Source organism: Geospiza fortis, unplaced genomic scaffold, assembly GCF_000277835.1.
Source record: "Geospiza fortis unplaced genomic scaffold, GeoFor_1.0 scaffold52, whole genome shotgun sequence".
Taxonomy (NCBI): domain Eukaryota; kingdom Metazoa; phylum Chordata; class Aves; order Passeriformes; family Thraupidae; genus Geospiza; species Geospiza fortis.
The window spans coordinates 1-66703 of record NW_005054659.1 but is presented as its reverse complement, the minus strand read 5'-3'; the positions used below and the strand labels follow the sequence as shown (position 1 = coordinate 66703).

The following is a 66703-nucleotide window of genomic DNA, read 5'->3' as shown; positions in this document are numbered from 1 at the left end:
CCTGCTGCCACACACCGGGATGAAGGGGCAGAGCTGAGGGGAGCCATGGGGGCTGTGGGATGAAGCCGTTCCAAGCAGAGCAATTCGGTGTTTCCAGGGAGTGTCAGGGATGTGTTGTACCCCCGGAGCGAGATGTAGATCACTTTAGGGCTGTTTGCTGCGCTTCCCATTGTTGTAGAAGGGCACCATGAGGTGAGGCTGCGATGGGACACGTCCTTGGGAGTGTCCCGGTGTTTTCCCAGCACGCCCATAATTTGCCTCCTGCCTCCTTTGCAGGTGCCCGGCAGCCCTAGGCTGTCACCTTTTCGAGGCAGTGCTGCTTGTAAGCACGACTCTTCCACGACTCCATCTCCCTTTTGGTCACCCAGCTCTGTAAGTTGGCTGTTCATACTCTTTCATGCACATCACCTTTTTGTGCTCTCTTGTGGGAAAAAAAATGTTTACCCTAAAACTCAGAATACAGGCAGGAAATGGTCAGGTGTTGCTGGATGTACTCTGAGTGCTGCTGCAGCAGTGTTTACTACAATGAGTTGAGATCTGTTTTGGGTCCTGGTGTAAGTTTGCTACATAAATTAAGGCAAATAGTTTACATTCCCATGGTTTTCCTTTTTATTATGAGAAGGGATTAGTAATTCTGCAAAACCTGTTAAGTTACTGGTGCTGAAAAACAATGAGATCAGCTCTGTGTAAATAGAGAAATGAAGCATCCTTTAATAGCACAGAGCACAAATCATCACTATTTTAAATTTCATCCTAAAAGCTGAGAAAAAGACATGCTTATGGCTTCATAACTGATTGAAGTGGATCTGAATTTCATTCTCTGTACCCTGCTAGATGTTTATTCTGCTGGCAGTGTAGATTTCAGCTTGTTTCTTCCTAATGGCTTTCACATATGTATGAGTTAAGCAGGTTTTGCTACCTGTGTGTGCCAGCTGTGGAGTGGCTCTAAAATGTGGTACAATAGGCTGAATAAAGTGACACACCCCTGATTCACCTTGATTTATGGAATGTAGCAGGTGTGGCAAAACACAGGACTGTAAAAGAGGGAAAAAAACATCTCCAGCTACTCTGGGGTTATGTGTCAAGTTCAAGTCAAGGTCCTTGTGTGTTTTTTTTCTCTGTGTCTCTTTTTGATTGCACAAATTCAGCTCTGTGCATATGCACGTGACAGCTGATCATGTGGAGGAGGGATATGTCCTTTATAAATTACTTTGTTGTATTGCCTTAAAAAATATTTTTTACACAGAGTGAACTAGAGCTCCAGGGAATGTATAACAGACCAGGTTGTATTGCCTTAAAAATATTTTTTACACAGAGTGAACTAGAGCTCCAGGGAATGTATAACAGACCAGGTTGTATTGCCTTAAAAATATTTTTTACACAGAGTGAACTAGAGCTCCAGGGAATGTATAACAGACCAGCTGCAATATTTTGACCAATTTCATTAAGTTACAATTGAGTTCTTGTTAAAAACTTTATTTACAGATGCAGGCAACTTTCAAGCACCGAGGCTCTTTTGCTAGCCTGCTTTTGCAGCATACTCACTCAGCTATTCAGTCCTGAAAGGTGTGAGTAATCTCTTGTTTACCCTTGCCCACATGCTTTGAAAACCATTTGCAGTGTTCACTTATTCACGAGCCCAGCCTAATGTGTTGTGCCCAGTTTGACACATCATATAGGCAGCACACCACAGCAGCTCTGAACTCTGAGCTGGTCTGGCCAATATGTATCTAATGTGTTTAATACAGCTCTTGGTTCCATTTACAGTGTTTGCCTACAAGAAATGGCTGAGCTACATGTATACTGACATTAAGAGGAGTAAAACTGAGCACAACTGGGATATTTGCCTTTCTTCACCTTGATCTCTCTGTTGTATTTTAGCCCACATTTGCCTTTAGAGGCTGCTGTTCTAAACACTGGATGCTGCCAGAGCTGTCCAGATTTACTGCTGGAGTACAACTGAGCATTTGCAGCTCGAAAACCATTAGTCAATGCCAGGAAGAAAAGAGCAGGCAACCTCAAAATATTCCCGGGGTTGCTAGGTTTAGTACAATGCTTAGATGGGAAACCACGCCCTCTAGTTGGCAGTGTTGTAGAGGTGAAGCAACTGAATTTATATGGATTAATTAAATTTGGGCCTAAACTTGGACTAATTTAATTTGGATTGTTTAACCTGGAGGAGAGAAGGCTTAGGGGTGACCTAACTCTGACCTTCCATCACCTGAAGGGTGCCTACAAGAAAGATGGAGAGGGACTTTTTATAAGAGCATGAGAGTGACAAGACAAGGGGGAATGGCTTCAAACTGAAAGAGAGCAAGTTTAGATTGGATATCAGGAAAAAAATATCTTCCCTGTGAGGGTGGTGAGGCCCTGGCACAGGTTCCCCAGAGAAGCTGTTGGTGCCCCATCCCTGGAAGTGTCCAAGGTCAGGTTGGAAGGGGTTTGGAGCAACATGGGCATAGTGGAAGATGTCCCTGCCCTGTATTGCACACTTTCCTGAACAAGAAATATTTCCTGTATTTCCAGTTTTATTCTCAATTTTATCCATGTGATGGAGACCTCTGTCACCATTTTTCCCTTTTTGTCAGTAGTTTTTTTAATCTGTCATTTAACCTGTAATTTACTGTGTTTTGATGCATCTTTGTAAAATTGAGATGAAAAAAAATAGACATTTCATGAAACCATAAAAAGAGCTGGGTAAGTAACAGCTGTTAAACTTTATTAGACCTTAAGCTTTTAGTGCCCATTTAATCCAAAGCATTGCTTGTATATGGAGGCTATAAAGAAAAAGGGCTCTTAACCTTTCTGTTTCTCAAACAACGTGGAAGGAGATCCCTAAGGCTGTATGACAGGGTGATACAGAGGACTGTAGTGTCTCTGCCTTCTTTATTTCAGTTACCAGAGCCTCCACCGCAAACAGGCTTGAAACTGGGTTGCTGAGCTTTTCAAGAGTGCTTAGTTTCAGAGATAAACAAGGCTGTTGAAATTATGCCAGATTTTAAAGGCAAACAAAAATGTTTTTCTTGGAGCAGTTAGGCAGATAAAATGTTGGTATTTCTTAGGCTCTCAGGTATTCCAATGGAGTTTCTAAACATGGACTTAAAGACCAAGTTTTACAAAATGAACTGGAAGACCAAAAATAAAGGGCTTTGAAACATCAAAATTTGGAACAAATAGGTGCTGCAGCAGGTAAAGAAGTTTTTCAAATGTATGTTGACAATGACTCCTGGTATTTTTAACAACTAAAAGCTGTTGATAACATGAGAATTGAGTGTCCTGTGCAAAGTGGTTTTCTATTGTTTTTTTTTTTTTTTCGTCTGGTTCCAAGTGGAGAAATGTCTGTCATATGCAGAGTGAAATTTATGGATGTGTTGGCCTTTTTTACAGCCAGCAGCCAAGGAAATCTGGGTGAAGGTGAATGACCATTACTACAGTGGGGTCCTGGATTTGTGAACCAGCCCCTCAAGACTGCAGAATCCAGGTCAGTTTCAGCAGAACAACAGATGGATTTCTGGATGCTTGCTTCAAGGATGTTCTGACTCCTGTGTGAAATGTGTCATCCTGAACATTTTCCAAACCACTGTCTTCTGAAACAATTCTTTGGTGTGTTTGTTTTCCTTACTGCAGTACAAATAGAATACAGATAAAGGAACAAAATGTGAGCTTAAGTCTTGTCCTCGTGCTGTTTAGTGCAGGATTGGCAGTAGATAGAGGATTACTGCTGATGAACTGTGTAGAGATGAGGTGCTGCCAACAACACAAGTAAAAGCTGAGGCTGGAAATGGTGCAGGAGTTTGTTTGTGGTTGATTTCCTCCAGGTATTGAGTGCAGCCAGGAGTGAAAACAAAGTGGTCTGAATTTACTGCAAGTCCCTTGTCGTATGTCTGTAAACCAAGACCAGTCTGTCTCCTAGAGCCCACAGTGTAGTTTTGATAATGTCCTTGAACTACATGTTGCAAAGCTTTGGAAATTTTGAATATTTATGAAGGAAAAAAGTTGTTGGTTTTTTTCTTTTTGTAAAACCAACATCCTGAATGGCCAGGAACATTCATGATTTTGCATTGAGTGCGCTAAAGTGCAAATGAAGGGTGTGATCCTGTGGGATGCTAAGATCCCTCAGAAACTGAGAGACAGTAAACTTTGTTTACCATCATTCAGTTTCAGGTTCAGCTGTTTCCAAGAACTCTGAGTGTTTTAACCATTCAGGATCTTTTTTGCATCTCTTCGTCTGGAAAAAGATACTTTAGAGCAAGCAAATGAAGGGCCTTAATTTCTTTAGTTTATGTGGAATGATTTACAGGCTCTTTGCTTAAATTGTGCAAGGATCTTCATTGAGAACAAATAAAACTGAAGGATTCTTTTATTAAACCATTAAAACTATAGGAATATCCAGCTGGAAATGACCAGAGAAATTCCTGTAAAAGGAGGTTGCTATTTCTAAATGGGGAACCACTGAAGCTACTTGTGGCACTGATGAATGAGTTGAATTTTACAGTATTATGGAATGTTTAAAATGTGTGCAAATTTTTGCTTCAATAAAGGTGTACCCAGGTAGAAGTCTTCAGAATCTGTACTAAATAGTGTCCTGGGGGGTTTTGCCTCTGATTCTTAATCTCTGAGAATATGTGAGGTATTCTCTTTAGAGATCTGATATTCTTGTTACTCTTTGTTCTTCCCACCCTTCTCTTCCACTCTGGAGGTGAGGGAAAACTGACTCTAGCAATGCAGGAATTTCTTTACAAGTCAGTCAGTCAGTCTTCTGCTTGTCATTTTAAAATAAGTGCAAGGTGGAGGAGCTGATTTCTGTTGGGGTTTCAGGGTGAACTGCTGAAGTTTCAGTAGTTGCTTCAGCAGTCTGACTGTGACATTGCCCTTATCCTTCACATAAATCAAGTTGCTCTAAGCAAACAACTTAAATACCATTAAATGTCTCTGTGTTTGAGCTGCTGAACTGAGCTCTCTGTGTCTCTGCAGAGTGAACAGGCAGTGATCTGGGTTCCTAGCCTCAGTTTTGATGTCCATTTGTGGGCTTCTAAATGTAGATAAATACCAGCCTTGCTGTCTAAACAAGACACATCTGTTGTAGGGAGCTCTGATAACTGGGCTGTATTAAATATCATCTTCATCTCATTTTGATATAATTATTTCCATCTTTTTCTATATGTACTTTGAGGTGCTCATCAGTGTCCACTGGACTGTAGAAAGAAGCAGTGATTTGCTTATTCCAGGTGCTGAACACTAACAAAACTGTAACTAGTGTCTAAGTATGCTAACTGGACTTGTTGATTCTGGTATGTCTTCCTTTAAAAAGAATAAAGTTGAAGTAAAATCAGAAATTCAGTCATAAAGTAAAAAACAAACTTCTCTTGAAAATGAGGATTTCTATTGCTCATGTTCTTTGTCCTTTTATGAACTTTACTGCTTGTGGTTTTTGTGTTTCTGCAGAGCTGGTGACCAGCATTACCAATGGCTCATGTGGGTCCAGATGGTCAGTGACACAACCTGGATTACAGAATTAGCAGCAGAAAGTATTGTGTTACTAACTTCCACATTAACTCAACACCTTCTAGATTTGGGAGCTGAGGAATTTAAGGAATGGATCAAATTGGTGAGCTCTGTTTCGTAATCTTGCATTCTCGTGGCTTTAGGGTGTGACTGTTACTCAGAGGGCTTTAGTTGTGCTGAGACCTTTTTTTTTTCTCTCCTGCCTCATACAACCTCTTCTCTCTCACTTCTGTGCAGGAGAGAATTCCCATTTCACTGGACACAATGATCATTTTCATTGCTCTTGGAGGGTGGCAGAGGAAAGAAGAACTCAGATAACTCACAATAAAGGAACCCACATCAACTGTATTTATTTTTAAATAACACTCACGTTATGCTCTTACTCCTTGTTTTACTTGTGATATTTTAAACCCTCCAGCAGGTGCTGCTGCATCCTGCAAATGTTGTCTTCGTGGAGGGAAAAAAAACGTCATGGACTGGACTACAATTGGACTTTGTTCTTTGTTTTGTGTCATGCATATTTCTGCGTTCTTTTTTTCCCCTCAAACTGTTTGCCAGGTGAGTTATTAAGGAGAGAGTTTTTATGATCCCAGCGAGTTTAATCCTGCAAGCACTCTGTAAGAAGTGGTTGAAGATCAGTGGGAGTTGCTGATCAAAGTCATGCTGAGAGCAAGCTGAACAGACCCAGGCAGAAATACATTTGTATTTCTACAAAATATGAAGAAATCCAAGTGTTTTCTTAGAAGTGAAAAGTAGGCCTAAAAGAAGTTGAATTTATAAAACTTACCAGCTGTTTTATTGCTTTTCTGAAGTTTCTGGAACTTCAGTAATTTAAGTTCATGATTTTAAATCGGTCTTATCATTGGCCTTGGTCTGGAGTGTTAGAAGTTTGCAAGACAGATTACACAGCACCCATTTCAGAATCTCTGAGTTAGGATTTCCAGGATTTAGTGAGGAATTGTGGCTGAGTTACATACAGCTAATGTAAAGAGATGTGCTTTGTCCTGTTTAGTGATGGACCACTTGTACCAGGCAGGAATGTCGGGGTAGTAGGATTTGAAATTAGGCCTTGGCAATGTATCCTTGAAGTCCTTGAGTTGCAACAGGTCAGAAATGCCCTCATGAGCTAAGAGATCTCATTGATCTCTGATACTGACCTGCATCTTTGTACTGTACAATCACAGTGATTAAACTTGGTTGTGACCATGATCTTGGCACTTTTCTGCTTATCTAGGAGCCCTACATTTAAATAAGATGAAATATTGCTTTGCTTTTGATATTTAACTTTAGTAGTACTCTAAAGTTCTTAATATAAGGGTAACGGCAGTTAACTACAGTCATAAATCCCAGGCAGGCTGCACCTGCTGTCCTACACTGCAAAACAGCTTGTGCTTCCTTCTTGTTCTGCCTGGAACGGCTTGAATTACCATCTTTCTCTTTCACTTCTCTTCTATATTTCTTTAAGAAATCTAACCTGGCTATGGCAGTTACCACTCAGGAAGTTACAAGGATGGGTCAGGAGTACACCTTCATTTTCCTTTTGACTCAATTCCAAAAGATTAAATATAATTCTTTTATAAGAATTCATGTAATAATGTATGTAATCCAGATGCAGTAAACATGGAGATCAAAAGTCTTTAGTCAATAAGGCTTGAAGTTCTCATGACTTTAATAGATTGGTAACTTTATAATAATCTGATAACTGCAGGTTTGGATATTCCAGAAGTTTCAGCTCTGTTGAATTCAGCCGCTCTGGAATGTGCATCTGTCTCTATAAGGGCAGTTAATTCTTTGCTAAAGCTGGCAGTATTCACCCACTGTAGATTCTGTGCAGTTTGGTGTGTCTCTCCATTCATTAGAGAGAAGGAACTGTATACACAAGGTGGCAAACAAGATTTCTACAGTGTATGTTTTACAACATGGAGATAGATAACCAAAACATGATTATAATTGATGCATTACGTATATGTAATAATGATTAATACTTCTTCATTGTTTTCTTTTCCTATATTCCCAGGGCAGCTCATGAGAGCTTTTACAGTTTTGGCCCTAGTTTATAGTTCAGAGGAGGACAATGCCAAATGTGAAATGTGTGGTCCCCAAAGTGAACGAGTGGCAATGTTGGAAAGAGTTAAAATTTATCTCTTTATAATTTTTGGTAGTTTTTTCATAAATGATCTTCAGTTGTTGATGATTCTGTAAGTAACTACTAAAACGTAGATGATTGCTTGTATTATTGAGGCAGTTTTGCCTTGCTTTTCCTTGAAGTTTTTGTGAAAAAACTCACTCCTATTTTGTGAAAATATGAGTGAGTGGGCAAAGTCCACACTATTTTGTGAAAATATGAGTGAGTGGGTGAAGTCTGCGTTTCTACCTCTTTACATAAATAAGATTTCCAGTAGAACTATTTTCAACTTCCTATGCAAGTATACTTATTTTTTTACTGTAGCTTTCTAGTACTGATAGGTTCTTTAGCTGGATTTTGCTATACTTATCCAGGCAACATCTGGAGGAACAGCTGATTACAGCTCTTGAGATACAGTTCCCAGGAGTCAGATCGACAAAGGGGTTAAAAGTGAGACAGCCTTTTACTTGGTGGAAGTGCAGTTGTTGATTCAAGGCTCTCAGTAAATGATTGCTGGAGATCTGCCATGTGTAGCTGAGCATTCAGAAAGTACACCACAGACTCTGTTTCCTCCTGAGGAGCCTTGTCTGTCAACATCTCACTTTAATTGTAGTCTGTAAGGTACCAACAGGCAGGCAAAGCTCACCAGCCAGCAGCCATGGAAGATCCAGTCTTCAGTGACATCAATGAAAATGCTAACAACAGCAGTGTCTCTGAGGTTTCAGATTCTGAGGAAAATAAAGGGGGTGATCTTTTTGATCATGTCCATGAAGACTCAGCATCCCCTTTTTCCATCAGTAATACCCCAGAAAACATGGATGGTAGTAAGGAGAACTCAGAAGATAGCTGTGATAATTCTGTGGCCTCTCAGCATGGAAGTGATGGAGAAGATGATTCTTCATCTCACCATGGTGCTGAAGAAGGCTACCCACAGCAGCAGATGGATCTGATGAGCCCAATTCTGGAAGATAAAGATGAAGAGGGCTCAATGTTTGAGAGCAACCTGCATTTTCCTCCGGATTTCCAGTTTCGTCAGAGACAGAGCACTTATACCAACTCTTCAACTTCCCTCAAGTTTCCCCTTAACAATAACTCTGGAGAAACTAACAACTTCCAGGAAGATTTTGAGATTTCTGTTTTTGTAAAGGTAAGAACCTGGGTGCTCCTAAGCATACCCTACTTTTAAACCCCAAATCAATATGTGTAACCTCCAAATCAGAGAAATACAGCTACCAACTGTTTTGCTCTCAACTCTGCTGCAGGGAGCCAATCTCTTCACTTACCTCTTGCATCTGTAAGCAGAGAAAGAGATGATTTGTGTTGTGTGGAAGTGCCTGGGATTTCTTCATTCAAATGGCAGTATGGTTCAGGTATTCTGATTGTTGCTGCAATTCATTTATTCTGGGAAACCTCTCTGCCGTTACAGCTAGGGTGCTACTACTTAGTTGAGCTAGTTCAGCTATCCCTGCACTTCACTATCTAGTAGCTGAGAGCTCAAAAGTAATAGCTGTGAATGCTATGAAGAAAACTGAATATATAGTTTAAATAATGCTCATCCCTGAAAGAAGTTTTTCTTTCCTTTCTTTCAATATTTAGAGGTAGGTATTTCTGTAACAATTTAAACATGTATTTTCATTAATTTCCAGTTAGGTGTAAATTACTGAGAGGGCTTTCACACCTTCTCTCACCTTATAAAGGATTACTTAGGTTTCAAAACTGTAAACACCTGTGTTCTTGAATAAACACTATGATTCTCTTCAGAAACACACTTGTATTTAATCTTTCTCAACATTTATTAGGCTGAAACACAGGCCTGACAGTTCCTTCTTTTTAACTATAGAAAAATGTTCAAGATCTTGTGTACCTTGAATAGAACAATACACCATGATTATAATATTCTGTCATTTCAAGAGAAGCCTCACGAAGTTTGTCACTTTTCAACATAAATAACATTATCAAAATCTGTTTCTCAGTTCCATGGGGGCTTTGGAAGCTGGAGAAGAGATTTTGTCACAACACATAATGAGAAATGTTTTCAGCAGTCATTATTTGGTTAAATGACTCCCTGAAACAGCACCTGTCCTATTTCTGTTACTGGATCGTGGTCATTACTAAAAATATATTGGTTATATGGTCAAAGTAAGAGCTGTGACATTAGTTCTATTTTATATTTCTGCATGTTGTCCTGTGTATGTGTTAAAAGTTGCAGCAATTGAGTACATTTTGTTGGTTAGCAACTACATGGTGTTAGCAACTTGTATTTGGGCTTTAAAATCTTCTCTTTATTTTCCTTATTCTTTCACATCCCTCTTATTTCAAAATAACAATGTCTTATTTTTCTATGGATAAAATAAGAAATGTGTGCAGATGTTCCCATTCAAGCAGAGTAGTTTGGGTTAATTTGAAAAAGTGAGAAGAGAGGCATTTTGAATAGAACTGTCAGGGACAAGGTCTGAGGAAGTCCTTTTCCTTGCTTTTGTTGTGCAGAGTAGTTGATTATCCCATAAAGGTTCTTATCAGCTACTCCAGAGAGAAAGGCAAAGTGTGCTCTCTTCACTTTGGAAACGTGACTGACGGGTGTCTTTGAGATGTCCTTGAGCCCCAAGAGATCCCTTCCTGGCTGAAAGGCTGACATGAGGCTCTCAGGTGATCCACGCTGTGCCCAGTGGGCAGGGCACTGGGTACTGCTGGGTAGGTGACTGAACTGAACTCCTGTTACAGTGTTTTATTCCTTGAGAACATGATGATGTTTAGTTTTTGGCTTTTTGTTTTTCTGTCTTTCTGGGGTCAAGGTAATAAAGCAATAACTCCATGGAGTGCAGATCCAGCTTTGCTCTCTTTAATTATCTAGATAGCAAAAGTCAGGCTGTGAAATGGAAGGTCACAGAATAATATATAACAAGAGTAGTGAAATCCATGAGGTCTGTGGCTTCTTGCACATGGGATTAATATCTCAGTTGTATCAATAAATATTACGCATAGATGGTTCCCTTCTCACATGGTCTCTAGCCGACCTGAGGCCAGTGTTGCTCTGAAACTGGGTTCATCTGGGTTTCCACTTTTCTGGAGACACTAACAGTGACAGCAGGACCTGGTGCTGTAGGACAACAGTGATCATGACAGTTCTGCCCCTATTTAATCCTCCTTTTGCTTGTAGACCTAATAAATCTCTGTGAATGACTGGAAACGTGAGTGTCAGAGGACTGAACACCAGAGAAAGTGGGAAGATTAAATGGTATCTAACTCACAGTGCAGCTGGATGGATAATGTTTACAGTAATCTATTCATTAGACACCAAGAAAATGTTTACATCACTTTAACTCATTTTTCACTGATTATCAGTGCTTGGTAACTATGTTATGTCAGTGGGCTATTTCAGAATGTGCCATAAGGTAAAAAAGGAATTCCCTGTGCCTTTAACCGCAGAATGCAGCATGTAACAACATGAATCTGTTTATGTGAATCCAGCACGTCCAGGCTTGTCACAGCCACCTTAATGCCCTTTCAATAACTCTGTAATTTATTCAAACAAAAGCCTTTGCAATTTGAACAGAAATATGACTGGCACACAGGCTGTGTTACTGAGTGCACAGAACAGCCTGACCCAATCATAGCTCCAAGGTTCGGCCTTCTCACCTGTACACTGTATTTTCCTGTTGAGCAGGATGTTTGTTCTGAAGGTTTGGGTTTCTTTGAAAATTTTAACTTTTTTGTTTTCCTGAAGCTTAAGTTGTTATTTAAAGAGCAGTCCTCCAGTTTTCTTTTCAGAAGAAAATGATTGCCTTTCTGTTTTTTTGATGACCTGAGACTGACTGCAGATTATAGTCTCTCTGTACTCATTTGTGCTATAGGAACACGGTTGCCAAAAGAAGGAAGGTAATTCTTTACCCTAAGCAATAAACACCTTGTGTTAGGCAAAAATACCAATGCTATACTGTGGTTTAGCATCATCAGCCTGCACCTGTCGGATCACAGCACTGGAGTAACAGAGTTGTGGATGCTGGAGAGCATCTCTGGAGATCACCTAGTCCAACTCCTTGCTCAGAGCAGGATCACCTACAACAGCTCGCTGAGGGTCATGTTTGGTTTTCAATATTTCCAAAGGTGAAGAAACCACAACTTCTCTGTGCAACCATTCTAATGTCATACCATCATGGTAAAACTGTTTAAATGGAATTTTGTGTATCTAAATTTGTGCTTGTTGCCTCCTGTCCCTTTAGTAGATACCAGTGCTTATTTATATTTAAGAATCAAAACCTATGCATTTAGCTGTTTCTGTTTGGAATTATGGTATCCCTCTGTAAAATTTCATTAAGTTAGGAGCTGGAAAATAAAGGACATTTTTGTTTTTTCCAACAAGATGTTTCCCTCTCCCTCATTTGAAGTTCTGAGTCCTGCACTTGGGTCTCAACAACTCCTGCAGTTCTGCAGGCTGTGAGAAGAGTGGCTGGAAAGCTGGAAAAGGACCTGGGGGTGCTGGTGACAGCAGCTGAACATGACCCAGCTGTGTCCAGGTGGGCAAGAAGGCCAAAGGCACCTGGCTTGCACCAGCCACGTTGTGGCAGCAGGGCGAGGGCAGTGACTGTCCCCTGTGCTGGACACTGCTGAGGCCACACCTCAAATCCGGGGTTCAGTTCTGGGCCCCTCATGGCAAAAAAGAAATTGAGGAGCTGGAGCATGTCCAGAGAAGGGAATGGAGCTGAGGAAGGGGCTGGAGCACAGGTCTGATGAGGAGCAGCTGAGGGAGCTGGAGGATCTTGCTTTCCAAACCCTCTGAAAGGAAAATAGGGCCAGGTGGGGGTTGGGTTCTGCCCTCACATAACAAGTGACAAGATGAGAGAAAATTCCTCAAGTTGTGCCAGTGGAGGTTTAGGTTGGATATTTGTTTTTTTTTTTTTTTTCATGGAAAGGGTTGTCAGGCACTGGAACAGGCCACTCAGGGAAGGGGAGTCACCATCCCTGGGCATCCAAAAACATGTGGATGTGGTACTTGAGGCCCTGGTTAAATGGTGAACATGGCAGTGGTGCTTGTTGACAGTTGGACTTGTTGTTATTTCAAACTTTACCAATTCTGTGATTCTGTGGTTCTTTGATTTTAAGCCAGGATTATCTGAGAACTCCAACTTGGTGGCACAACTAACTCTCTGCTAGTTCCCTACTGACTCCCCAGGCTGAGCTGAACTGTTGAGAATGACAGACCATGTTCCTCACAGGGACAGTGAGACTCATTGTGTCACTGGGAAAATCACGCTTCTTCCTAATAAGTTGCCTTCTCTCGTTTTATGAAGCATTCTGGAATCTGTTGAGAAAATTCTGTTTAGGAATGTGTATTAATGGTTCAGAACTTGAAGTCACTGGACAAATCTAATTTTAAGCATGCATAATTTGAAGACATCAGAACCACATGGATGTCCAGTGAGAAATTAGTGGTTAAACTGGTGTTTTGCTGAGCAGAACTGAGCATTTCTCACTACATTCCTAATCTACAGAGGAAAACAGCTGTATTTGCAGTTGTGGGCTGTTAGATATTTGTAAGCATAACTGGGAGTCTGGATACCTCCTAGCAATGGAAACCAGTTAGTCTTCTGATTGACTCCAATACAGCACAGGAGGCTGGTGTTCATCCATGTCTTCTCCACCAAGGTTTGCAGGTAGAAAGGTAAATTCAGGCTGAAGCCAGGTGGCAGCTGTAACTCTCCATATGTACACAAAATTAGAGTAGTTTGTCTTTTTAAACCATTTTAGCCTTTAAAAATATTATAAATAATAAATCTAATGGAAATATGCAACTATTATTTTGGTCTTAATAATAAGCTTAGAAAAAGGTTGAGTGATTCATAATCCACCTTTTAAACAGCATTAACAGAGCAACGTGAGCAAGGAAAAGATCCAAGAGTTATTTTCAGAATCTTCCAGTCTTGGCAGATTTACAGACCAAGATGCTGAAGTTAACATGTACACAGCGGGAAATGACTCATGGGGAGCCAATATCCTAACGTGATGCCTGTTTTGATAATTAAAATTAAATTAATGGTTGTTTATTCCTGCAAATAGATTGAGATAGCTTACAAGTACAATTAAGTATAGAAATACAAGTCTGGAATACCAAGTAATGTGTCCTTCTGGTCTCACTCTTATCTAGACTATCCCTAACAGATGTGCCTTTGGGAACATTCGGTGATGCCCATTCAGCACCTACACCAATTCGTCTCTGTCAATGCTTAATTATTGTCCTGAGACAATATTTTCCTTTAGTAAAATTCAATTGCTCTGAATTATGCTATTTTTATTTTTAATAGACAATACCTGTATGTATATAGAAGGCACAGATCAAAATTTCCTTCAGTCTTTGCTTTCTTGAACTAAACAAGTCCTTCAGCTTTCCTTCAAGCTTGAATCATCATTTCTAAATGTTGAGTGGTTTGGTGTGTTGTGGTTTGTTTTTTTTTGTTTTAGGGGTCATTTTTATGACCTTTTCCAATCTTTCTCCAGTTAATTTATATCATTCTTAAGCTCCAGTTTGGAGGTACAGGTAGTGCAAATAGCAATGCTAATAAAAATTACTACAGCAAGCACCTCTTTAATTCATCATTTATCCGACTCTCTAGTCAGAACACTTTATCTGCTCTATTTTAATGTATTTTTGAATCCTTTAACATTTGTAGGGTTCCTCCAGCCCTGATGGTTTCCCAAAAAATGCTTCAGTAACAGTTTTGCCCATTTGCAAGCAGGTGTAACACAGTAGTACTGCACAGTTTGCAGCTGCTATTTGACTTGTAGAGTGTTAGGTTTCTCTTCTGTGAGAATTTAGGTTTCTCTAAGTGGTGTGATCAGACTCTGATCACCCCTCACTGAAAACAGCATGGTTTTGGAGTCAGAGAACTGCTCTGACATAAATCTAGCGTGAAAGACACCTTCACTAGCGCTTTTGCTCTGCTATCTCAGAAAATAAGGATACACCTCTAACACTTCCACACCACTGTGCAGACCCAGTGTGGTTTTATGGCTCCCTTCTCCACCCTGTCAGGTACAGCAGACAGGTAATCTCTGAAGTTTTCACATATAAACCTAATAGCTACTAACCCTTATTTCTGAGGAGGAAAACTGTGCTGTAGGTCTCTTCACAGCTGGATTTATGCCTATCCAAATTACTCTGTGTGTGCGTGTGAAAAGACTAGTGACGGCCGTTCTGCTGCAGATAACACCCAGTCCCTCAGCTATCAGTCACGAGCAGAACGTGTGTTTCAGCAGCAGGGCAGAGCAGTTTGCCTAATCTTTTGGATACAAAGGGGAAAAGGTCTTGCTTCCAACCCTTACTGAGTCTGTGCTTCACTCAGGCACCTGTGGAAATGTCTGTGAATCCATTTTGAACTGGTGCTCTGTGCCCCCCTCAGTGCACGGCTCCAGCCACAGCAGTGTTCGGGCACAGCGTAGCAACAGCTTCAAAATACAGACCTGGATTATCTAGGAAATTGTCCCTGCACAGTGATTGCAGCAATGGCAAACACAATGTAAATAATGAAGGTCACACTGAGAGAAAATTAAACCAGGATTTATTTACTCATTTGTTTTCCTTATATATATTTCATCTTGTGATACCCTCTTTGATGTTCTGAAAACAAGGCTCTCATCCCAGCATGGACTGTTTTTTTCTTTTGAAACATCTCAGCACCTACATTTTTGAAGTGAAAAATGTTTGGATTTGTGGATTGATTTTTTGCTGGCCTTGAAAATTTATCTGTGGAGCAGTATTGTCAACTGTTAAATGAATCCTGTCCAAAACAGAGCAATTTGTATTATTTTGAATTGCTTATTTTAGAAGTACCTAGAGAGCAGCTCTACTGAGACTAAGATTTTACAAATGCAAAATAATGCATTATCCCTGCAGAGCAACAAGTGATGATAATATGTCAACTATTTTGGAGTCTGCAAAAGGAAAGCAGCATTTCTGCTCTGCTCTTTGTTTTCTTTAGATATCAAGGGTTGGATTTGGTTCATCCAACTGTAGGTGTGTCTGTAAGCCATTAACTACACCTCTGCAGGATATCTAGGCTCTTTCTGCAACAAAAAGCTATCTGAAATAGCATGATGGGATGTTAATTCCTGTGGCCAAGTGCAAGCACCACCTGTAGAGGGAGGTTCCTTGTTAAGTCGCCTAATTCAGTTTTCCAACCACGGGCATCCCCTGCTGGTTTAGATGTCTAAAAACTTCTTTCCTGGCCTCCAGCTGCCTCTGGAGTGTCCCATAGATCCTGTCTCATATATGTTTATGGATTTCCTCAGCTATCCTTCCAAATGCTGCTGGATATCTAGGCTTAGGCAACTGCATCAAGCCATAAACTTTCACTGGAAACAACAGCCTGGTCACCTGAAGTTAAATAAACTGAATACTACCAGTGACAGTTTAAATACAAATCTTGGATGACTAGATTAGTCTAGAAGTGAATTCTGGTAATGGACATCTGGAAACAAACTTTGGATTGGTGAATTTCTTTTTTCAGGTTATGTAATTTCCATTTTTGTTTCAGTGTCCCCACTCAGCAACAACTGAAGTGCAATATTGATCAAACAGTGCGATGTTGGACACTTCTGCTGTTCACTTACTGTCTAAATTGACCAGATAAAATTATCTACTATATTTTATCATCTTTCCAAGACTGAGATCCAGCACTCTAACTTCAGTCAAATCTTATCCTTTTTTTTAACAATCTCCATACATGTGTCTTTCAACTGTATTTGTTTTAGAATTACATTTTATTTCAGACACCACAGTAGAAGAAAAAAGCTAACTGAACATACTGAATTTGAATGTCTAGATATGGCTTCAAACACAGCTTAAGATTTTAATTGGGAAAAGAAAAATTCTTTGTTTCTTTGGGTCATAAGACCCTGCATTAAAGGCAAATTTTCCACTGTTGTGCCACTGTATTTACTAGTTCATTTAGAATTACTCAATGTCCTCTCATAACTTTGTTTGTGGCTGAAATGAGACATATAAATATTTTTATGTATTTGTGGCAATATAAAAAATATTTACTTCTTTGTGGAAAATGTTATGGACCTGTATGATACTGACTTCTGTAGCAGAAGAAAAGGAGGAAGTGTGTCATTCTGAAATGAGTCATTTATTTGTCATCTGCAGGTATGTTTTTTATATTTAGATCTCTAGATGATCTTTTTCATATCAATTAGTGAAACAATTGTAGGTGAATTTGTACTGTTTGTAGGTGAATTTGTACATCTCTGATAATGCAAGACGTCAGTGACGTTCATGACGTTACAATGACGTGCTCAGGGATAGCTGGGAATGAATTTGTCAGTGCACAGGTCTGGTTTCAATACATCCAGCAGTGTTCAAAACCAGGATTTTGATTTACAAGTTAATTGATTTTCTGTTGCAGGCTCCATGCAGGTGTTAAAGAAGTAAAACTTGAGAACACATCCTCTGAGAGAAAACCATCATCTTCCTGCTTATATGTTTATAAAAGATGAGGCACAGAAAGGTAGAAATAATCTGCACACTGACCAAGATGGTTTCTTTGGGGATTCTAGGTAATCTGAAAAAAATTCATAGGACTGGATGTGGCTTTTTGGGACACGAAATCAAGTATTCTGTTACAGCCGCCTCATCATGCAATACTTCATTCATAAAGGGATCAAAGTCTATTTATAAACTATTACTATTATTATTAATTTTGGAAATCTGTTTCAGAATGTCACTGCTTGAAAGGTTTGACACTTTAATTTCCAAATTACCTTTATTTATGTGCAGTTAAAACATCCTTGCTCTTGTGCCAGCATGGTCCATTAGTAGTCATTCATGCATTTAGCTCTTTTAAAAATCAGTTTAGGCTTAGACAGCCTCAGATGTTTTGGGGCTAAACCAGCCAATCCTTTTTGTCTCAGTTTCTGCCAGTTGTCATAGTAATCCCATTCTGCACATATTTTCTTTCCACAAAGGTGCCTTTTTTTTTTTTCACAGCTGCATCTTGTCTCAGGTTGCTTCTGCTTTTATAGCTAAACTAAACAAGCAGCAAAAACATTCTTTTAATAACCTCCTGTTTTAAAATATCTATGATTGAGTAAACAAATTCTATTTGAGGTGAAATGTCTATGTTGCTGTGCTTTTGGAGATCTCAGCACTGTGTCCCTGTAACTTGAAGGCTGGTTGAGAAGCAAATGGAAACAGTGGAAGCTTTGCATTTATCTGGAAATATAGATATTTAATCACTCTTCAGACCTCTGCTCACTTGTATTTGTACCACTTTTGGATTAATTTAAAATCTATTTGATTAAAAATCTGACCAGCAGAAGTGTTTTATATTTGCCCACATTTATACTTGTTCTATAAATATGTTCATCCTTAGCTCTAACACTGATACTTTGGGTGGCCCCTCATTGCAAGAGGGTCTCTGTTAGCCAGAAATGGCCAGTGAAGTGCCCAAATAATACTGGCAAGTCCTCAGTAAACAGAAATACTAGGAGAACTAATTTAAAGGTATAAATTTTTTATTTTTCTTAATGTCATTAGAAATTCTTCCTAATTTTAATATACATTTTTCTCACCATTTCAAATTAATTTCTCAAAGCCTAAAGTTATTACAAGGTAATATTTCCCCAAAAAGTTACTAAAAGTATATGCTGGACAAGTTCCAGTGTCAAGAGTCTATTATACACCATGTGGCCTGTTTTGAAGAGGCACCAATCTGTCTTCCCTTTCTTTGGTGAGCACATGCATTTGTGAATAATCACAGTAAGTAGTTTCCAGCTACACAGTACATAGCTACACGGTGACACAAAAATCACCACCTTTGTGAAAACACCAGAGATTGATTATATGTATATCATACTGAATGATTGCATCACTTATTGGACTTCATGAGGCACCTTAAATTCACTCATTTTCACCAAATATAGGCAGGATGCTTATCTGTTGAATCAGTAACTTGCTCATGGTCCTAACACGCGTCCTTGGTGCGCTGGCGCCTTGCAGGAGGCCGAATAAAGAACAGCCCAAGTTCAGAGCAGCAAATTCAGAGTTGCTTGGCCCCTCCCTGGGAGATTGCTGCGAGTGAAGTTTGGCCAGGGCAGAGTTTCTGTGCAGCCCCGGGCGCGGATTGGCCCCGCACCCGGGCTGATAACAGCTAAAAATAGCCCGGCTATAAAACCCCGGGCGGCAGCTCAGCCAGCCTGGCATTCCCTCCTGACCGCCAGCCAGGGAGGAGACCGCGCTCTCCAACTCCCTGCAAGGATGTGACCAAAGGACGCTCGGCTGCCTAATTCCACTTAACAATTAACTTGTCAGGACTGGACTGTGTGACTCATGGGGATGGTAACCAAGTACCTTTTATGTTAATAAAAAAAAAAAAGAAAAAGAAAAAGAAAAAGAAAAAAAAAAGAAACAGACTGAAGGCCAGATTTTCCAAGCAGATTTTTCCAAGCAGAGCGTGACAGGTGGGCCGGTGGAATGTCTTTGGAAATGTGCCTGTAAAATACTGTGTACAAGAATGTTGTACTTGTGTATATATATTCACATAATCACCTGTATGGAGAGTATACTCCAAGACTATGGAGTTCTGAACACTTGAGAAAACAAACGTATTTTCATTTGACAATGGTTTGACTAAGCTGGCATTGAGTAGTTCAGGAGTCTATTCTTAGCTTGCTGTTGATTCTGGGGAAATTCTGTCATTTCCTTGAATTTTTGTTCACTTTCAAGCTTTTGTTTTAAGATGTAGCCTGGGGAATCAGAAACTTCAGTGGCTGAGTGCATTGCAAGATAAATCTTTGGGTGTCTGAAGTCCTTTGGATAAATAAAGAAGATACCAGTGTTGAAAAGCTCCCGTTTTAAAGTTTGGCAAAAGTTACACTGACTTGAAAACACAGTGTAAATGGGGAAAGAATTAGGAAGCATTAAAAATCAGTGGCACTATCAGCCCTATCAATAGTAAACTATTCCCACATGTATTACTTCCAGTGGCTCTGAGTCCTCCTCTTTGATTTTATGAAGCTTTGCACTATGAAGTTTTTATGTGTGGATTCCCCTTCATTTTCATTACAGCTTTTTTTTTTTCTGGTTTACAATAATAAATTACAAGGTTTATAATATCTTGGGAGAGTGATAGATGACCTGGCTAACTTACTTTCACTTTTGATTCTATATACTTAGTTCTCTAAAAAGGGCTTTACCTTGTAATTACCTTTCCATTTCCTTTTAATTTCTTGTTTAATTGCTAGATCTCTCATGGCATATGAGAGAATTGCAGAGCATGTTGGTTTGATAATTCTGTACCCTGAAGTCATCTTTTTCTGCTCAGGAGACCCAGCATGGTCAGAGATGACAGAAATTCCCTCACAGTGACTTCCACCTAGTTGAGATGCAGAGCTGAGAGGAGTCAAACCTCACAACACACACAACGTCACCCTTCTGAGCTCTGCTTTTCCTCTCTGAAGGTCAATTTTCTGCATGAACCTATAGGCAAGGCTTAACTGGAGAGTCTCTGTTTGCTGCCACCCTCCGCAGGTGAATCTAGTTTTCTCTCAACATCATGAGATACCTTTATATATATTTATTAATTAGTCTGGTATCAACTCTGACTTGCTGCTCGGCTAGAAATGGGTAGAAGTTGCCAATAATGAGTAAAGGGGTCCATATCTCATTAGAACTTTTCCAGCTGATGTAGGTCTCACAGGAAAGCCTAGTCCATTTTCTACAGAATTGTATCAGAGTTGTGCCAGAGCAGTGAGACTGCAAAGACAAACGGGGCTTTGACATTTTGGTGGTCTGTGAGGTTGCTCCCAGGTGTTGCAGCCAGTGGCCAAGGGTCCACACTTTTCTTATAAAAGTGATACCTGCTACATGCTCTGTGAAAACTTGTAATTTTGGCAAAAGATGGAATTTTTTTGGAAAATCTTCCATTTAAGAGGCAAAACCCCCCCTTATGTCTTTCTAGTTAGACTACCCAGTATTCCCAGTTCTGACAGACTTAAACAAGGCACCACTGTTATTTAGACTGTGCTCAGTGCTGAATTTCACTAAAAATTTACTGTTGGTCTTAAGCCAACCACCTTTTCAAGAATTACCACAACCATCTTTCACTTAAGGATGTGGGACATGTTCTTTGAAGTCCTAATGAGCTGGGCTTGCTGGTCACCAGCAAAAATCTGTTAATGTGCTGGTTACCAGCAAAAATCTGCTAATGTAAAAGAGCATTTGCAGAAGAGAAGTTCACATCTGTACTTAACTCACTACCTTGCTTCAATTCATCCCGGTTGTTTGCATTAACTCTGCAGTGAAAAGGATCCTCAAGCAAAAAAAACCCAACCAAACCTAAAATGGACTATCAGCAAGTCAACTTTAGGTGCTGCAAGATGTTGAACTCTCACTTTGAAGTTCTTAGGAAGGAAAAAAGAACAAAGAACCTGCCGTTCACTTCATAACAGCTTGAGGTGATGCACTAAGGCAAGTGAGCTGGCAAACTTTGTGGAAAGTTTATCGCAGAAGTACCAAAAGGTGAAATGAAAAATGAATGAAGGCAATTTATTAAGGAGAATGGAAGAGTTCTTCAGTTCACTGAGAGGCTCAAGGTCAGCCAGCTCCATTAACCCAGGCTAGCAGCACTGCCATTGACCACAGGCATCACCAGAGGTTAAACTTTGCTGCCACATAGGGATGTAGGGATGTTGAGCTCTGCTATTTCACACTGATCCAGTGTGAGTTTATCAGGGAGCAAAAATCCAGAGGCCCTTTTCTTAAGCCAAACAGTACCTACACTGCAGAGGATTCTGAAATCCACAGTGCAGATCCATGCACACTACCTGCCCTGTAGGGGCACTGATGCCAGTGTGTAAACCCATGGGGAATAGCCTGAGTCATGAGTAATTTCAAACTGAGCTGCTGACGGCTTCAACTTTTAGAAATAATGTGCACCAGAACATAGAAAGTAATTTCAGCTCTCAGCCAAATTGTTTGCTAAACAACAGTGTGAAACACTAATGTGTCCAATGAAATCAGCAGCAACTGTGTATTCTTTGAGCCTTAATTCCTGGGAGCAATTGAAGCCTAGCCTGAGATGTGCATGAGTTGTACATGCCATTTTAAACACTTTCTGTAAATAATAATTCATAAATCAGGATTAAATAGTGTGTTGTGCACTGGTTTTTTGTTTGAGGAGTGATTTAATCCTACTTTGCATGTCCATACTTCAAATCTTAATTAATTTAGATTTAATTTATGATAAGAAGTATACAAAGAAGTGAACAGAAATAATCTAAAAAGGGACTTGCATGATGAACTCCTGTAAAACAAGACAGGAATAGGCATTACTCTGTTGCAGACTTGGAAGTAAAATAATATAATTTTAGTTCTATGACAGTAGTGAGTCAACATCAATGGGTACATCACAATTACCTGGTGCTGTTTTTCTCCACCACACTTGATAGCATGGAGGATTCATTTTGAAAAGCAAGGGCTGAGGATTTCTACATTTCTCCTTTTATCAGCTGCATTATCCATAGGGCCCACAGTTTGGGACAATCTGTCATGCTCTCCATTGTATCTCCTACAATACCACTTTCCAGAGCAGTCTCAGTCCTGGTTGGAAGTATCTTTTGTTTTTAATTGAAATGTCAGTTTTGGAAAGATAGTGAAATAAATCACTGCCCTCTAGAAGCCTCTGTACTGAATGCAGCATTAGGAGATGATTTTGTACCTTTTCAGAGCCACTTCCTTACAAAGGGGTACCTGAGGCTGTCTCTATGTGAGCACTGAGATCATAATCCATAATGCAATCCCTCTTCACACTGAACAGCAGGTCCAGTTTTTCTCTTCAGCTTTTCTCTTGAAGGTGTTAATGCTTATTAATGTTACAGCAAAGTTTGATGCTGCATCCACATGAAAACATAATTATGTATAAAAATAATTCCATGGTTTTGGACTAGAACTTTGCAAAAATCCAGTCTGAACTGATTCACTCTGCTAAACAGAAGAGTTTCAGCAAGATCATTTTAGAGCTAAAATAATGCTTTTTAATAAAAAGATAAAGGAGGGCTGCTGTAGTTCATGGCTGTGATGGATTCATAATATCTGGGGGTGGGTGCAGAGGGGGTTACCTCAAACTGGCCAGTTAATGGAGTGCAAAGTTTTCTGCTCTAGGCTTTTCCATCCCATCCCTTTTATTGGAACATTCAGGCTGCAGAGCTGTTTTTGTATCTCTTGATGTCTTTTCTTCCATTACCTTGAGTGTGGGAAAATTTACAAAAAGGAACAAAATCAAAGTTCTTCCACCAAACCAACACATTTTGAGGTACTGTACATCTTTAGAGTTAAGGGAAAGTATCTGCTCGCCTAGTGTTGGCATGAGGCTGATGAGAAGAGCTTTGTATGTCCTTGCATGTCTTGTACATTTGGGAATGGGAAGACCTGCTGTCTGGCCCCAAATATCTGAGACAAATCTTCTGATTTTTCTGAAATTCAGACAAGAAATCAATAGTGACACATTGTAACTCAAAAGAAAATAAAAATTACTGGATTGATTCCTTGCAGTTGTTAAGTGTGTTGCAAAACTATTAGCATCCAATAAATGCGGTTGGAAATTGCCAGTAATTCAGAACTGTCGCTGGAAGAGATGTTTCCATAACCTGTTCAAACCACCCTGGCTGCTGCTTAGGTGTGGGGTTTTTTGACAACTAAGCAGTTAAATAATTCCCTGATAAAATCATAGCCCTGAATACCATTTACTGCATTTACTGCAGCTGCACCAAACTTTTACATCTTTTCATCCCAACAATGAAAAATGTTGCCTGTGTCATATAAAACTTGCAATACCTGCTCTGATGGAAGGAGCTGGATGGAAGCACTGGGGGATGGATGTGCTTTGTGCTCTGATCCTTCTTCGTAACGTAGCAGTGTGCTGGAGAACTGATAGAGTTACATTCTGGATGCTTGGCCTCTGCTTCACCCCCTCGGGACAAATCTTTGCTGGAAGTGAAGCTTGGATCAGGCCTGTGAAAGCTGATAGTGCATCAGGGCTCACCTACAATAGAGTCTTACGTAGGGATGTGGCTGTTCCTTTTCTGAAGCTGTCCTCTTCTTTTATTAATGGGATAATGTGCTCATATTCATTTCTATATCTCATAAACCTCAAACTGTAATGACTTGGCTTATGAGGAGTTCGTAATTCAGTGTCTAATGTTCTTGTGTGTAACTCAAAGCCTCTGCTACTTCTGACTTGTGAGAAAATGATAGGCCAAACTAAGTGACTCATTCTTTGCAGTAAAATGAGAGTGTACTAATTATTTATCAGTATCTTACCCTTAATTTGGCTGAAGAAAGAGCTGATTTCATACAATACACAAAAGAGCTGTGTAGACACTAAAAACCATTATAGTCAGAAAGGTTCCACCCAGATGTAAGCGATAAGTCAGTTTTATATGACAGAAAAGCAGTAAATGCATGAATAGATTCCTAAAGCAGCGTATATATATATGCGTCTATATATATTTCCTCCTACTCACTGCCTTCTACAATGTTTATCCTAAATTCAGCTTCCAGAATCTCTTTTCTAAAAAAACAGCATTATATGAACAAGTTATGTTGTCTGTTATGTTTGGTCTCTCCTAGGGATTCCATGGGGGTAGTTTTGTAAAGCAGAGGGTTTTTTTTTTTGGTTTTTTTTTTAAGTGGACTAGCTTATTCTTTCCATGGATACCTAAGAGCACAGCTGGAACACCAGATGTGTGGTATTTATTCCTCAACTTCTGTAGCCTCTGAACACCCCATATCAGGTCCTGGGACAGGGGGTGAGGTGGAAGCAGATGGGGAAGGCACCTCCCAGTGGCAGCACTGCCCAGAAAACCCAGAGCCAGGTGGGATCTGGCCCATCCCTGCAGCAGCTTATATCTGGGTTAGGATGGAAATGGCTGCAGGACACCTTTCCTCCCTTTGTATTGCAAAGTTTCCCTTCTGCTTTGCTGAACCTCAGAACAATAATCTTCATCTGCAAGCTAATTACCAATTATAACACACCACTAAACCCAGACAGTAATTGGGAGGGAATGATTTGAATGCTTTAACACGTTGAGGCTCTACTGAAATTGCTACATCTAGGGTTTGGCTTTCAGAAGCACAAGGCACACACAACTTCTGGAGTGAGGGATGGCACAGGCACAGAAATCAGGCTCTAAAGCCATAGATTTCTTCTACTTAAAAATTACTGCAGGATTTGTCTGACCATTACATGTTTATCTCATTACTCTGGGCTCAGTGGAAAAAATTAGACACTTCTAGGGCATATTTTTTCATTCTAAAATAGACATTTAAATAGGTCACATGCATCACAACTTGTAAGTGCTGATGTTTGGAAAGCTGATTTTATTTCTACCCTTTGGTTTAGCATTAGCAGCATTACCTCATTACTGTGCTCATAGCTGGCAGTATCTTCTCTTCCAGAGCTAATGGTCCTGGGATATAACTTGTTCAAACCACTTGCCTATATCAAAGCAATGTTTTCAGTGAGGCTGAAAAACAATGTTTTCAGTGAGCTACAGGTAACCTCAGTCAAGATGATCCATTTCCTATTGTTCCCAAGATCCCTTATTAAAGGGAAATTATCTCACCATGAGGTGCTAGAGCAAAACAATTTTTCTGCAAATCCCAAAAGCTTAAAATTGTATAGTTAATAATGCATTATTTAGGGATGCATTTTAGAGATACAGTGATTACTCTTAAGTTTTTGGCAGACTTTTATAAGAGTAATGCATAATTACAATGCAATTATTCTTTCTGTCACATGTAAATACACTTAGCCCATGTCCTTGGAAACTTGCCGGTAGGCTTAAGAATAATTGTACCCTAAATGTTTGGTAATTAATCTGCCTAGTCCAAAAATTACATGTAAAAATTTGAAATCAAAGGAGTAATAACACTTAATTCTCTTATAGTTAACCTTCCAGTTATTTGAATGAGTGCTAATTAGATCTAAAAACCATAAGCATAATTTTACAGTAATTATGATGATGATTATGTTGTAATTACAGTTGCAACAGCATAATGAGATTTACTTGTTAACCATTTCAGTCCTTCATGTAGTGCACATGAAGCAGCTGTTTTGGGAAAATTCCCATAGAACTTACCCAAAGGGCCATGGAGGTGTTGGCTGTGACTGCTCTGGAGCTGTGTGAAATGCCTACAGAGAGAACTGCAGGTCATCACAGAAGCACACAGCTAAGAGCACCTTCAGGAAAGGCGAGTGTTTGATCATGTCAAAACCCTCCCCAAAAGGCATCTCTGTGTCAGAAGGGGAAGGTAAAACTGCTCATGTCTGGCAGCTTGAGCTGCCAACAACCTGTGAGCCAGAGCTTTGGCATTCCTGAAACAGGATCGGGGCAGAAGTGTAGGAAGAGACTTCCCGAGGGCAGGAGGACACAAAGTCCCTCCAGGCAGGGATGGGGATGGGGAGGAGGTGCCATTGACCCCTTCACCTCTGCCTGCTGTCCCCACCTGTGCCAGCACTCCCTCCCTTCGTGCCTTTTGGCTGTGTCAGGACTTTCTATAGGTGCCACCTCATGCTCTGGGCTGCTGTGCGGTGCCCTGTGAGTCACGCCAGGAATGCAGGGTGAAGGAAAGGGAGTAGGGATGACAGCAGCATGTCAGCAGCAGGCTGAGGCCCTTGAACTGTCCTCCCATGCTCCACCCAGCAAATCATTGCCCCCCTGTCCTCCCTCTACAACCAGCATCCCGAGGGAACATGCTGAGAAATAGTTATGGGACCCAAAGATTCCCAATCCTCTGCTCCTGAGCTCCATCAGAAGTGGTCACATCACAGGTGCTTCTCTCACCCGAGCACTCAGTTTTGCCTTCTCTACCACTTTGTACCCCACACATGGTGGGGGCTGCTGAGGCAAAGCTCTGCTTTTCCTCCCATTCCTTGATTGATCCAACAGCCAGTGCACAGGCTCTTTTTCTCTTACCTTTCTTAGCAATAACAATGTTAGGACTTTGAACAGCTACAGGCAGGACAAACACCCATCAGAAAAGCAGAAAAAAACATCACTGTTGCTTAAAGCAACGAAACCAGCCCGGCTGCAGGACTTCCTTCTTCCCTGTCCCTGGTGCTCCCCGCTGTAGAATGAGGGAGGGAACAACAGAAACGCTGAAAACAGGGAAGAGCAGAATTATTTGTTCAGAGACTGATTGTGCCGTAGGTACCAGGAGCTTGTCTCCTCCCCTATGAGTTTAACCCCACCCTCTGTTTTTTTATGCTCGGGGCTATTTTGGGCAGGCAGCGAGGGCTGCCGCTCTGACAGATGAGGATACTGTACCAGAGCACAGCAGCACTTGTTGCTCTGAAGAACTACTGTAACAGGGACTGCTCCTCTGCTGCCTTCCTTTTCTTAATTCGTATTAATTTAATTGCCTGCAAACTTGTTTACTCCAGTGCTTTCGAGCTTTATCGTTACAAGTGATGTTTTAACAGCTTTGTGGGAGCAGTTCAGAAGGGAAACTCACACGCCGTGCAGTTGAAACCTCCTTTTGCCACTCAATATCAAGAGATCAGCTGGTAGCCTTGGGGGTGAAAAATGACAGACTCTATTGCTGCTAATGGGGAAGGAAAGGACCCTGAAATTGAGCTCTTTGTGAAGGTAAGTTGCGCTGTGAACTGGACACTGGTGTGACTCTCAGATCGGCTCAGCTTCTACTGAATAATCAAACTTTAATTTTCTGGCGCTGAGCGGAAGCGGTGCTGTGGCAGCCTGTTATCTCCTGCACACACACTCACTCTGCTTTCTTCTTCGTGACATTAGAATTAGGTAATGTTGTGGAGGGAGAGTCAGAGTTCCTGTGTTTTATTGTTAATTCTCTCCTCCTGCGTTTGTTCTGTTATTCTTAGCTTGCTGCCTGCAATGTACTGTGTCCTAACTTTAGACTTGAGACTGTAGGCTTTGGGTTTTGCTCTATGAATCCTGACTTTCTTTTCCATTTTTGGGAAGAGCTGGGGGTACCAGGATTTGGTACCTCAGCAGAGGCTGTCAGATCTGAAATGCTGATGAACCATAAAACAATAAGGATTGAGATAAGTTGTCAGTCTTCTGATTATTTACTGCAATGCTTCCTTTTTTTCCTAAACCAATAAAAACTTAATCAAGTTTTTGCTGTCAGTTTCCTCAGACTGAAGCTCATTCTGATTTTATAGAAGAGTAACTGAGAACAGAAAGCAATTTACTGAAAATATAGAAAAAAAATACCACACCTTTTATGTGGCAGGGTTTTAGAATGTTTCAAGTTGTGTATGACTGTTTGTCTTGGGCTGTGAAAACCTTACCATTAGAATCAGTGGCATGGTTGAAACCCATGACACATACAACCTTATTAATAGCAAACTTCATGCAAACTCTGTCTCAGTGAAGGGCTCAGATTTTTTGATGTTCAGAGTGTTTTAAGGCCTCTACACACATTGAGGCTGAGATCCCCTATGCCCATGTAAAATCATAGAACGGCTTGGTTTGGAAGGGACCTCAAAGGTCATGTTCCAATCCCCCTACCATGGGCAAGGGGCATCTTCCACTAGATCAGGTTGCTTAAAATCTTGTCCAGTCTGGCCTAGAACGCTTGCATGTGTTTGGTCTCTCTGAGCCTAATCCATTCCTGTAAATCCATTGGATTATTATAAAGATGTGGGAGTTACCTCAGACCCTTAGCAAACAGAGCCCTGAATGATTAGGAAAGCAAATTCCAACCCCTCCCTTCTGTCAAGATGAGAGTATGTAATTGCTTTGTACTCCCTGATGGATATTTTGGGCTGTAAGTTGAACTGTCAGCCGCATCCATGATGTGTATACACAGTCTCTTCACACATCTTCCAAAACCAGTCAGTTCAGGTGCAGGTGTGACTGAGACAGCAGTGAGGTCTCTTTCCGTAGTAAACAAATTTGACAAGAACTTCAGGTTCATAAGAGCCCCATAGATACTTTTTACAGAGAGCTTAATGTAATAAAATGGACCAGCATGACTCCATACAACCAGACACCTCGCTTCTTACAAGTTGTTTCTACCAAATTGTGTTTAATGGAGATGTTTATGGGCTAAAAAATAGGTTTGTGATGTTGTTTGGTACTCTGTCATCAGTCAAATGTGTGCTGGAATGGAAATGTGTAGCTACTGATTTGTTTTAGTGCTTGCACTATTTCACTGAGGCTGACATGGATGTTTGTGATATGTGGTTCTTTCACTGCATCAGCTGTTAAAGTGAAGGTCATTGCTCAGATTCATTGTGTGAAGCTCTGGATCCATAAGATACTGGGGAAAATGAGCACTGCATTAAACCAAGCCATGCCACCACCTGAAGATTTATAACTCCAGAAAGAACATTTTTAGTAATATGACTTCCTGCATAATGCATATTACAGAATTGCATAGAGACTCACATAAAACTCAGAGCTGGAACAGAAGAATTAATTGGTATCTTCCTGGAGACTTTCCATTTAGGTTGAAAAATTGTGATTCTTGATGTTTTGGAAAGGTGCCATTAATTTAATTAAAAGTTTAAAAGGTTCTATAGTAAAGCATGTGACCAGAGTATTAAATTTTACACCTCAGAAGTTCAAAAATAAAAAGAGAACATCCAAAGGAGAGACAAGCTGAGAGCTGAAAAATAGGAGAATATAAGAGAATCATGAACAGGTGAAAACTTTTCTGAAGGGTGACTGCAAAGATTAGAATATTAGTAAGGGAGGTAGACAGGAAGGCTGATCCAGGAGATACTCTGCAAAGAAGAGACTTATTCTGCCAGTTTTAAAGCAGGAAAGAACAGAAAAGTGGAAACTGCTGGAGGACTGTGAGATACTGGGACAAGTGGCAAATGTAAATATACTGGACCACACTTGAGGCAACTTCTAACAGCAGAGGATGTTTAGATCAATGAGCAATTCCTAATTTGAGGTTTATAGAGGTGATACTTCACCCAAGGAAAAGAGTTCTGTCCTGCATTCCCTGAAAGGAGCACACAGAAAAGGCAGCAATGAGTGAGAAAATGTAGGGCAGTAGATGTGGCCTGCTGGAAATTGTATCTTCCACAAGCCCAAAAAAACCAGAAAGGGCTGTTTTTCACCAGCCACGGTGTCCCCAATAAAAGCATTTTCTGTCTCAGGTTAAAAAAAGAAAGGTGTTACACAATTGCTCTATTTCCCTTTGCTGTTTGTCAAGCAGGAGTCTCAGACAGACAAGCAGGGAGCAGGGCTGTAACCAAAAGAGCTGCTCTGTAACCTAATGCAGGCTGGCTCGGGAGCTGCACAGACAGGCTGGGCACCACCAGGACACAGCTGAGCTGCTGTGGCAGGGACAGGTTAAGTGGTTATCACACCTATTTGTTATCATCCCCATTGCTTTCACTTGTTTTCTAACGGTGCCCCAGCCTGGATCTGTGAGGTATTTTTTTGTGAACAAGTGTTTAAGAGCAAACCCCCCCAAATCTGGGGCAGGACACAAGGAGAGCGATGGTGGGAGCAATGAGGTCTGCCAGGGAGGTGGTGCTGCCTTGATCAGATGTGCAGCTTGTGTGAGCAGGCCTTTGCTGAACACTGAAACTCTCCAGCAGCAATTCCCTCTCTAAACTTGTTTGACAGGGAATTGGGGGAGGCTGCCACAGAGAAGGGTTTGACGCGTGGTGCCGTGAGACGTGGGGAAGGGAACGTTGGGAGGTAGTGCTGCTCTGTGCTTAACCCAGCTTGTTGTAACTCAGGCTGATTTCATCCTCTGTGTGCTGGAGAAGCAAAGTGCTTCTGTATAAATGACAATGACACCCTGCTGGAAGGTGTATTTAGCTTTTCGTGGCAACCTTGCACCTGTATGCGTGAACATAATGACAAAATTGAAATAGTGCTCCTATTACGTGAAGTAATACAATTAAAACCCATAAGGGAGGACCACAGGACTTTTGTGGCTTCTTTCTGTTTGCAATGGAAACAGGTGTTTGGATGTACATTCCTTGTCTTTCAGGATCAAAATAATACCTAATATCAAAAGTTAATTTGAAGGGAGATACATTGTACCCATGGAAAACAAAACATGATGCAAAGAGGACTGCGTTGTTCAGAATGCAGTCTAGAAAGCAAACAAACCCACAAGTGAACCAAAGTACATTTCATTTTAAAAAATCTTCCTGCTTAGAAACACTCTATAACAAGATATATCCTAACCCCTATTTCTGATAGAGAAAAGATGGTGATATCATGGTGGTAGGAGAATGTATGGTAGGCTGGCAGGCAGCTGCTTCTAGAAGGAGTCATTGTTGTGGCACTGATGGATTAATATTATGAGTATGTTCATTGGCATCCAGGGCTGAACCGAAATCAGAGGGTCCTTGGTTGAGGGAGGTGATTCTGCCCCTCTACTTCACTCTTTTGAGACCCCACCTGCTCTGCTGCATCCAGCTCTGGGCTCCTCAGCAGAAGAAAGATGTGAACCCACAGGAATGAGTCCAGAAGAGGCCACCACTTGGATCAGAGGGCTGGAACACATTTGCTATGAAGACAGCTTGGAGAAGAGAAAGCGCCAGGAAAACCTTATAGAACCTTCCAGTACCTAAAGGGGATAGAGAGAGACCTTCCACAAGGGCAAACAGGATAAAGGGAGATGGCTTTAAGCTAAAGGAGGCTAGGTTTATATTAGATTTTAGGAAGAAATTCTGCATTTAAGGGTGGTGAGGTCCTGAGACAGATTGCCCAAAGCTGTGAATCCCTGACAGTGATCAAGACCAGGCTGGTTGGAGCTCTGAGCGGCCTGGTATTGTAGAAGGTGTACTTGCCCTTGGCAGGGGAGTTGGAATGACATAACCTTTAAGGTCCCTTGCAACCCAAACCATTCTAGGATAAGGTGAGCAAGGGCTTTTGTTTAAAACCTGTAAGGCTTTACTTCTCAGTGTTCACCCACAGTCACACTGAGCACCCTTCTAGGGAAATGTGAAGGTGCTGCAAGTGTAGAAATCAAAAGAGACCTCAGAGGCCTTGAACTTCCACAGTCTCTACTTCAGACATTTGACATGTCCCCATCTTCCAGCTGACTGGGCCCATTAGGATTATGTCTAAAAGTGATGGCAAGATTTCGTACCAAGCTTACTGTTCTGAGTGATCGGGTCAGTCAGAGAGCCTGGCTGCCGGGACAGAGCAGTCATCCACAGCAGTGTGCTCCATCAAAGCCCCAGGAGCTGCTGCTCTCAGGAAGGTGTTGCTGCCATTCTTGTGGACACAATTATCCCAGAAATTATCTCAGGGAGGAGCAAGTTGGGTGGGGTCTTGGTTTTGCCTCTTTTTTTTTGTTCTGACCATTTTGGGTGCATTTTCTGGATTTTTAAAGTTATTTCTGCTTGAAAGGTGATTTCAAACCAGCCTTGGTTTGGATTTTGGTGAAGTGTTGTAACAAAGCCTTAAAGGAAGATATAAATAAAAGTGTTACACCTGCTACAAGCAATAATTCCCCACTGTTAAGCCCTTTGTGGTTTTAATATAAGAGAGTCGTTTTGATAAGAAAACTGATTTCAGTTTCAGAATTTCAGGGTTATCACAACCAGTACTGGCTTTGCAAACAGGGGAACATAATTTGGTAGGAACCTTTTAACCCTTTATAACAAGACAGGCTCTGCAGTGTATTTGGTTCATAGACTGCCCTCAAAGAGTTGTTTTTGCTGATGATTAGAAATCAGAATCAGAAATGGAGGGCTCTAAGTTAATTTCTGTTTCCTGAGAAGTGTGGGTATTTCCTGAGCTCAGCTTGGCTTTCATACAAAATCATTCCTATGTTTAGCTAAACTTTCTAGATAAAAAGGAAATAACAAAGATAAAAAAAGCACAAGGAAGAATAATGACACTGAAACATCTGGTCCAACCTGTCTGGTGCTCCAAGACTGACCATAACATTTTTTTGTTGCCAAGCTTTTCACATTTTGAAAAAGCCACAACCACCCTACAAAGCAGATGTGTACAGTGTGTGCAGTCTCTGACACTTTCAGCTGTCACCCTGGAAGTGGTGGGAGCACAGGGTTTACTGTGTATCTTGAATTTTTACCTTTTGGAGCTGCCAAGCAGGTGATGAGCACCATGGTTTGTGTCTCCTCAAACTGCTTCTGGTGAGGCAGTGCATGATCAGCAGCCTGAGTCTCCTCCTCCAGCATCCTGGCCTTGTGCTTTGCTATTAAGGTTACAAAATTTACAAGGTTTACCAGTAGTCTGGACACCAGGGAGGAAAATAATTTTACTAGGTTTGTTTAAACACATGTAAATAAGTTTTGAAAGTTCCACGCAGTATTTCAGTGTAGTGGTTCTGCTAAGATCTTGTCAAATCAGGAGTGACCAGAGTGACAAATCAGTAACAACTCCACTTCTGACCTGCTTAAATCAGAGAAATGCTATCTGGACTGCTCTTATTTTTGCTTCTCTGATTCTTTTTTATTAAGCATTTTCAATAAAATAATTTAAAAATAGTCAGACAAAAAACATCCATCTTGGCAAGAATTATCTTTGCTGTAAAATTACATATTTAAAAAATAATTCAATAAATTGCCATTTAACCACCTAGCAAATGTTTTAAAATTACATGTTGCTTGTTTTTCCTTGTGATAAGAGAAACAATACTTTAAAGAAGCTTTAGCCTGAGTTATACAACCCAGCGTCTGTGTGTCTGTTTTGTCTCCGAGCTTTTGGAGGTTTTGTTTTGCGTCAAGACAAGGGCCTTGTTGGTGGGAATATTAGAGACAGGCAGTAAATTGTTTAAGCAGGCCAAGTTTATAAAGTGACTTGGCAGGGATACATTCACTATCCCAGCCACCTTGAACCTAGTCTGGAATGCTGTTAGGATTGCCGGGGAAACTGCTTCTCAAGTTAAGAAGGGATTTCCAGCTGTGTCTCCTGCCTGAGTTCACAGTCTCATCCTTAGTTTATGGTTAAAGGTGAATGATACTGTGATCTGTCATGGTTTGGGGGCTTTCCTCTGTAACCAGCTGTGACTACTTGCTTTTTATTAAACTTGATGGTATTGATATACATGTTACTTGTGATCAAAACATCTGATTAAAATAAAACATATTTCAATGCTTTGTTGAATATGCATACTTTCTATAAATGGGATCTATTAGAATAAATAAGAATTCAGAAACATTCAACTTGGTTCGTGGCCACAAAAGCAAGTCAGTTTTGTACTGCTGAGTTCAGTGGCAGCAGAATTAGGCCTGCCTAAGTGTATTTGAGATCTTGTTTAAACTCCACTTGCTAACTCCTTCCTTTTTTCTGGCTTTTTTGAGCCACACAATCAAACTGGGTAAACACTGTGTTTTAATTTAACCATGAAGAACTGGTGATACTTGTAATTATTATTGCTGGTACTTAGAATTAGCCACCAGTGTGCCCTGGGTGCTCTATGTTTAGCTGCAGGTTGCTCTTTTTCCATCTCTAGCAGCTCCCATCCAGTCAGGCTCACTGGTTGCTGTGTCGTGGCTCAGCAATGACGGTGAAGCTCCACTGTCCTCAGGAAACTTTTATTGGCAATACATGGCTCTGCTGAGGCTAATCCAGAACAGCAAATGTCACTGGGATCATTTGACATAACATCCCAAAAATACACAGGGACCCTTTCCAGGAGAGCAGCAGGAAGTACGTCTGCCCCTGCTCCAGGATTTCATGTTGGTATCAAATCCTCCTGCCTGTTAAATAGGGTTTAATGGAAGGCTGTGTAAGGATTGTGTAGGACAACACGTGATCATCACAGCAACAATATCATGTAGTTCTTGTGTGGCACATAATTCTTCAAAATGTAGCAGATATGAGCGAAATAATCCCAGCAGCGCTGCAAGGGTAACAGAGATATTATTTTGTTAGTAGTATTTCCATTGTTCAGCTAGGAGCTCTGGTAGATTTTTCAAATGACTCCTTTTTAGCAGAGTTAGGCAGATGTTAAAGGGCTGTGATTTTATGTGTTAGTTTTGTACATGAATAGTAGAAGGTTTCAGTGATGAACTTTTTTTTAGCTAAGGTTGATTTAAAGTCAGGCAGAATCAGTTGGGATAAGGAAGGGTTTGGTTTTGTGCTGGATTCAGTCGATAAATCTTACATGATGTAGGAAATGAGAGCCAGTACCTGAAGTGCTGTAGTAGGTACTTTGTAAGTAGCTTGAAGTGATTTGTTTGGCACAGTAAAATTTCATGTGGTAATTTCCTTATTCCCTTTCCTTCCTTGTCTCTTGTTCTCCCCATTTTTTTGCTCATCTGTGTTGCTAACATGAAGTAAAACTCATCTAGATGTGGTAGCAGGCATATATATGTATATCTGGAGCTATGAGTTTAAAAAATCTGGTTTTTGTATATCTGAGGAATTTAATCAGCATCATGTATTCCTGGCATGATTTTTATATTAAACTTAAGACTTGGAAATTATTACACTGGAACAGAAGCAATTCAAAGTGTATCCAGCTGTGTTTTGCAGTTCCAAAGCCAGTAATTTTATCTAATAATACCTAAGGGTAGAACTTAATCTAACTGATTGCATTTACAACATGTCATTGCCGTTTGTTGCATAACTTGATTGCCACTACACACATAAATGTAGAATGATGAGTTGATAGGGTTTTTTTCTCTGACTCTCTTAAACTTAAAGATTCTTTGTAAATGAGTATTATTGAGAGTGCCTCTCAAGAATAATTTCATGACTTATTTTTTGAAGTGTTTATGATTTTACTCTTCTGTATGTATCTATATTTTATTAATGGTGGTGTTCACTGGCTGAAGTCATCTTCCATGATTTAGTACATATTCTTCTTTGATTCAGTGACTCTGATGCACCCCATCAGAAATGTCATAGGTACGGTGTCATGAGAGGAGATGTGCTCAGAAAAGAGATTTGATCACAAAGCCCCCTGAGATGCAGTTCTCTAACACACCTTAGTAAAGCTTTGCCGTGTCAAAATGGCCCCAGTGTTGTTAAAATCCAAATCAACTTTTTTTTTTTTACTTTCCAGTCTATGAACAAATGAGCACTTCAGCACTTTATCTTAATAGAAAGCAACAACACAGCTCCCATCATTCAAGCCCTCTGATTTTTATTATTTTTTCTAATCAAACTGTGAAAAGGTCCTGCAAAGCGAATTTACATGTTAAGCTCAGTAATATTTCCAGGCTTTGACCCAAATTCTTCACAGGATTTCTTTACTTTTGTGCTTTTCTGCCTCCTTCAGTGACCCAAAGGAAGTTTTTCAGGCTCTCCTCACCTTGATAAAATGCTGATACCAGTCCTTCTCTGGTGCCAAGTTTGCGCACACGTGTTGCATCTTGTCTGCTTTTCCTGCTTGTTCTCACACACAGACAGACTCATAAATTTATACCAGTCTTGTAATCCCCATGATTTCTGTGTTGGTCCCCAAAACAGCCTGGTTGCTTCTTAAGAGGTATTCTATATCTGGAGCTCAAGGGCTTCTCCGATTTCCCCCTCCCGCCCCGTGTACCTGATTTCCAAAAGACATTAAAATAACTCCTTTTTATGTATTTCTGGCAACCCTTCATAAAACTGAAATAAAGCACTAAATGAAATGTATTTCAGGAGGGCTGTGTTGTATTAATGCATCTATAGGACAGTAGGAGTAGAAACTGTCCCTGCTGTAGCTACTCTGGTGTAAAGGACATTCAATTAAGGAGGATAAAGGTGCTCAGGTAGTGACAATTTGCTCCTCTAAATCCTCATCTTGATAGATGCTAATTTTGTGTGCAATGCAGATGACAGAAGCCCATGGTATTCACCTGTATGTGCTTGCTGCAGTAGTTAAAAAGTTAATTAAAATGCTCAAGGCCTAATATTCAAGGCTGAAACTGATTTTCATTTACTTTAAATTCTATAAAACTTGCAAGGATATTATATGGGAGTAATAAATTCCCCCCCCCCCCTTATTATGTAAATCCTGCTGTAAAGAAGCCATTTCTTAACTATTTCTGTTGCTTCTCTTGCATTTCATAGAATCATAGAATGGTTTGAGTTGGAAGGTTGGAAGGGACCTTAAAGATCACATAATTCCCACTCCCCTGCCATGGGCAAGTACACCTTCTACAATACCAGGTTGCTCAGAGCCTCATCCAGCCTAACCTTTAATACTTTCAGAAATGAAGCATCCACAACTTCTCTGGCCAATTTGTTTTGTTTCTTCTGGTCTAAGAAAAAAATCTGACTCAGGTCACCATTCACCAATATCTCAGGTGTTAAAACCTGTTCTTGATTCTGGGAATGGGGTTTATGCACAGAGGAAATTTGCTTGATTTAGGTGTGGCTTTAGTTTCTGTTTCTCTTAACCAAGAAGATGCCAAAGGAGACACAATATTTTTTTGTAACTTCTGCTGCTGGTAAGGACATAAGTGTAATGCTCTACTTCTTGGAGAAGGGCTCATCACCTCCAAAGAGACTGTGCTGCTGCAGAGTGGAGTTCAAAGTATGAGGAGCTAATCCTTGTGTGCTCCACCTCAGAAATCTGACAGCTGAGTTCAGCATCTGTCTCTATTCAGAAAAGACTGTTTAGCATCGGTTTTAAATGTTCAGAAGATGGATGTTTTTTTGAGTGTTGGTTTTTTTTTAATTCTTGGTAGTAAAACACAGGGTGATACTAGAAATTCTCCAAACTCCCTAGATGCTGATAACAATTAAGCATCCTTAGATCCCAGTTCTGCAAAGGAGGCTGTGCAGTCTGCTCTGTGCTTTGGCAGCCACCTCTGAACATGACTCTCTTTGCAAAATCCATTCCCCAAAGTAAAAAATAAATACAGATGCCTTTTAATAGTATTTCCAAAGCGTTGTACGGTCCTGGTCAGTACTTTGCAGGTGCAGAAGCTGAGAACCTTGTGCAAGGAGGGCCAGCAAGAACTTCATCTTGGTCCTGTGCTCTGTCCTTTAGTCAATAGCTCTTGTGTCCTTTGGGTTTTGTACAGCATTTAGCATGGCTGATTCAGTGTTCCTGTGCCACTGAGGCTCAGTAATTCACAGTGAATAGCCCAATAACAAACACACAAATCATACTAATCACAGCTATGCATTTTTACTTTCTCTTTTTGCCACTGCTGTTAGTAGGGAGGGGTCAAGGTTTAGATTATCTTTTGACTGGGTGTTTTAAATAACACACAGAGCTTATGTGTGTTAGGACGTTGGAAAAGAAGTAGAGAAGAATAATTTTAAGGCTAAAAATTGCTTAAGATTGCCATCCTGAAGGCAGCCTTTCTCCTTTAATTAAAAGAGCAAGCATCACTTGACTGCAATATTAAATGTATCTGCAGGGTCTTTTTAGCACAGTGGTAAGAGGTATAACAAGACAGAGAATCACAGAATGGTTTGAGTTGGAACGGACTTTTATACTGCCTACTTCTAATTCCTCTGCCATGGACAGGGACACCTTCCCCTAGACCAGGTAGCTCAAAGCCCCATCCAACCTGGCCTTGATCCCTTGCAGGGATGGGGAATTCACAACTTCTTTGTGCAACACATTAATGGTTAAGGTCAAATGTAGTCAGAGTAGGAACAGGCTTAATAGTAATTGTAAAGGTTGGAATGAACCACCAAAGAAGTCATGCTTCAGACCAAGACTAGATATGCTGTAATGAAGCACACATAGCAAGGGACAAGAAAGGAATAAACGCACCAGAAAATCTGCAAACCAGCAGGGCACTGCTATGGAGGAGATCACAAAATAGAACAGGGCTTGGTTGAGGCACAGAAGGAATCTTTGCTTTCTGTGTCTCTGAATGGCAGCACAAATTTGGTTGAGGTTAGTCTGACAGAAATGATGCTGAGAGGCTGCTTACGTGTCCTGGGTATGATAATAGAATGTGATTACTTCAGATGCTGGTTAAATATGGATTGCTTATCTTATGTGCTTATCAAACCTGGTTATGCCAGGGCCAGACTTTGGAAGGGCCTCCAAAGGCTGAGCTGATGATTGCTGTGCCAGTACAGGTCAGACCTTGAAGATGAGATGAGGAAGAGCTAAACTGGGAGATACAAGAGTGGAATGCCCTTTCTGTCTGTCATTGCCTAAGTCATGCCACAACCCTGTGCCTTGGCTTCATTCCCTATGAAATGGTTCTCCTAACATCCATTTTCCTATCTGTGTAGTCCAGTAGCCATGTCCAGGTGAAATTTCCCCTCTTTTCCCTTTACACAGATGAGTGACTGTAAAGGCTACCCAATCATTGTGGATTAACTCCTGACAAAATGCTGAATTAATTTTCAGGTTGGGCTGGTGTCTGTATGGCTGGCTCTGTATGGATTGCCAAGCTTGTCCTCTTCATGACATTTTAAGACCCAAATAAACACCCTGAACCTTGACATCCAGGGCATGTAGCTATTGTTGTTCTGCCTGCTGGTGTGTGCCTGTACCTGTGTATTGTCTCAAACAAGTGGAAATCAGAGAAACCAGCCACGATGGATCATTGCTATTGTTGCTGGTGTTTTTCTAGATTGTGACTCAATTTGTGTGGGTCAACAGGCACGTTGTGTTACTGCTTTCCTTTTGCTTTTAGCTGCTGAATGGGCAACTTCAAACAGATGCAAATGCATATCATGGGGGGAAATTATTTTCTTTCACTGCCCTGTGTTTTGTGATGAGCCATTGCTGCTGATTCAGTGTGCAACTGGAGACCTGTTTTGCTTGTTTATTTTATTTATAGTATTTTTTTAAAAAGCTCTTCCTGAATGAAGAGGGATTGAATCATGGAATATTCTTGCAGGTTCTAGGTTCTCTCAGAATGGCAGTTTTAGTTGTTTTTCTGTGCTTAGTTCTTTTCAATGCCCGGGACATGCCAAGAGGATTCAGTGCAACAATGCCCTTAATTATTAAGTCTATTTTCAGTCTTCAGTTAGAATTTGGTTCATTTTAATTTACTTTTCATTCTGAGTGTTAACTCACCCATTCGACAAGGAATTCTGTTTTGCCCTTTCTTGTACCAAGATGTGCTAAATTTGAATTTTTGTTTTTGTTTTTGTTTTCTTTTTAATAGCAATATCTCCGAGTCTCACAGTTAAGCTCTAGATCCAGTCCTAGGACTGGGTCTTGCTTGAGGCTCAGAAATGATGTTTCCACTGCATTAAACACTCTGTACTCAGCCTGGTCCAGGATGGAGCCACAAGGAGCTCCTCAGAGTGCACGAATGTGATCTTCTATTACATACTTAAATTCCATATTTACAAATCTTCCATTACACGTTTCTCTAAACATTCCATAAGTCTTCTTGCTGTTCAGTCTCTACTAAAGGCAGGTGAACATGGATGTGGGAAGACTTGTTTGAGAGTGGGAAGCATCCCCTGCCCATCCTGGCTCGTTGGCACCAGCAGCCCTATGACCTGTGCTTGTGGCAACACCTTGTTCTCTGACTGAGCAGAATCTCTGCTCGATGCCCTCATGATTCAGAGGTTATCTCAAAACAGATGATTCAACAATAATAATATATCCTAGAAATGCTGACTGTAGACAGCTCCTCATGTCCAGCCTTGAAGAGCTGGGGAAGGATGTGGCCAAGATGGGAGCTGTGAAGAAGTTATGTAACTTTTATAGAAAGTTATATATATTTTTATAAAGTTATATAAATATTATAATCTTTATAAAGTTATAATTAGTCCCATGATATCTCTTTCATTCTGGGCACCAAGGATTATTCATTTTTAACTTATTAAAATTATTTGAATATTTATTTAACATTTATTTTAAGCCATATGCAGGATCTTTGAAAGTGAGTGCAGCATTATAGTACTAATCACCTTGTGCCATTCTGCCAGAAAGAGTGATTTTGTACTAACAGATGTTTAGCTTTGCATTGGAAGTGTGAAATTATAGGATTTCTCTTACTTGTTATTTTTTGAAGACCACCCGTGTGTGCTTGACATTTTACAATAATAGGGGAGAAAAATTGCCATTTTAGAGAGAATTGTAAGTAAAGATAAAAAAGAAAATAGCTTATTTTTCAGATCTTATTCAGGTATTTGAGGGAATTAGGCCCAGCTGTACACAAATGTATAGAAAATGTTCAGAAATTCTCTTGCCAAATCCTGCTTTCTCAGTTACCTGATTAGCCTGGACTGTCTCCAGAGAAGGTGGCACCTTCTTGTGAACTTAACAATAAATGGATGAGGAGATTTAGAGAGCATGACCCTTGTGTCACACTCCATTTCCACCATATCAAAAAGGATTTGTTTAATTTGAATAAAGCGGCTGAGTAACAATGGCAGAGAAGCAGAGTGGAGAGCCAGAGAAAGGGATGGGAGCTGGGGACAGATCCTTGGCTGCTGTCACCAAATCAGCGGTGAAGCCAGGGAATGGGGAATATGGCTGAAAGGTGAGGGGCATAAAATGAAATAAAATCAACAAAGTGATTATTTTCTTGTGGGGGGAAGAGTGCAAGCAAGAGACATTTTGGGAAGAAGGCTACTGATTTCTTCTGAGGAAGCTGTGGGAGGAAAGAACAGGCTGGAGAAGAGTTCTGCTGTTCAGCCATGCTGGAGTCACTGCTGGTCCTTTTGGAGGGTGCTCCACTTGGAGCATGAGGAATGTAGGTATGATAATAATAATAAAAAAGATGATATTTGGAATTAACAGCATCATTAAAGATCCCAGAAACAAAAGGACAGTAAGAGGTGAAGAGGTGCTAGGGAAAGTGCAGTTGATTATTTTTATTTATAGCATTGAATTAAACTTAATTAAGCTTTGGTTTTGGGTTTGATTGTTTTTGTTTTTCATGCTGGATAACAGGATAAAATGAGATCAGAGGAAATTGACTCTGAGCATCAGGTAAAAATTTGTTTTGAGAAAATTATCAAAACCATTTCTTTTTAAAGCATTTCAGTCAGGCCCAAACATTACAGACAAAGGAAATCATCCTGCAGTGAGATACTGAGCAAACAAGAAATGTGTTCCAGATTTCTGCCTTTGATCTGTTCTTTTCTGTTTACAATATTTATAATACATTAAATTCAGAAGCCCATTGTGCAAAAAAATATTTGTAAATTCTACTTTTACTAATACACACACTTACTCAGAATTTCTCAGTAGCTTTTGGAAAGCACCACTGTTTATTTTCTCCATCATTTGATATTGAACACACAAACTGTTTTGCTTTTAGGTGGATCCCAAGGAACATTTACTTGCTGTTGGTGTGTATATCTTAGACTCTTGCTTTCACTGCAGGTATTTCTACTTATAAACTCAGAACTTGCTCTCTGTTTCTTGTTTAAGGAAATATTCAGAGGGAGTGTCGTCAGAAAAGATCAGAAAAGACTGCCTTGTAGTGCAACATCCCTCTAATGGCTAAAATATGGTTGCATGTCTGTTTAGATGATCAGATGAACAAATACAGCAAGGAACAAAATATGAAAAGTAAAAAAAATCCCCTTAATACTGAACTCTAATTATTTTTCTGTGAGTAGCTGGAAACCAGAAAATTTATTTATAAGGCATTTTTATTCTCAGGGCATTAAGACTCGGTCCAAGTACCAGGAATATTGTATTGATAGTTTATTGGAGTGATTGTGGGTTGTGCTTGGAAGTCACACGTGGTGTAAGCATCAAACCAAAGCCTGCTTTGGGCCTGTGGTTTGCTGGTCCTTGGCAGCACAGTTTGATCAGCTTTCAGTGGAAGGCAGAAACACCCGTCACATCTCGGGATGGAGCTTCCCCTGCCCTCTGCAGGGCTGTGAACTTTGGAGATGCAAAAGGAGAGAGGAAGGCCCAGTCCTGCCCACCCTGGGACACCTCCTGTGGATGGCCAATTGCTCTTTTAACCCATTCAGTATTTTTATGATATTAATAATGTACAAAACAAGACCCCCAGGACACTTTATGGGATCAGCTGGTGTGGTAAATGCCCTTATCATCAATACCCAGCATCCAGACCTTTATTTGCAGTGCCTGCAAGTGACTCTCTTTCCTAAGACTGCAAATAAAGTAATGGAATTTCAATAAATAATTCAGCCCTGGATCTTATTTCAGGTTCAGCATTGACTTTCAGCACCTGGCTGCTGTTATTATTAGTTAGTCTGATATGCTGCTTAGAGGCATGGAAATTTGGCTGCTATTCACCAACATTTGCAGAATATGCTGTGTGGCCAGATTACTACCCCTGGCTCAGAGATTTTTAACAGACATCCAAATTCCAGATGTGCCAGATTTAATTCTTACAAGAAAAAGTGCATGCAGGATTCTGGTACTGTAATGGGAACTCTGCACAGGTCTTGTTTTGGAGAAACACCTGATTTGCACCTGATCTCCACTAGAAACAGGAATAATTTGGCTAAATTTGCATTGCCTATGACACCTTTTGGCACTGATCTATCTCTCATTTTATTTTCAGCAGCTTCCCCAGAGGGAAATGATTTTTTTGGTATCTAATTATCTCTCAGGATATAGAATCATCAGTATGTGAAAGTATTAAAATTGGTGCTTTGTGAATAGCTAAATAAGAGTTATTCACAAATTCTTTCTTCAGAGCACTTGTGGTTTTAATCATTTATCAGGAAGAAACTAGTGAATCCAAAGTATGACTCTGCTTTCACTGAAGTCAGTGGAAAATGTAGTGGGAATATTTTGTGTGAATACTGACTGTTATGGAATTAGATAAGGTACATTATCGCTGAATCATATAATTTTATGAGTTGGAAGGGACATTTTAAAGGTCATCTAGTTTGATTCCCCTCCAGTAATCAGGAACATCTTTAACTAGATCAGTTTGCTGAGAGCCTTGTCCAGCCTGACCTTGAACATTTCCAGGGATGGGGCATCCTCCACTGACTCCATTAGAATATAATCCATCAATTGGTGTGGCACTAAAGGCAAAAACCCCAACAAGATCCTGCAGGCTTGGGCTTCCAAAATGAAGAAGCTGCATTATGGATATGCAGAGCTGAACAGGTACTGGTATCAAAATCTTGCAGGACAAGATCCTTCCAGTGCCTGAAGGGAGCCAACAAGAAAGATGGAGAGAAAATATTTACAAGAGCCTGGAGTAACAGGACAAGGGGAAATGGCATCAAACTGACAGAGAGCTGGTTTAGATTGGATCAGATTAGGACGAAACTCTTCCCAGTGAGGGTGGTGAGGCTCTGGCACAGGTTGCCCAGACAAACTTGGCTGCCCCATCCCTAGAAGCGTCCAAGGCCAGGGTGGGTGGGGCTTGGAGCAGCCTGATCTGGTGGAAGGTGTCCCTGCCCATGGCAGAGGGGTTGGAAATAGTTGATCTTTAAGGTCCTTTCCAACCCAAACCACTATGATTCTAAGTTTATTTATCTTAATAAAAGGGATTAGTGACTTTCTTGTTCAAAGCTCTTCTTCCTATGAGATACACCATTGTATCCAAAACAACCAACAGTAGCTGATGCTTCAGCATCTCTACTGAATTGTACTAAAATTGTGAGAATTTTCTAAATACTGCTGTGTCCTGGCTCCCCAAATCCTGTCACTAAGGCTCCTTCCAGTACTTGAACTCACATGCAACTGATAGATAAGAAAAAAGATTGCATGTATAACTGATGTGACAGGTTAGGTACCTTTTGCAAAACCCCAGAAAAGGGATGTTGACTTCCTTGGGAGCAGGAGCTGCTCCCTGCAATGCAAACAGGCAACGCTAGAGGGGATTTTACTACCACTCTATGTGAGGCATGTGCCTCTCCCAAAAACCCTTCCAAAACATATGTTATAGTTCAGCCACAAAATGTTGGCTACAGGCTGAGCAAAATCTATGTTTGTATGATGCAAAAGGTCAGGAAAGATTATGATAATTGTCCCCTCTGGCCATGAAACCTCCGAGTGAAATTCTGGTACTGTCAAAGTCGTGGGCAAAATTGTCATTGATTTCACTGGGGCCAGACTTCATCCTGTGCAGGTCAGAGGGAGGCAGAAGTCTGTGCCACCAAGCATCCAGCACTGGCAGCAGGAGCAGCTTTATTGTCAGAGTCACTAATGTATACTGTTAAAAAGGATTTTTAAAATATTCTGTGCCCCCTCTTTGCTCTGCAGCAGGATGAAATAAATCAAGACCAGTTTTACCAGCTTCTTTTGGTTTTCTTCAAAGCCTCCACTAGATGCAGATTACACAATCTCTTTAGAAATCCTGCTTTGTGTTTCATTAGTCCTATAATTACACTAGTTTTTTCCCCTTCTAAATCTTTGGTGTTGCAAATTGAGCAAAGTACTTAATCCCATCCTCTGTGGGCATGAACAACAATGGATCATCCTGCTCTTTGTGAAGCAATCTTATGCATGCTTGAGGAGACTGTTATGTTGTAGTAGAGCAACACGTGTACATCTCATTAACTTGTTGCTGTTTCCTGTAGAGGCACAGAGAGATGATTCACATTGTGATTTACGTAAAACCTCCTTCACTTTTCCCTCACCAGCTATTCCCCATCCTGCATTTTGTACATCACATTTTGTTTTTCTGACATCTTGCACCTTGAAGTTTATTTTGCTGAATTTCATTTAAGTGATTTCAGACACTTTGTTCCAACTTTTTAGCATCACTTTGAGTCTACTCCTCTCCTGGGAAATCCCAGTAACCTCTCTGTGCTTATTGTTGCCAGGAAATTTTGTAAGGTTCTGTCTGTTCCTTCCTCCATTTTGCTAATGGAAACATTAAATATGACTCATCTTGTCACAGACCTTTATGGTACCTCTATTTGTTATGTGTTTATGTGCTAACAGAAAACTTGATTTCTGCTGCTCTATAAGTATTTTTTCAACTACTTGTACAAGCACTTTGCAGAGGTTTCATGCAGGTCTTGTTTCCTGATTTTGTTAATGAAAATATGGTCTGGATTTGATGTCATAAACCTTATAGCTCTAGGTTCCTGCTTCTTCTTTCCTACCCAAAGTGCTGGGAAACGTGGCAGAGAACAAGATTACTTGGGTTAATTCATGTTATTTGTTCCTGGTATGTCCATATTGTCTTTTCCTATCAACTTTAGATTTCCACATTCACTTGTGACTTGCTGTTACTCATTTGTTCCGACATCTTTCTATATGTTAAACTTCTATAGCTGACATTTCTTGAGTTATTTTCTTGTTCCTGTGATGTTTCACTCACAGTGAATTATTGATGGGTCCCCAAAAAGCAAAGCTTTTAAAAGCTGTTTCCTGAGGTTGCATCCACTGGCTGATGAGGGTACCCAGGGTCCTGTGCCAGGATCCTGGTGAGTGGTGGGAGCACAGTTGCTTTATTAAGTTGGAAAAGGCTCAGGAAGAAGTGTAAAGGATGATCGTTGTTTGTCCATCAAGCCAAGAATGAAACACCTGTATTTTCAGTCCTCTATGTTCTGAAACACAGGAACTTTGTGTGCCATCTGCTATGAAGAGCTATGACAAGAATGGCAATTTTTGGTTATGAAGAATTTCAAGATTTTGCTCTAAATTGCACTAAGTCTAAAAAAAACCCATTTTAAAACATTCACAGCATTACTGAACAGAGGCTGTGGTGAGTTTTCTGTAGGGAGGGAAACTGCAATAGTAATTTTAGAAGGAAATTTTGGCTGCTGGGTGGGCTGCTGGGCAGCCAGGAGCCCTGAGAGCCCTGCATGTTGTGACCTTTCAGCTTTGTGTGGTCCCAGCACCTTTCCCGTCCTTGGGGGCTGGCCAAAGACCACAACTCCAGGTGTATTCCCCAAGGTGATATGGCCAAAGCCTTCATGCATCTCCATCAGGGATTTGTCAAATTCCAAGTGAGCTCCTCAAAGAATATTCTTCCCATGGATATTTTATTTTTGAACACTCTGAATTTTTTGTGTAGTTGCTCAAGAAACTCACAGTCAGTGATACTTCCCTCTTATTGAGGCTTTTAAAATCAGCTTTTCATTTTGGGTTGCTTGTGGCATGATTTGCCAAGTGCAGAGAGTTGATACTTGTGAGAAATCAGCTGCCTTCAAATTGTCTCACAAGATCTAAAACTGTTAGCCACTCTGAAAATGTCAGCCTGCATTTAGCACCCATCCTTTAGCTTGTATTTTGCTGACATTAAAAGAATATAAATACATGCTCTATGTGATTTTTTTCTACAGTACTTCTGGTGTTACTTAATGACTCTCACTCTTCTAGGAGCTTTTTCTTTATATATCACCCTCTGAAAGTCAGTCTTGGTGTTCAGAAGTTCCTCTCAGCAGAGCAGGCTGGAATATGGTCTCTTGGAAAAAAAAATATATTGGTACCAAACGTTATGCATATATATATTTTTTATATATTTGGTGTAGGAAGTTTTGTTATAGTTCCCACTACTTCTGACTATCTCATATTAAATTCTCATTAATGAGAATGACCACATGCAAAGCTAAGTAACAGATCTACAAGTATAAATGAAATGAAAATAATATCATGTTCTAGGGTGTCAGAGTAGTCTGTGCTCTTCTACTCTACTGGTATTTGTCAAGTCATGGAACTTTAAAAGAAAGCAGAAGAGGTGATGGAATGACATGGAATCCTTTCCATGTGATCAGACCATTCACCCATGGTCTAGTCTGTAGTTTTCTATGTCTAAACTGCACGTGACTGGAGTTCTCAGACATCACAAGCTTTATTTCAGAGCAAAAATTATTTCATGCAAGAGCAAATACAGTGGCCAGTGGCTCCAACAAAGCCCTTGAGGCAACTGAGACCTATTTGTGCAGGTTGATCCCAGTGCATGCAGCTGCTCTGCTACCAGGACCTCAGCTGATGTGGCAGATGAATCTGATGTTTAACTGTGAATATCCTAAACCATCCTGAAAGGATTCTCTGGAAGAAGCCAACCTATAGGACTGATCCCTTCCTGCCCATGCTGCCCCTCACATGGATATAAAAAGTTGAAAAATCATGATGTACCAAACCTATAGATAATATTTGTCATGTCCTAACTGCATGATGCCCATGGGGTCTTAAACCTGCAATTCCATCTCCTGAAAGTCCTGAATATCTCCAGAGAACATATGCATGTCTTCCAAAGCTGCAGAGATCTGAGAGTGCAGTGGCAGCTCCTTGGAGATGCTCAGCCCCTGCTCAGCTGCTTGGAACCCAGTTCCCCTCAAATTGGCCAGCAGCACAGACCAGTTCAGCTTATGTGCATCTGAAATATATGCCTGTATGTAATGCCAAGCTTGGACAGTATTTTGGCTGGCTTTTGGGGAGCTGGCTAAAGAGTCTCACCACTTCCTTTTGGTTTTCTTACTACCCTGACAGCCCTTCAGGCAAGGCTCTATTTTTGTTTGACATATATGCACATGGTCCATTTCCATATGCGTGTGCTTAGGGACATATTCCTGCTCTATCTCGCCCTCCTTTGGAAGGCTGCTGCCCACAGCTTCTCCTAGCAGAATGAAATCTCAGGAAAAGTCCAATGAAGTTGAAATGCTGCACAGCAAATTTATTCTTGTTTTTATAGGCCCCTGTTCAGGAAAGTACTTAAGTATGTGCTTAAGTCCTATTGAAATCAACAGGACTTAAGAACATGCTTAAAGTCAAGCATATACTTCCTCTGAATTGGGATGTATTTCAGCACATGCTTAAATGCTTTCCTGAATCAGAGCCACAGTCAACAAGAGTGTCCTGTGATACACACAAGGCTTCTGAGAAAAGATTTACTTCTTACCTAAGACCTACCAGCGCTGCTCTATGAAAGTGCAGTTCTTAGCTTGCCTCTTGGTTGGTGGCACTCCAAAAAGCTCCCTGGCTTTTGCATTTGGATGAGAAGTTGGGAAGGAAAAAAAAGACAAAAAAATGGAAAAAAAATAATCCTTACTAAAGCAATACCTTGGCATGTCTGATCTCATGTTGCAACCCATGTTTTTTCCCCTACAATGGAGATTTGTGCTATTGTGTGTGTGGTATAATTACTAAGACAGATTTTATTTTCTTTAATTGCACAATAAATAGGATATTTCCTGGCCAGCTTTGCGTTTCCAATAGGATTTTCACTTCCCTTTTGGGTTCTGAGTGTAAGGAGAGTAAGTGTCAAAAGGCAGGAGCTTTCCCAATTTTAAAACAGAGAGGACGTAACCATGTGCAATGTGAGCCTTGAGTTTGATTGTAGGGATGATGAAATCAAATCCCTCCTTAATCTTTACTGGGAAACATTTAGGTGAATTAGCCTGCTTGTTTTTGTTAACTTGTTAAAATTCTTATTAAAAAAAAAAGTGCTTTAATGGAATCAAAAATATCTCCTTGCTTTCTCCTACAGTCTAACAGACCCCTAGACCATGTGCAGAGTGACCTCAATGCAGTGAAAAATGAAAGGAGAAGGAGGATAGATAAACCCAAATACATTATTTGCCTGGAAAAACCACAGTGCTTTGCCATATGTAATTCCTTCCAGTGCTGCCATTTTTAAGCTAGATGCTTAGTCATTATTAATGATGGTGTATTTCTTTGAAATTCTGTATTTTGGGAAAAAAACTGCAACTTGTCTTTTTTTTCCTCTCTTAAGGTTAGTTAAAATAATATACAGTTGTCTGCGTGTATTGCATGTACCAGTTAGTGTATTTTTTGGAATATGTGAGTAAATTTATTCCTGTTATTTCATTAATAGCAAAGTATTAGCCTGAACTTGAGAAGAGCTCCTTGTTCACATTGTTCAGTTGTGCAGTGGTTGGAAGCTTTTGATACTGCCATGACTTCACAAAAAATACTTGACACAAGTTCATAAAATCACTGAGACTATTTTTTCTCCCTCCTGAAACCACCCAAATTTTGTTAATTGATAATGAGTTCATGCAGCCCCCACGCATGCACACAAATGTTTTTAAGGTTTAATTAATTCACTAAAAATAGCTGAACTGTTTAAGGGGGAGCACCTTATAATTAATAAAGGAGAACATGTTGTTCATTCTTGCCATTACTCAGATGGAGGGAAGCAGCTGGTCTGACAGGAGGCTTTTCCTGGTGTGATTGTACTGAGTTCCAGGGCAGGACCTTGCATTGCTTAGTGTGAAGGACAGAAACAGCTGGAGACTAAGTAGAAAAGCATACTTTTTGAGTAGGTAAACTAATAAAATTGTGTTTGTGGGGAGCAATGGAAGCAGAAAGTGCTGTTTCCAAGATGGAGAAACATAAGTTTCTAGAAATTCTGTCTCCACAAACTCCAGACTTCTCTATTGCTGGGGTCCACATTCATCCCGCTTAAAACTAAGACACTCAGTGGATTCAGTCAAAGTGAAAGGTGGACAGATTCATCTTTCAGATGTGCATCTTGGCCTTGCTCACATAGGAGACCTTCCCTAAGTTAAACTTCAGTGAGGTGGGTAGTGCTTGGCCAAAGAGTCTCACCCAGCAAATCCTCAAATCTATTGCACTTTTCCATGGTCACTATGAGAATTTGCCTTTTCAGGTGAGGCTCTTCTCTGTTGGGAGTGTGCTTTAACAACTCTATCTCCTTTATCCTAGTGCCCACAAAGCCTCAAATCTGTCCCTAGCTGCAGTCTTTTATTCAGGATTGTCAGTACTGTCCTTAGTTGCAATCATTGTATCAGAAATATCCAATATTACTGGCAGAGAGAGTGCATATGTCACCAACTTGCTCTGTTTTATAAGTGCTTCATCACTTTTAATGTTTTTCAGGGAAGCTGCATGAGAAAGCTTTTGTGAAAAACAGCAGGGATTAATGGTGGTTCTCCAACTTGTCAATTATATGTTCCTTTCTTTCCATCCACTACTTGAGTTCTTGATCTTGATGAAGGTATTATTTAATTCCTGCCTTTCTGAGCCCTTACCCTTGGACAAATATGCAACAGATTTTCATTTAGGCACTACTGGGGTGCTTTAAGAAAGCTTTTTTTCTTTGAAGCTCAGAGTGACTAAGCCTGGCAAGTTTTCTTTCTCATCTCCTCCTGGTAGTTAATAGACTTCACAAGGGATCTCAAAACACTCTGATAAGCCTTTGAAGTTGTTACCTACTAAGGTTTTGCTCTTTCTGAGTGCTGAACATTGAATTACTGACTGCTGTTAGAGGCAATGAGAAAGGATACACAAAACCAAGAGTGCCTTGCCTATAATTTCCACAGAAAAAGAGCTGAATATAATAGATAAATAGTGTTGCTGGGGAGATTTTGATACTGTTCCCTCCTCTGTCACCAGTTTGCCTTGTGATTTGTGGTAGCATTTTCAGTTATGCCAGTCACATGAGATCAAAACCCATGAGTCAGTCTCCTCCCAAATCATGAGCCTGGCTTCCAGATCCCAGAGCTTTGAACAGAGATCATACTGTACTTTTTCTTTAGTTTATCTTTTGTTTTTGGAATTTCCTCTGCCTATTCCCAATGTGTCTCTGGCAATAAATGTTTCCCATTGCTTTGGAAGTGTTGAGAAGGAATTTTGACCATTGGGACTGTTGGAGGACTCATTTGACCTTCACAATTAATTTTATTTTTGATCACCAAATCAATCTTATTTCTTCCAGATTTCACATCTTTTTCATTTTTCCTATGACTTCTGCATCCCTTAGCCCCACACAACCCATCACTTCCTGTTTCTCCCTTGTCATTATCATTCTTCCAGGCACATGGTGTAACTCTTGGGGATGTCCTTTGCTAAGAGTTGGACTCAGTGAACCTTGTGGGTCCCTTCCAACTCAGCAGGTTCTGTGATTCAGCTGATTCTGTGATTGTGTGATTCAGCTGCTTTGTCCCTCCTTTAGTCCTCTGGTCTGGAGATGGTTTTTCACCATTCCCTTGAAGGACAGAGAACGTATAAGATGCAAGTCTGGATAATCCTTAATCTTTGCATGAGAATAAACAAATGGAGAGAGCAGGGAATGTCTTTCCTGAAAAAGATGAAATTGTGATTTATGACTAAGATGGTGAAAAACTCAAGGGGAAGTTTGGTGTCATATTGCTGTTTTCTCCCATAGCATTTGCCTCTTTTCAGGAAGGGTAAGAAGTCAAAAGCTCCTGACAAAGGTTAAAAAACCAAAATCCAAATCATAAAATGTGACTTTGCAGTAATTATGGCATGCAATCTGGTGGTCCCTGGTATTCCCATGGTGACTTTGTTGCTGTTGCCATGAAATTTGCAGAACAGAGCTAATGATTAAATTCATGAAATATTGCAAAACCAGATTACTCATACCTCAGGTAGATGGGAAATGCATCCTTTCTTACTCATTCTCATGCTCTACCACTCTTTCAGCTACATTGTGTGTTGATCCTTGCGTATGCCTTGTGCCAGACATATTGCAGATCCATAATTTCAAGTAAAATTGCAGCCAGACTGTTCCCCCCTATATCCAAGTACCTCTAGAGTCTGAGTGCTTGAAACTGAATCTGAACCCAGATCAAATCTCTTTACACAGCTCTGAACTTTATGTCAGGTTGTCTCCAAGCCTTGAATTCACACTCTCCCCATAGTTTGGTGACAGGAAACGTGGAATTTGTTTTTAAACCGAGAACTGTGAAAAGTTGCATTCAAGACATGAGAAAGGCTCTTGATGTTCACAAGAAAATCTTTCGGCTGAACATTTCACAGGCAAGGCCTGAATTTGCACCAACTGGACATGTCTCAAAATGTTTCTAGTTGTGCTGGGGATGTTTCACAGAGCTGCAATAATTAGAAAGGGTTCATTCTTTAAGACAGAGAAATGCTACCTCACAGCTTGAATATTAATAAGAGACAATTTATGACAGCCAACAAAGTAATATAATAATTGTAATTATAATAAGTAGTATTGTCTCCAAAGGAAAAGGGCATTTATCTGCTTAGCTCTTTCATCAGCCATTTTCGGACACACACTGTGCTTAAAATACAGTTATGCAATCCATGTGGGTCAACAATGGAAGGTTGGTTGCTTCACCAGGATTATAAGAATCTTTTAAACACAATGGTACCACAAATTAAAATGGAAATCTATCAAAACAATTATCATCCTGAAAGCTTTGGCCACAAGCATGATTACTGTAGAAGGATGTTGTCCTTGGCCACAGCTTTGGCTCAGTTCAGCTGCTGTTATTTGTATCCCTCCATGGCTCAAAGTTAGGATTTGCATGGCTAAGGACCATAAATTTTTAGAGGAAAAAATAGGCTGCTTCTCAATGCTAACACTAGCAGTTTTGTGTTGTTGTGTAGTGGTTTGTAGGCAATTCATTAGATACTAGAGATAGGAACAGACTGAATGTGGTGGCTGAAAACTGCCTTGAACCTCAGAAGGATTCAGATGGAGATTTCTGTCTGGACCTGGCTGTTTGTGTCTGAGGCAGTTGTTGATGTGAACAAGAATGAATCAATGTCCAGAGTTTTTGGGTTTAACTCTAAAGTACATGTTTTAGATAGCAAAACAGTGAAGCAGATATTGAGCTGATATAAACTGCAGCCTACAGATTTAAATAAAGCAGAAATCGGGTCCTGAGTGTGTCCACCCTGTCCATGAGACAGGCAGTCCTGTAGGGATGAGATTAGTTGAAGGAACACCCTGGATGTTGCTTGCCATCAGCAAGGGACACATCTCCTTAGGGATGTCCTCAGCCGAGGTTCCATGTTGCATCCTTGACCTCCTGACAAAGGCTGAATCCTGCAGTAGCTCCATTCTTGTGTTGATGATGAACTGTATTAAATAACAAGCACTGCTGGTTATTTTTAAAATGCTCATTTTTCTTTCACCATCCAATTTTCCATCTTGAGGGAGGTAAATGAGTAACAAATCTGAAATCCATTTTTCCTTTCCCCCCCAGGCTGGTATAGATGGAGAAAGCATTGGGAACTGCCCATTCTCCCAGCGTCTCTTCATGATCCTGTGGCTCAAAGGAGTTGTGTTCAATGTCACCACTGTTGATCTGAAAAGGTAAAAATTGTTCTGTTTAATTGAAAATAGGTGTGTGACCCAGTGTTTACACTATAGAAAGACCCCTCCAAGTTAAATCAGATTTTTATCTGGCTGAGAGAGCCTGTGGTGCACAACAAAATAGTTGGGATTCAGGTTTGGCTGTTGTTTTTATTTTTTTCTCACTTGTGGAATGTTTTTATATTAAACAGGGTGCTTGGGGTAGTTTCAAAGTCTTCCAACCACAAATTACTGGAGAGGAAAAAAAAAGGCAGACTGATTTTGTAGGAACTATAAATATCTGTGCAACTACCCAACCATAAAGATTAGTGATTTCATGACTTTTTCTCTGCTTGCAGAAAGCCAGCTGACCTGCACAATCTGGCTCCTGGGACCCACCCACCTTTCCTGACATTTAATGGAGAAGTCAAGACAGATGTTAACAAGATTGAGGAATTCTTGGAAGAGATTCTTGCACCTCCAAAGTAAGACCTTCAGATATTTTTTTCAGTCAATATTCCATTTCCTAGGAATGAAAGATGTCCTAAGAAGAGTTCCTAAAAAGCACTCCTTCCTACAACCTTTACTTACAGGAGTAATATTTATTTATGAAACTTGCTGGCTTCAGTGAGATGACTTCCATGTGTGAAGGTTACTTATGTGACTAATAACTGCAGAATGTTTTCTCTGTACACATTTCAGGATGCCCTTGTATGCAGAATTAAGGAGACCAGTACTAGGAAAAAATTGTATGGGTCTGGTGGCCACATTTTGCAAAGCTAAAAATAACTTGGAATAGATGCTGAGAATTGCCACAGAAAATATCTGTGCCAGGAAAAGCATTTTACAGTGAAAAACTAGAGGTTTCTGAGCTGTATGGTGTGTTAGGAAGGTTGGAAGGGGAACTGATTACAGAGGACGAGAGGCTCAGGAGGCAGAAAAGTGCTCATTATTCTAGTCAAGAAATGACAAGAGCCCATTACTGGAAGTTATAACTAAACTAATTCAGGTTAGGAATAAGGCCCAGATTTTTCCAGTATGAAAAAGGAACCAATGAAAGGTTTAGATTTACCAGATATGCCTTACTAAGTCAAACATTTTGGACTTAATACAAGGATAATGGAAAAAATAAATAGTTGGCTTGTGAGTTGGACCTTCGAATCTATGAATCCATCAAATTTGGCTTGGTTCCTTATGGAGCATTTTACCTCCAAGTGAACCAGCAGCTATAGGCCAGTCCTTAGGCAAGAGATCAGGCATTTACATTTTCTATGCTCTGCTCCAAGACCACTGAAGTCAGTAGGAGTCATTAGTTTGTGTTTATCTTTCAAATCAATATATTCCTTTTCACTAAATGTCTGTAAAAAGCAATGCAGAGACTGGGACATTTATGTTCCTTCACCTGGTTAATCCTAACACCCTTTGCTATTCCATCCTGGAGTACATTTTCAGAGTAGAGGATTAGACACGGCTGCCATTCATAATGGAGAGATCTGGCTGCCAAACTCCCCTGCACCTTTCTGGAAATTTGTATTTCCTTCTGATTTAAGGCTGATTTTGGATTGTGGTTACATAAAGCATGAGTGCAATTACCTTTGTCTTGACACCATCCCTGTGTAACTCCCCGCATGCTTGCCTCGACAGACGGATAACAGATAGGGTTAAGAGTGTCTTGCCAAGTTGTTGTTTTGAGATAATGAGTGTTAATTACAGTTCTTTACACAGGAGGTTTTTCCTCTCTTCTTGTAAATTATATTTGTAGCCATGGCTGTGATGCTGGTAACAAGATGTTGCTTTCCCCACTGCTTTTGCCTGTTCAGATACCCCAAGCTGGCTGCTAAGCACCGGGAATCAAACACTGCTGGAATTGATATCTTTTCCAAATTTTCTGCATACATCAAAAACACCAAGCAGCAGGATAATGCTGGTGAGTATGACCATTGCCAAATGTGCCATGGAGTTTGTGTGCTTAGAAGTGGAAGAATTTTGCCATTCTCTCATAATTTTTTTTGTGAACTGTGTTCAGATGACATCAGGAGCTGCTGCTGATCAGCTTGAGATGGTTGGTTAGGTGGACTCAACTCACATATCCACAGTTGAATTAACTACATCTGTAATAATAAATAAAAGAGCCACAGAGTGTTGTGTAGCCTCTTTACCAACAGCCATGGCATGACTCCTGTCCATACAGCCCAGTTTCCTCACCAGAACAGGATCCCTAACTGCTTACTGGAAGAGACTGGTGGCCTGTGCTAACTCCTCCTCTGCCCTAGCACTGCTTAAAGGAGTGTGCATTGGCTGGACCCAAACCTGTGAAAGCAGCTCATGCTTTATTAGATGTTGCCATCAGGCTCTTGGCCCTCTTATCTTGTATATATAACATATGATTATGTTATGCTGTTATAGCTAATGTGCACATATAAACTGAATTACATTGAGACATTCCATATAAAATAATTAAAAGACAGAAGTGAATTTAAGAAATGTAATTGCACTCTGTAAGCTCCAGATTTTCCCTCATATTTGTTTATGAAAAGAAAGAGTCCCCCAGAAGCCAGATGCCATTCGTATTTATATGCATCCCACACTGTCCTCTTAATGAAATTGCTGTTCTCCACAGTCCTTTCCCCTCAGAGAGGCAAAGCTCCAGCAAGTCTGAGCTCCTGTTGCTCCATAAAGCTGTGGATTTACACATCCCTGTCCCTTGAGATGATCTAGTACAATATTTGCAGTCATTCACTGATGTACCTCCTCCCTTGTATTACTGCTTTCACAGAGACATAAGGCATGTTGAATACCATGGGCTTATATCATATCATTCAAAAAACATCAAATTTTGCAGGTTCCAGCTTTGCCACACACTTCATCTGTGCAATTATATTTCATTGCCCGGGGCTGACCCATGAGATAAAAGTGGGTAAATGATGATTTATGTCAGATAACAATCTCTTCTGTAATATTTTTGTGTTGTTAACAGAAGGAAATAATTATAGTGCTTCGCTTCTCAGTGATGCTAAAAACTTGGGGCTTTTTTGTCTGATGCTAATGGGATGCTCAGGTAACCTTTATAGGAAGTTGTAAAAGGAAGATAAAGTAAGAGTTAGACTAAATAGATGTAACAATGAAAGTTAAATATCCTGGCCATTTACAAGGAAGTTTTATGGTCTGCCGTGCAACCGTAAATCTTCAGCTGTGCTACCCCACATGCACAGTCCCAACTCTTGCTTCTCAGTGGCTGCAATATTCAAATCCCTGGGCTCACAAGGGCTGGCATCTCCAGCCAGGAATAAATGGGTGTCCTAGATGTGTCTGCATCTGGCCATAAGCAGAGCTGGAATTAAAGGTCTGATACCCACTATGGTGAGATAAGGAATACTAACCCCACAAGGCGCTCCATATTTCCAGAAGCTGCAGTATGATTAAAGAGAGCTTTCCCTAGTTCTGCATAACAAACTCTTGGTTTAGGTACTCTTGTAAATGACAATTAAGCACACCAAAGTTTTAGAGACCAGAGCTGTTAAGCTGCAGGAGAGACACAATCTTTGCTCCCTGCAAACATCCTCACTCCATTTTTGTTACCTGGTTCCTGCTCCTGTCTTATCCAGACACTGCAGTCTCTGATGCTAAACTGCAGTACTGATGCTTAACTTTGCTCTTTGAAGTAGAGAAAAGCTTTTAGCTTAATTTTATTACAGCTGGAATGCTCACTGCAAGGAGAATAAAGCAGACATGGGCAGAGTAGAACTGGATCTTTCTATCTATAACTATGTTCTTTCTGTCAATGAAGTAAGGTCCCTGGGACTGTCAGTGCAGACCTCAATTTCAGCAGAGTAATTGACTGTCAGTTTTCAAGGGCTAAGGAAGAATAGTTTCTCCCTAATCCCAGGGATGTTTTATTCACCTTCTGTCTGCTTCATCTGAACAACAGCAATTTTTCTGAAGACTGGTTTGGGTGGAGGAGAACGAGTTAGTCAACAAGTAGCTGTCTTACATTTCTTGAGCAGTAGAAGACTGTGCAAAGAGGAAAGGAGAGCAACGCTGGGTACATATTTCCTAACGAACCTATTTATTTTTGATTTGTATTTCATAATTTTTTGTAAAATTTCAACACTGATTCAAAAGGGATCTGGGGCTCTAGTTCTCATCTGGTGCATATCACTTTACAGCAGGTCCTGCTGCATTATTAAAAATAATAGAATAGAATCACAGAATCCCAAAAGACCTGGTGTCTGGAAATCTAGAATCTGGAAAAGACCTTGAAATCATCAAGTCCAGCCTTTGATCATGACCCTGTCAATTAAACCATAGCACTGAGTGCCACATCCAGTCACTTGTTGAATACTTCCAGGGATGGTGACTCCAGTACCTCCCTGGAAAGCCCATTCCAGTGCTTAACAACTGTCACTGACTAAATTCTTGATGTCCAGCCTGGCCTTCCCCTAGTACAGCTTGAGGCTTTCTATTGAAGTAAATAGTTCTTATATTGTGTTAATATTATAGTCTATTCTATTTATATGTTAAATAAATTTTATACATTCATTTTAATGTATTGTAATATTATATTGATATTATATTGTACTATATATTTATATTATTATATTTTTATTTTTCCTATATAACAGCAGAAGTAGTTGTATATAATTCTGTAACAAAAAACCCACATTTTATAAACATAAAATATAATTACTTAGGTGAAGTCCCTTTCCCTGTCTCCACATGAGCAGGTGAGACCCAAAAAGAACAGAGATTGCTGCTTGTGGTTATCATAAATGTTTTCTGTAGCTTCCAGCTCTGAGATAAAGGTTATATGTGTCTCATAGTCATCCTCTGTATCTGTTCCAGCTGATTCCAGTGCTCGAGTTAATCTGGAAAGCTACACTAGTGACTGGAACATCAGTTGCACGTGATCAAAACACAAATAGAAGAAGAGTTGTTAGTAAATTAAAAATAGATTATAGAACCCAGATTGCTATATAAACAATAGTTTTCATTCCTTTTAATTGGCAATAGAGGCTGGGGGGTGGGGGGCAGGATAGCAAGGTGGTTAAAACACCAAACATCAAATTGTTTCAATTATGTTCTCTTAACTCAGGAGTCAGGGAAGTGAATTCAATAACGTGTGGGATATCAGGCTGGGAATTTGAGGCATCAGCCTGTCTCTGGCTGTGAGAGGTGTGGGTTAGGTGTCATTATGTGTGACCATTCCTTGTAGGGGACTGGTTTAGGACAGGTCTCGTGGTGTGTGCAACGTGAGCTCTCACCCTAGCCTGGGGCTCTTACAGCTCTGCAGAAAAGTGACACGAAGTGGTTGGGATAATTAAAGATATTTGTGCAGCGTGAGGGTACTGGGTGTGAGAATTGATGGGAATCTGATGCACACCGAAGAGAAATCCAAGCTGCTGTCCCTCTTAGCAGAGTTTGCAGCCAGGGCCGTGGAGAAGTGTCACAGTTCAGGTGATGCCACTGCTGGCCATGTCACTGTGGTATTTCCTGTCCTGAGAGCAGTGGCAAGATGGCACTGCTGGCACAGCCTTTACATAGCTAAATGGTTTTTTTTTCCCTGATAGTGGAAAAGTCAGTGAGGACAACAAGAGATTGGTAAATCCTTGTTTTAGTGTGTGTCTGAGTCCTTGTATGTGAGTGAACAGATGCTAGGATACATTTGTAAGTCTGTTTCTGAGATTGTGACACCCTCTGCTGGCAAATATATGAATGTATAAAGCAGCTCTGCACAACCAGCTTTACAATCAGGGAGGAAACATCCCCTTACCAAAACAGGGTTCTTTCTGTCAAGACAGTTTCCTCTTACAAATGTAACATTGTCAAAAGAGAAGTGTTTCATAGTAAACTATCAATTTTGACAAAGTTTTCATGGAAAAAATTATGTTTTTTCTGGATGAGTTAAATTTACTTTGAAGTAAAAATGCTTTAGCATTACAGAGAAAAATAGTGACTTTTTTTCTGGATTCATGCAGTACTTCATTAACCACACACCGTTATGTTTTATGCCTGGCACAGAAGCAGGTGATAACCTTCTCCTGCAAGTCTACATGGCAATATGTTATTGATCATGATTCATTTACTTACCAAAGGTATTTGACAGCAAGGCTGCCCTGATTTAATAGTTCCATGAATTTCTGATTCTTTTTTTCCATCTTTGTTTTCCTAACTTTTCTGTCTTATAATATAAAAACGTTGAAAGTTTTGGAACAGGCTGGCCAGGGCTCTAAGCCCAGAAGCAAACATGCTCATGCCATATCAAAGTCCCACCACTTTTAAGCTTCTTGAAAGGGAAGGAATTGATTCCAGATTCTCAGGATGTGGCAAGCTGTGTTTAAAGAAAGTGTGTGCCTTTATTATTTCAAGTCAGTTCAATCAGAACTTGATTCTTTCCACCCCCTGTGCCACTTGATAATTTTATAACAGCCCTGTTTGAAGGAGTCATCTCCTCATTGTGGGATTAGATCTGTGTTTCAGTAGCACCACTGGATTATTCTGGCTGCTGTCACTGGGCTTCACCCCTTGTGCCTGAAATGGCAAGGGCTCATTCACACATGGACAGGAGTCCTTGGGAGGGTTCAGAGCAGTAGGCTTGAAAATTATGTCCTGGGTGCTCTTGCTCAAGTTTTCATGGCCAATTTGAGAGTTTTTCATTGCTTAGTGATTGTTTAATATTGAGAAGGAAGTCTTGTCTGAGCACAGGAAAGTAAACTGAGGTCTTGTGTGTTTACTTTGGTTCCTCTGGTTGATGCTGAGCAAGTCACTCATGCTCTGTATGGTCACCAGGGAAGCAACAATTTATGTATTCATTGGAGGAGGATGAGATCTAATTAATTGGAATGCTGTGTACACAGTCAGCATCCTGCTTATTATTTTTACTTGCGAGACTGTGTGCTGCAAACCAAGGGGACAACCTGGGGTAACCACCCATTAACTGTCCCGCCCAAAATTGTGAGTTCTTTGGCTCACAGAATGAGCCCTTTGATTTCATGTAGGAGTTTAAAAAGTTGTTCTTGAATTGAGTTCTTAGGGGGCACCAGCTCCAGTGTGGGTGGGCGCATTCATTAGTGGTACGGAAGGATATTTCACTGTAGGGCTTCTCAGAAGGCGCTGAGCTGGGAGACCACCAACATGATTTCGTGCAGAGGAATTTCCAGCAGTCTGACCAGAAGACTCTGCTTGTCTGGTTTGGATTTACATCAAGAGGCCAAAAATAAAAGCACATTTAAATCATTAACTCACGTGATTAAGTGCTGTTCACCTCTTTCAGTAGCTCCATCACACTTTGTGGTTTGGTGCGTGAGGTGGGAAATGTCTCTCTCAGTGCTCTGTGTATGTACACGTGCAGTAGAAATGCACACACACATACAGGCCTGCAATTAAGACTGCCCTACATCAGTTTTACACTGTGGAGTTACTCCTGTTAAGCAGAGGGTCAGCCCCATAGCACAGGTATGTGCACAAGTTGAATTGTGCACACTGATCCTTCCTAGAAGCCATCACATGCCTCTTGTCATAAGCAGAAAATCTGTTCACTCCAAACGCAGCTTAGACTATTCACAGTAATAGCAGCTGCATGGTCAGACTGTCTGTGGCACCTGAGCCAGGGGCAGGAGCTTCTTGATGGGTGATGGGGCAGCCTGGGACATCCTGACAAGCGTGGTGTGATCTGGCTCCAGCAGCAGGAGAGCAAAACATCTGTCCCCAGAACATCTCCACCCCTGGTGGGGAAGGACAGGGAATCACCCCTCTTCCTTCCATCCTGGCTTCTCTCAGCCAAAGGGGTCATAATACAGCTGTAACTGTGGCACGGCTTCTCCTGAAGCTTTGGTCCTTCTGACCTGTTCCATGCCTGAAGGCTTCACCCTGTGCCCAGAAAAGTTCCTGGCAAAGCTGCTCTTGAGTTTGCCAGAGCAAGTTTAAAATCTGTTTGAATGCTCTTGTATTGATGGAAAGTTTCCTGTGACAGGGATCTTGGATCAGACTCTAATTTGGGATCAACATTACGCTTTATGATTTTTGAACAGATTTTCAAGGTGCCATAGAAATATATAGGTAAAAATATAAATGTATGTGTGATGTCTGTTTATCAACTTGCCATTACATTTTTTATTCTTTCTCTTCAGTTGAAGAATTTCCATTTTCTACTACAAGCCCCACGTTGGTCCAAGGCCTAGAACAAGCCACAATTCGCCCTGTGGTGTGACAGTACCAAGTTTTCTCTGTCATACAACCAGGAAGGACTAAAAAGAGCTTTTAAAATCGTTTTAGAGAAAAGGACTTGCTTAGTGATGGAACATATCAGGATGACAGTTCTTCTAGTGGAAAGTGTCCCTGTCCCTGGCAGGGAGGTTGGAAATAGATGACTTTTAAGGTCCCTTCTAACCTAGGCCATTCCATTATTCCATGCTGATTCCATGATTCTTTAATTTTGGCCTTTTGAAGCACAAAAAAAGGAAAAAAGCTATTTCAGAATGTTTTAAACAAGTTTTTATTACTCCCCCTGAGCTGAATAATGTTGGGCTCATGGTAGCTAAAGTGCTTGGCAGCTTTACAAAACCAGCCCTAATATAAAAAATACCCAGTCTTTAAAACATATGTAAAATAGCTTTTCTGCAACATTTGTGGCACATAAAGTACCAAATACATGTTGGTGAGTGTGATATAAAGCTTTTATTGCCATTCATTTGGGATGACCCACATAACTCACTCATGATATGCTAATAAAACTGTTCACTCTGTCTCCTTATAAAAACACACATATAAAGATCACTAAACTGTGGTGTAGCTTTGTGCTAACTTCTTAAGAAGTGCTGCAAGTTGCATTTATCACCTGTCCCAAATTGCTTTATCTGGTTTCTGCCCAGTAATCAAAGTCTAAAATGCCCAGGAACAGCAGTTTGCAAAATAAGTTTTCTTGAGAAATATCTTTGAAAGTTCTCAAAATGGTGCTGGCTGGAGGCCCAAAGCCATCAATATTCTGGCTGGTACCAGTAACAGCTTTAAGGACCAATATCTTTTGACCTGCCAAAACTGAGAACTGAAATGTTATGTCATTAAAAGGAAGAGGTTTTCAGTTTTCTAAAATGATAACACACCATCCCCTTAATCTGAGAAAGCTGTACCTTACATGGGAATATTTCTGAAATTTCCATCTTCTAATACCTTGCTAATTGAGGAACAAAGTTTTCCTAGCAGAAATGTGAAAAACATCATTTAAAAACAGCACAAAAGGAACATTTTCTGTAAGTCCAGATGTGATCAGACTGCAGGCTCTCCAAGGCAGGGACTTTATATGCCTGGTTAACAGTCTTAGATGCAGCCATTTTGGGAATAGTAAATATTTGCAATAAATTTACTAACAGACAAAATTTTCTGACATGTCTGTGCTGAGGCAACTTCGAAGATATAGCATACCACAGGGAGGAAGAGAGAGAGGAAAAAAAAGAAAGAATATATGTATTTATATAATTTAAAGTTACAGAACATGCTGCAGTCAACAACGTTAATGACATGATGAAATTAAGGCACTTTCTCAAGCCTTTGCTGAGTCAGGGCCTCTATGCATGGCCAGGCCTAGAGTAAAACACTTGCAATGGGAGCAGCAGTTGGCAGACACTCTCCTTTAAGAGGGAATTATTTCCCCTGTGTGTTGGAATATTCCTCCAAGTGCTGCTGGCTTTGCTGGGATGCTTTGTTCTGTTTCCCAGCCGAGCTCCCATGCTCGCACACAGGAGCAGTAGCACAGCTGGAAGTGGATTAGAGTAATCTGGCAGCAGCAGTCCTGGGAGGAATTAAGTGCCTTGCTGCTGGAATGGGAGGCCCAAATTGCATTATTATTTAGAATTGAGTTTTAACTTCATTGCTCTATGGTTTTGCCCTGGATAACTCCCTTTGTTGTGATAGACTTGGTGTGTTCCCCCCAGCAAAGACTTAGATGAAGTTATGGCCTTGCTCAGTTCAGTGTCCAAATCTTATATAACCAAATATTTGGGTTTAAACACCCACCTGGTCTTGGTGTCCTGACAGGATTGTTCACAGGTTTACATTTAGCCATTGCCAGCTATCACGTGGTAGATAGATGAATGACTGGCTCCTGGAAGTTAGTTTGCAAAGCTGTTGATGGATTCAAAGGGAAAAGAATTGGCCCAAGTTCTATTTTTCCCTAAACAGATTTTTAAAGAATATTTTCAATTATTATTTTTTTAATGCATGAAAATGTTCTTCATAAAATAACAGGGAAAAGAAGAATGAGATGTAAATGAAAATCAATGTTGCTAAGTTTCTTTATTAGATATATCTTAAGTCATTGACTTTCAGCTTGAAAATACTGCTAGATATGAGGTCACAAAATGGGAATTAGAGAAATAATTCCTGTAAAAATATCCTGGTTTTTGTGATTGCAGAAAAAGGTAATCCGAATTTCATGGACTTTGAGGTCAGAAGAATCTTTGTGTTATTAACTATTATCTCCTACAAGTCACATCCCAGTGAGTTTTGCCCATTGAGCAAACATGTTAATGTTCCATCCTTAGAAGGATTTGGTTTGATTGAGCAGACAACAGGAGAAACTGAAGTGTCCTTGGTGCACTGAAGTGTCTTTGGTCTTTGAGGCTTTTTTCCAGTCCTTGAGCACTGTCTTACTGTTTTCCTTTGACCTCTTGCTGGAATTCCCAGTGCCTTTTTCCTTTTTTTAATTGTGGACCCCAGAACTGGGAAAAATGTTTTTAATACTTGCCACAGCAGCTCAGTTGCAACAGAGGCAATGTGACCTCCCTACTAATTCTTGGATTGTTTTCATACATCCAGACTTAATTATAACTGATTTTGCTTCTGCTCCTTTCAAGGAGGTTGAGGCATAATCATGATGATCCCTAAGTCATTTCAAGGGGCTTGAAACCAAAAAATCTCAAAAGCAGAGAAACAATGGGAAAGAATTAAGATGTGACTCATTTGTAAATCTCATAGTCTCATGGCTTTTTCTGTGTCAGTAGCAATTTTTGAACACAAAAACTCTGGAAAATTGAACACAGAAAATTCTGGAAATAATAAATCTCTTTGAGATTTTTCCAAGTGAACTAAGGGATTTGGAAACTTAATAGCTTTAACTTAAAATTGAACTTAAAATTTCATCCTCAGGTGCTGCTAGCTAGGCATTGCTTTGTCTCCCTCTCATGTGTCTTCACTGATTCTGGAATTAAATTACATAGTTGAAAACAGTGGAATACAATTGGGATTATCCTGGTGTAAGCAGAAGCAAATTTTCTTCTTCTACATGCCTGGAATTGGAAGAAATTAGTATTAAAGATTCAAGCACCAACAGCTTGTACAGGAACAAATTCCTTCACTTAAGTCTTGGAACACAAGGGGTCCCCAGAGCACTGCTGCTAAATCCCAGCTGCACTCACTACCAGAATCTCACTTTTCTCTTACTTGAATGCAGATACATGAAGTTAGTTTTCCTTTGTTAGTCCCAGAATCATCTTATTTGGTCTTCAGTAGTAAAACAAAAGTTTAAACTCTTGAGTGAACAACTTTAAAATTGAGATAGCGTTAGGATAACCTCATACTATCAAATAATGTGTGTTTAAAATCTGCAGGGCTTCATTTTATTTTATTTTATTTTCCAAATTCCTGATGCAAATCAGATGCTGCTTGTCTGCAGTTGCTTTAGGGACACCTGCACAAGACTAACATGGCAGAGGTCAGGATTAGGCCCTTGGGGACGTGCCCTAGAAATGATTCTTGTCACTTACGTGCTGCTACAGGGTCACGATGATTTGTGAAACGCAAGTTCGGTGCTGTTCTTCCTGGGGCACTTGTAGGCCAGTAGTTTTACATTCACTTGCTTCCTGCCCTCAGGGTCACTGGGACTCCTAAGAGATTTGAGAATGAAGCTTTCCTTTGGTGTCATTTGAACACCTGGCTTTTCTTCTTAAAAAACAGCATTTGAAGGTGCTCTGACAACATTCTTCATGATAATGTTACGAGTATTGCATTTATTTCTTGCCTCCATTGTAACAATGGATAAGAAAAGGGAGGGAAGAAACCTGAGTTTTCAGTAAAAAAGTAGAAACAAGTGAAAACAATCTTTCTAGATGCTTGAAAAACATGTCTAATTTACTATTTAAGGCATTATTGATTCACCTGCTTTGCTAGGTTTAATTTGGGAATAGGACAGATGATATCACAAAAATAGAAAGATGCCAAGATGCCTCTTCTTTTTATTTACTGTTTATCACATATAACCTGAAACATATTTCCACAGCTGGTGCATTACTGCTTTACTAATGTAAAGTTTATGGCCAAAGAGTGTTTTTATTTTTATATTGTATATAGGAGGTGGCAAAGAAAATGATTTACATTATTTTTACAAGGCCATATAGAAAACTTGAGTAGAGACTCAAGTCTCCTAAATCCAGGTAACCTCTTAATCCTTGGATTGTTGTTCTCTGTCTTAAGAAAAGGTATCTGGGAATTGAGCTTTCAGTCTTTCTAATTCCTTCTATGGAGGTTTTGAGGCACATCTATCAAAATACCCCAAACTTTTTGGGTGAAGCTCTAATCCATCCATCCATCCATCCATCCATCCATCCATCCATCCATCCATCCATCCATCCACATCATCAGTCTGTAGATGGGTGAGAAGGGAGGAGAGATGATAAGGGTGGGATTATCTCACCTAAATCTGTCTAAAAGTTATATATTAATCATTCAAAAGTCCTGGTTTATTTCTGATCAATTGAGAGAGACTTCATTTCTAAAGGCCATTTTGATTTTTCTTAAAATATGAGTCTAAAGTTGGGAGAAATTCCTTTGGAGGTGCCTTTCTCTCGTTGCTACCTATAAGAGATACTTGAACAATTAGGTCAGACTAATTACCTAACAATTAGAACTCAGGCAAGGGGAATCTTTCCCATAAGCAAATCAACAGATTTTTGATGTGTCCAGGTTTCTGAGGGTGCTTGGGGTATCCCTCAGCTGTGTCAGCTCCATGTTCCTCCGAGTTCTGGAGGAAGTGTTCCTGGTGCTTAGCACCTCCATTTCTGTCACTGCAAATACGCAGAACAACATATATGTGCCTACATGTATGGAAAGTGTGTCCCTCTTTATGCCTGGCTCAGACAATGTCTGAAAGGTGATTTAGGACCAGAGTTGTGTGGCTGTTTCCATGTGTGCCCCGTGTTTTTGTGACTCACCCCATTCCTGGTGTTTGCTCACTCCAGCACTGACTGGGAGTAAAAAACCCCTTTTCAAGTCCCAGCTCTGACTTGTCTGGAGGATGAACATGGCCCCTGTCCCCTAAAACAACCCCAAA

The 66703-nt window shown here is 40.4% G+C and overlaps 1 protein-coding gene across 1 annotated transcript; it reads left to right on the top strand.

The window, feature by feature from the left end:
* Positions 1 to 8288: 8288 nt before the first annotated feature.
* CLIC5 (chloride intracellular channel 5) lies at positions 8289 to 55312 on the top strand (the record flags this gene model as incomplete). The annotated part of the gene is made up of 4 exons (XM_005430614.1): positions 8289 to 8777; positions 53297 to 53406; positions 53745 to 53870; positions 55206 to 55312. Coding segments are annotated over exons 1-4 (832 nt in total), but the record flags the coding sequence as incomplete, so codon positions are not given.
* Positions 55313 to 66703: the final 11391 nt, after the last annotated feature.